The sequence below is a fragment of the Henckelia pumila genome, chromosome 1, assembly GCF_033568475.1.
Source record: "Henckelia pumila isolate YLH828 chromosome 1, ASM3356847v2, whole genome shotgun sequence".
Lineage (NCBI taxonomy): Eukaryota > Viridiplantae > Streptophyta > Magnoliopsida > Lamiales > Gesneriaceae > Henckelia > Henckelia pumila.
The window spans coordinates 55,059,421-55,131,509 of record NC_133120.1 but is presented as its reverse complement, the minus strand read 5'-3'; the positions used below and the strand labels follow the sequence as shown (position 1 = coordinate 55,131,509).

The 72,089-nt window shown below is 36.8% G+C and overlaps 1 protein-coding gene across 1 annotated transcript; it reads left to right on the top strand.

Moving 5' to 3' along the window:
- The first annotated feature begins 22,482 nt into the window (after positions 1 to 22,482).
- LOC140875375 (large ribosomal subunit protein eL38z/eL38y) lies at positions 22,483 to 24,692 on the top strand. The gene is made up of 3 exons (XM_073279043.1): positions 22,483 to 22,581; positions 23,737 to 23,920; positions 24,520 to 24,692. Exons 1-3 carry the CDS (start codon positions 22,579 to 22,581, stop codon positions 24,540 to 24,542), a joined length of 210 nt encoding a protein of 69 aa, XP_073135144.1. The 5' UTR covers positions 22,483 to 22,578; the 3' UTR covers positions 24,543 to 24,692.
- The last annotated feature ends 47,397 nt before the right edge of the window (positions 24,693 to 72,089 follow it).

Here is a 72,089-nt window from a genome sequence, read left to right as displayed (position 1 = left end):
ATTTACAATAAATTTCGATGACAAATATGAGATACATTTTTAGGGGTGGGAACGGGCCATAAACCAGGCCCACTTTTATTACATATGACAATCATATTGGGCTATAAACCAAGCCCATTAATAAAATCCAACAACAATAAGACAAATGTAAATTATCTAACATACACCTAAAATATTGGTCATGACAATCGATCATCCTTTATCCAATAATTAATTCAATAATTAAATAATTTGATAAACATGCAAAGGCATCATAATTTAAAAGATAAAATCATATTTTATCTTATCCATCCATAAGATCATATCTTATCATCAATTGTACCAAAATAATTAATTTTATAAAATTTAATTTAACGGATGAAATTTATAAATTTTCCAAAAATTCAAATTTATCCAAAAATCAATTTTAAAATTTTTGGACTCGAACAATTCGATCCGATGCCTCGTGAACCAATCAAAAACAATTTTCGATCGGATCAAAAACTAGAATTTCAAAAAAATTAAAATTTTAATTAAAAATTAAAAATAATTTTTCCAGGCTGCCCGGGACAATCCTGGGCAGCCCGCGCCCCAAAAAGAGGCCCGGGCAGGGCAGCCCGTCGCTGCCCCTTGGGCAGCGATCCAATTGCCCATTAAAATTCAATTTTAAAATTTTCGTTTTGTTTCAAAAAACCGAGGCTTAAAAATTTTGTACAATCGATTAATTTAATCGTTTGATCTGAGCAACCTGGCTCTGATACCACTGTTGGAAAACGGTGTTCAGATCAATTAAGAATTGATACCCGGTGCAGCGGAAGTTTAAAAATTTTATTTTTATTATATGGAACGATTCCATATATGGGTATCGAAACTTTTACGATTAAATTTGTTCAAGTAAAAATAAAATCACAATTAAATTTTTACCTCGTCAAGCAAAGGCTTGATTGTGGACTCCAACAGAATTTAATCTGCTCTTCTTGTAAATCCCGGGAACCGATGACAGTCACGATCTAACTCCGGAATTAGGTCCACGAATGAAAAACAGAAACCCTCTGATTGACTGCACTAGAAATCAATCAGAAGTTTTACGAAGAGAATAAACAAATATGATCTGTTAATTCAAATTGTAATTTTTCACAAAAATCACAAGTCGAATTTTCTCCAAAAGGGACAGAGGAATTTTCGAAAATCCTCTTGAAAATTATATGTAGTGTTCAAAATTTCTAGACTGGATTCTCTTGAGAATTTCGAACACTGCATCCTATTTATAGATAATTTCTAGACTAGATTAAGTTATAATTGTATTAGGACTCTAACTCCTTAGGGGCCACAATCCATAACTTAGTCCAACAAGCCAAGCCCGTTGTTCTAGAAATTAATATAAAATTCATCGTGACTCCGATTGATAAACTGATTTTACCAATGTGCACAGAAACCATTTCTGCATCTTTTAGAGTCAAGATAATTTTTCTGAATCCGAATTCAGTGATTTCCAAAAATGCCCATCTCTATGTCATTTTAGGAAATTTCACTCCCTTTTAGTTAAGAAGTCCAACTTCTCTTTCATTAAATTTAACTCTTTAAATTGAACTATCTCAACGGGGTTTAGTAATCCATTACTTGTGTGACCTTCAATGGTTCAGAGATACAGCTAGCCGTGGGCTCACAACTCCTTGTGACTCGGAACAACAATTTCCGACTTGCCCAACGAATCATGGTAAGAGCGTCTAGCAACATCGCCCCATGATTTCCTAGGTATCACTGATAGTGCCTGCAAGAACCAGTAGATTTTGGTTAGCATACAGTACAGTCCTTTCATCCAAATATCCCGATCGAATCAACAACCATTGGTACATCGAGAGTTGTTCGAGATTCGATAACTATGCAATGCATCTTGAAGATCAAATAGTGACATCGCATGTGCTACTAGGAAACCAAGTAACCTAAATCACATCGAGTACTCAGGCCAGAGATTTGTCACACTAATATCTCCTCAGATCGCATAGGATATCCACACCCGCAAGTATGTGGTGAATCCTTGACAACAAAGCATCGACTCCTATATGTGTCGTAACTGTACCCAATCCCGACACCTGATGACCCCAATAGAGTCGGTAAACGAGTCAAAGTACATTACTAGCATATAGAGTCTCAATGATGTTTCAAGTAGTAAGGACTAATGGTGTACAACCAAAACCGCGGACTTTATCCACTCGATAAGTGATAACCACTTGGAAAGTCCGAATAGGGTAGTTCGATCATTCATCATATGAATATCCATTTGCATGCTTTGAACATCTCTATGTTCCATACCAATGAAACGTGGTACTCTGCATTGTAAATGCTAGTCTCAATCTCGAGCGATCCTTATCCTTATTTGCGGACGACTCAATTGACTAGGAACTGTTTAGAATATACAGTGACTATAAGATGTGTTTCATGATAGCCATCCCCATGTGCTACCACATCTTACATACACTATAGTATATTCAAGGTCTTTATCAAAATAACAATAGTATATCATAATATAACATTATGAAGAAAGATAAAGTCAATACCATTATAAAAGTGTAAATTATATTAAACAAAAGATTGTTTTACATAGAGTCATAAAAGCCCTTAGCCACAAGTTGGCTAACCGGGCACCCACTCTTTCAAGATATTCTGAAATACTTGCGAAGAACTAAGGATTTGTTCATAGTATACGGGGGTGGAGAATTAAAATGGGAAGACTATTCCAACTCTAGCTTCCAATCGGATGTGGATGATTCGAAATCAACCTTTGGATTTATATACATGCTAAATGGTGGCGCTGTCTCTTGGAAGAGTTCCGAGAAAGACACCGTGGAGGATTCCACTACTGAGGCAGAATATATAGCAACATCGGATGCAGGTAAGGAGGCCGTTTGGATGAGGAATTTCATCCAATAGTTGGGTGTTATTCCTTGTACTGTTGATCCAGTCCCGGTATAATGCGACAACACTGCTGCCGTTGCGCAAGCAAAGGAACCCAGATCTCATCACAAATCCAAACATATAATGAGGAAGTTCAACATCATACGAGAGATTTTGGGAAGATGAGACATCATTGTTGAGAGGGTAGCCTCTGCAGATAACGTTGTTGATCCGCTTACTAAGCCCCTACCAAGACCATTTTTCGAAAAGCATCGCAAAACAATGGGTTTAAAACTAATGATTAGTTGGCATTAGGGCAAAGTTGGAGATTGTTATAGTAGGTGCCCATAAGGCCAACTGTTGGCAGGATATTATTGAATCTATGTATAAAAAATCTTTATTTAATACAATTTATCTTCTGTATATGGCAATCTTTATCTCTATACCCATGCAAGCTGCATTGATAAAGACCTTGAATATACTATAGTGCATGAAAGATGAGACATCATTGGATGATAGTCATGAAACACATATTTATTCAACTGTATATTATAAACATACTTCATAGTCGATTAATCCGCCCAAAATAAGGATAAGGGTCTCTTGAGATTGAGACTATCATCTGTGATGTGGAGTACCATGTTTCATTGGTAATGGACATAGGATGTCCCAAGCATACAGATGGTGACACATAGGATGTGTTTATTGAACTAACCTCGTAGGACTTTCCAAGTGGTTATGATTTTTCGAGTGGATGAAGTCGATTATGGTTGCACACCATTAGTTCTTATGACCCAGGACAACACTAGGGTCTATGTACTAATACTGCACTTTGATCAGTTTACTGGCTCCAGGAGAGCACCACAGTGGCATGGTTGGGTGTAGCTATGACATGCATGGGAGTCAGTGGTTGTAGTTGGAGATTCACCGCACATTTATGGAATGTGGATATCCTATATGATATGAGGAAATGATAGTGCATTCAGTCTCTGGCCAGAGCATGATATATGTTTTAGGGAAATGATTTCTCTAATTGCATATACGATATCACTATGCATTATCCAAGAAGATATAATATAGTTATCGAATCAAAGGCAATTCTCGATATACCAATGGTTGCTGATTTGATCAGGATATATGAGATGAAGGGGTTGTACTGTACGTTAACCATAATCTACTGGTTCTTGCATGCACTATCAGTGATACCTAGGGAATCATTGTAGTGACCCTTACCTGGATCACCTACTAAACAGAACTTAGGCATGCAATTAACTTAATTAAACGGATATCAGAATTCAACTGCGGAAACCATAAACATTATACAATTCCAAGGCAAGGAATCTGTAAATACTCAAATAATAATACAACCCAATCGAACAGTTATATCAATCCAATAACAACAGAAATAAAACCTAGGCGAAGCTCCAGCTGACCAACCACTGCCTAGCCCCTCTTGGATCCACCCGCCTCATCCAGTCGCAAACCTGCCCCATGGAATAGGGTGTCCAGAAATACAGAGTACGAGACGTGAGCATAAAATGCTCAGTACGAGAGTATGAGTATACATGCATGCAAAGTGAACTCCCTATAGACTCGAGGTCAAGGATCAGATAACAAAGACAAACCGGGCCCTGGTATGTAGCACGCTGTGCCGTCGCTTCAGGAGGTGGCTCCCATACCATAATACCAGTGGATATGCCGGACCCAAATCGATGGAAGTCCAACCACTAACAGGATAGGAAAAAACCCTACTAACAGACATCTCGAAGGAGATAGCTCAGTATGCAAATGAATGCAGCATAAATCAATTACATATAAACCATGCAGTCACATAATACATGCATACTCAGTCAGGATATCTCGAACAGTACTTCCGTACCTCAAATCAGTGCAAGCTCTACCAACTCTAGGTCCACGCCTATAGTCTGCTCTACACTTCCAAATGATACTACTATCATTATAATTCTCTAAAAGCCTTAACTAAGCTATTGCATACTCCTAAATATTTATAGGAAGCAAAAGCTATACCTTCGTCCGTCGTTAGCCCTTTGCTGTCGATTGCCTCAAAACTAGGCCAAAGCTCCGCTACAACGCCTGGATCGCTATGCCACTTCCGAATTCCCCACGGGACGCCTAGAATTCCCTAGATCTGAGTTAGAAGGCTAAGGAATCGAGAGAGAAGAGAGGAATTGGTGCACTTCAAAATGAGCTCGGCACCACCTATTTATAGACGGAGTTCGGATCGTCCGAACCCAACTTCGGGCCGTCCGAACACGTTCGAAGCCTCCGAACTCAGCTTCGGGTCGTCCGAAGTCACATCATGGACGTCAGCAATGACGAAATAGTTCGGGCCGTCCGAACCCAAGTTCGGATCCCCCGAACCAGTTCGGAGCCCACTAACCCTGTTCGGGCCCTCCGAACCATCCAAACCCTCGGAGCCTTCCGGACCATTTCCGGGCATTCTAAATCCATTTCCGGACTCCGTTAACCCATCGGAAATCATCTTAATCAAGTTTATTTGAATGAAAGATCATGTCATAGGCAATAAGCATGTACAGAAAATGAGGCTCTAGTTGCACCAGATAATGAGATTGCAGGTAAGTGAGTTAATTCTAGTTAACCGCTTATATATTGATTGCATAGCATACATTTATAGATCAGTGATTTGTTATGCTACAATTCGTATCTGATGAGCCTTTATTTATCTTTGCTGAGATTTTGTCTTTGCGTAGATGGAACACATTTGCACGATTAGTCATAGAAAATGAAATACAAAATTGAGAAAATAAGATTGAATGTGCTGATATCAGGCGTGAAGTATTAAGCTAGCATACATTATAGATATTAATGCAATAACTGAGTACCGGTTAACATCTGATTGAATCCATGCACTGATTAAGCAATAGTTAAGATGTGAGTTTCAGAAATTATATTTTTGTTATTCGGTACTGGGTATACAAAGAGGAAAACATCGGAAGAATTTTAGTCGATGTACTGAATTAGTATAGAACTAACCTAGAATTGACAGATATGTCAGTGGTTAGAATATACAAAAATATTCAGAAGACATATTCCGAATTTTCTACGAAATGAAAGGAGTTCTATAGAAAGTGATGTCTAGTATGAAAGTCTGATGACAACTCGTATAAAAGAGCATTACTTGAACTGAAGAACTCCAGAAACAGCTAGAAAAGTGAGTAGAAAAGAGTTATTTAGTACCGAAATGATAATTAATTCTATGACAATAAGTTAAGTCGAAAAGATTATATTCGACTATTATCAGCTGAGAATTAATAAATGAACTCATGTCAATGGAGAATAAAAAAAATCAGTTACAATTGAGCTTTCTCTTCAATTTTGCTGAAGCAATTACATCATAGAAATCATGATTTTTGAATTTCTTGATATCGATTCTGAGGTTGTGTTATTTGATCTCGAGCGATTTTTATTGACTCTTATTCTTTTGCTAGAGTCGCTTTGCTTAACTCGTTGTCATTCAGAATATTTGATTTTTTCTGACATTTCCTTGAGCGAGGTTCTTTGATTGAAATTTGAGAATTATTGATTATTTGATGTATCTATTCAGTGTATCTTGAAGTATTTGGCTCGTAATTGATAGAAACTCAGATTCTAAGTATCCACAATATTTATGGGTTGATTGCATAATTTGCTAGTACTTGGGAAATAGAAAGAAGAAAAGTAGATGAATGCTTGATCGAGTGATTACAGATCTGTAAGTTTTATACGTGAGTTGCTAGACAGATACTCATACAATCAGAATTGTTGCAATCCAAGCTAATATTGATTGGTTTGGAAAGATAAAAACAACATGGATATGAGATCAAGCAATGAAAATTAGATGGTGAATGCTAGATTAAGATATGAGATAAGACAGAAGATCAGAACAGATAATCTTTTGCGGTGAATAATCGTTTGATTATGCCAGATATTCTAGATATGGAATATCAGATTCTGAAAGAGACATATGACAACAGATTGAATATCCATTCAGTTGTCTACATCTGTATGACTTACATGTAGTCATTACTTGGAAATTAGTATTGGTGAAAGAAATTAAAACAGATACGACAGAATTGACATTATCAATACTAAAATTCCAATAAACGAAGCAGAAAAGAAGAACCCAAGTGGTGTCTGTAACAGGTTAGTTACATAAGAGCTGAAAGAAGATCAACTTTGCAAAAGATTTTAGTTCGAATCTACTCAAATCGTCATGATTTTGCGATTTAGATTGTAGTAGATTTCGACAGATTCACGAATATGTTGTATTACACATGATACAAACATACAGAGATACTTGTTAAAAAGTTAGCAAGAAGATCAGATTACAGGAATTATTAAAATCTATTGTCAAGATAGAGACTTTAGATTTTTTTTCTAGATTGTGGCACTGATTATCAGATGTTCTGAGTGTTTGGTTATATGGGATTTCATTCTACCATCCTCCGATTAGTGGAATATTAGATGTGATTATCCAGATTTCCGAGGATATGCTCAGAACTATAGTACTAGATTCGGTACTAGTTGATTGATTATGTGCCATTTGATTACCATAATTCCTATGATAGCTATCTGATAGATATAGAGGCGGTCTTTTGCATTTAGATGATAAGAAAAACAGAATTGTCTTTATATTGAAATGATATGTCAGAAGTATCAGCTATCAGACCAGATATGAGTCTAGAAAATATAGAGGATTTGAAGATTGATTTGAACAGAATAAGAACAGAGCAGCATAGACAGAGTTAGCAAATGAGTAATAGATATAGATTTTGAAGCCTGAACAGAATAATCAGCAAATAAGTTCTTTCCCAAGCATCATTAGGTTTAGAAAGAGATTTCAGAAGCTATGAGTATTTGATCTAGCTTATTGATTAATAATCAATCTCGAATTGTCAAACAGATGACTTGTTATCCATATGCATTGGCTGAAGAATATCAGCTAGAATATGTATGTGCATTCAAGTCAGATAACTGATACAGAGTTAGATCACGAGAAAGAGCAACTAAGATCTAAGTTGACTCAGTAATTATATGTTCAAGAGAATATATATGATTGCAGAAGCGATCAGAAAGAAGAGTAAGATACTATAGAAGAGAAAATATCATAATAGATATCTAAAGCTCAGAGAATTGAAGTAATTATTACTTTAGTCATCTATATAGCTTACGAGAATCAGCAGTAAGATCGAATGCGATTTCGAGGACGAAATCATTCCTTAGAGGGGAGGAATTGTAAGGCCCGAAAATATTAAGTTCTTAATGACGAGATTTAAGAGTTAAATTCCGAATAAGAGTGATAAGATGAATTTAAGAATTTATGAAAATTAGAGATTTCAATTTCGGGTCAAAAATATTTAATTTGAAGATTTTTCGGATTTTAAGATTTTAATATCCGGAATTTTTAAATTAAAAGATTAAAAATATTTGAATTGATATTTATGGAATTGAAGATGTAAATTCCAAGATTATAAATATCAAGGATTTAATTTGATGATGAAATCCGAGCAAGGGCCAATTTGCAAATAGTGAGAAATTCAAGGACTAAAATGAGATAAGGTCCGAAATGATTTAATTTTAATCCAAGAATATTTAATTTGAGAATATTTAGAATTTAGAATTAAATTCTATTATTCTTAAATTATTTAGGATTGAAATTGAATTAAATCGCTTGTCCGGGGACTGACTTGCAAGTCTGCCAAAGTTCAGGGACTAAAATACAAATAAGTCTATATATATCTACTTTTACACGTGGGAATCAGATTATTTCAGCCAAAATTCAGAAAGTGGCCGAGAGAAATGAGAAAAAGGGTTCCAAAGCCATTTTCGATTCTTTCAACCCCGATAAAAATCGATCCACTCGGTAGAATTTTCGATTGAGCATATATTTGCAATCACAGCTCCGAGTGCTATGTTTTGACGTAAGTTTTAAGAAGTTCTACCATGTTTGAATTTTATGATGTTGTTAGAATTAAGATTTGATTGTATAAACATGTTCTAGCATATACGACGATAGCATATCTAAGACAGATCGGGAAAAGATCGTCGTTTGAACATGTTTCCGATTTTTGAAAGATTTTTCAGAAATATGATTTTTAGGGGCTAATGTTCACGTTTTATGCTGCTGGAATTGGTGATGATATTTGATTGATATGATTGTATTATTGATGTTAATGCCTTTGGGATTTTCGAATTCGAACCGTTACGCCATCGATTTTAATTTTGACCGAACAATCAAGTCTTATAGTTATTTCAGAATTTATGAGATTGTAGTGATATTGGGAGCTGATATTGAATTGAAAATCAATGCATTTCAGATTTGAATGCAAAAGATCGAATTCGAATCGACGAACACGAGAAGTTAGCCTTTGAACCAAGAAAGACTGAAGAAGGTGTGAAGCTAGTTTGCCTTGAATGATTGTAATGATTTGAGCAGATTTTGATAGAAGTTCTTTGATGTTATTTGTCCAGAATTGGAGCTTCTCAGATTCAGAAGGAAAGGTATGAATAGACATTAATAATATGGGCAGAATAACTCGAGATTGTTTCTGATTATCGAGTTGCCTAAAATCACATACATGCATGTTTAATATATATATTATTGTTTACGTTTGCATAAATGAGATAGATTATTCAAGATAGATATCTTCTTGAATTCCCAGAATATTTATGTAAATGTTTACTTGTCTTCTTTGATTTATATTATGTTCTGTATTGAACATGTTTTACGTATTCTATGTGATGCTTACAGATATGTCGGTATCCTTGAGTGATTATATGATCATATGATTATATGATTGATGTGTTCAAGATGTTGTTTTAGCTTATGTATGATTTGATGCATCCAAATTATGTTGCATTCATCTTGAACTCCAGCCTGAAAAGCACAGAGGGTTGAAAGGCCTAGAGTGCAGATGACGTTTGGAAAACCGTAGTTGAGTGGCATGGAATGTAGATTTACTTCCAGAGTCAGATGACTCATGGCACGGAATATAGATTTATTTCCAGATCTAGATGACTCACTATAATTGCACCAAAGTCAGGGGAATTGAGATATTTAACACCACCTCGAGTGGGAGAGTCGGTGGTTGGTTAAAGATTTTATTTCCCCGGGATCCCAGAGCTACGATTTATTGATATCAGATTTGATATCCTATTCCTTGACACATGCATTGCATTTATGCATTAACCTAGAGATTTCTGTGGTTTAGAATATACGGTTATAAATGCTAGCATGTTATTTTATGACATTCAAGATTTGAATGAGTTTATATGCTTAAATGATGTATATGCATGTCATTCATACAGAGATTTATTCTCACCGGAGTTATGCGGCTGTTGATTTGTTTGCATGTGTGCATTGCATCAGGTTGGGGCATAAGCAAGTCAGAATTGGCTTGGATAGCACGAGATTGAAAGATTAGAAGTAGAGACTCGGGTTTTTAAGCAGATGGCATGTATTTTATGATTTGGTAATCATGTTAGAACAACAAGAATTTTAGTATATGTTGTTGTTGAGTATTGATTCATGTATTACAGATATGTAGATTGATGTTTAAATGTATGTCAAGTATGTAGAATCATGTTGGAAAGCTTATATGATAGATTATATCATTTTTCAGACTTGATAGCTTAAGAAGATTGATTTTTATGCGCAGGGCACGGACCCCGTGCATGCCATGTGCCTAGGTCCGGATGGACTCTGTCCCAAATATGTTTTGAGAAAAGGAGGCACGGACCCCGTGCAAGCCTCCGTGTAAGGGTAGGTGTGTCCTCTGTTCCGCAACTCCTTTTGATTTCAATTGCAAAGGCACGGACCCTTGTCCAAAAGCTGCACGGACCCCGTGCAATGGTCCGTGCAAGGGTCCGGATCAAGGTCCGTGTGTGAGCAGAATTTTTTTTTAAAAAAAAAAATCATTCTTTGATTTTATTCGTTCAAGTGTGATTCCTTTATGATTAAATGTTAATTTGCCCCTTAAGATGAGATTAGCACCCGAGGTCCCCACATGACATGACTTACGAGGGATTAGTGAGTCTATGTCACCAGGCAGAGTACAACATCCGTCATAACAAATCTTTCTTCTCGTCTAGACCCGCGATTTCCTTGGGTCCCCGTGCTCAGTCTTTCAAAAATTCTGGTTCTAATTCTTCTTCCTCAGGATCCGGGGAAGTGATGCACTTTGGAAAGAAGAATCAGGGACCTTTCAGACATTGTGGTGGGAGTCATCCTACTAACAGGTGCTGGAAAGTTTCAGGGGCATGTTTTCGATGCGGTGAGATTGGTCACCTGAAGAAGGATTGTCCACAAGCCGGAGGAGCTGGTTCTAGTTCTGGTTCTCAGGCGTCAGTGTAGCAGAGACCACAGGGACAATCGACAGGAGGTTCTAATCTGAAACCTCGTACCTCCAGTCGGGTATTTTCCTTGAGGCATGATCAGGCAGTGGATGAGAATGAGAAGGTCATAGCGGGTATGTTTCTGCTATTTAATATGCCTGCTTTTGTACTCATTGACACTGGTGCATCTCATTCTTTCATTTCTGCATGTTTTGTTAAGAGACATAAGTTAACATACATATCTCTAGACATAGTGGTTGTTGTCTCTACCCCGACAGGATAGTCTGCGTCGGCTAAGAGTTTAGTGTTTGGTTGCCTTTTAGAGTTCGAAGGTAATGTTTTGATGGAGAATCTCATGATATTAACAATGGAAGATTTCGATTGCATTCTGGGAATTGATATGTTGACAACATACGGAGCTTCAGTGGATTGTTATCAGAGACTAGTGCGTTTTCATCCAGTGGGTGATGATAGTTGGTTCTTCTATGGTAAGGGAGCGCAACCTCAGATGCTTTTGGTATTTGATATGAGAGCTTGTCGAGCTTTGGAGTCTGGTGGGGAAGGCTACCTCATTTATGCAGTCAATACATCCGTTGGAAGTGTTGGTATAGAAGCTTTGCCAGTTGTGAAAGAATTCCCAGATGTGTTTCCAGATGAGATTCCAGGATTTCCTCTAGTGCATGAAGTTGAGTTTGGCATAGATTTGATGTCTGGGACTTCGCTTATTTTTCGAGCATTGTATCGTCTGGCTCCATCAGAGATGCGTGAGTTGAAGCAGCAGCTTCAGGATCTGTTGGACAAGGTTAACATTCGTCCTAGTGTTTCTCTTTGGGGAGCGCCTGTTCTATTCGTGAAAAAATAAGGATGAGTCTATGCGTCTGTGCATTGACTATCGCCAGTTGAACAAAGTAACAATCAAGGACAAGTATCATTTGCCTTGTATAGATGATTTATTTGATCAGTTGCAGGGTACTTCAGTTTACTCGAAGATTGATTTGAGATCTGGATATTATCATATGAGAGTCCGAGATCAAGATATAGCCAAGACATCATTTAGGACAAGGTATGAGCATTATGAGTTCCTAGTAATGTCATTTGGGTTGACTAATGCACCGGCTGTATTCATGGATCTTATGAATCGAGTATTTCAAGAATTTTTGTACAAGTTTGTCGTCGTGTTCATTGACGATATTTTTGTATATTCACGTTATGTGAATGAGCATGCTTATCATATGATGCTTGTGTTGCAGACTCTAAGGGATAGACAGTTAAACGCTAAGCTGAGTAAGTGTGAGTTTTGGCTGGATCGAGTGGTATTTTTTGGTCACATTATATCCAGGGATGGAGTTTCTGTAGATCCGAGCAAGGTTGAGGCTGTAATGAATTGGTCGCATCCAACGACGGTAGCTGATATCTGTAGTTTTCTGGGTCTAACAGGATATTATCGTCACTTTATCGCGAATGTCTCGCAGCTAGCTCGACCTTTGACACAACTTACTTGGAAGGGCATAAATTTTGAGTGGTCCTCAGAATGTGAAGAAAATTTATGTGAGCTTCGTAGACGGTTGATTTCTACGCCTGTGTTGGCTTTACCGTCTGGATCTGGAGGGTATGTGGTGTACACTGATGCTTATCTTTAGGGCCTAGGATGTGTCCTGACTCAGAATGGATATGTGATTACATACGCCTCTAGAAATTTGAAAGTACACGAGAAAAATTACCCAGTACATGATCTTGAGTTAGCAGCTATTGTATTTTCATTGAAGATCTGGCATCATTATCTATATGGCGAGAGATTTTAGATCTTCACAGATCACAAGAGTCTCAAATATTTGTTCACCCAGACGGAGTTGAACATGAGACAGAGACGCTGGATGGATTTGCTGAAAGATTATGACTGTGAAATTAAGTACCATCCAGTAGCTCCTAATCTCACTGCTGATGCCTTAAGTCGCAAGGTGCAAGTGTCAGCACGCCAGACTGGTTCTGTAACCAATATCATTGAAGATTGTTGTTCTTCAGGGTATACCTTCAAGCATAAGAAAGCTATGCATAGTATCCATATGTTTGCAATTTTATCTGAGCCAGCCTTGTATTCTCGGATTCGAGATGCTCAGATGTCTGACCCGAAGACCCAGCGTTTGGCTTGTTTAGCCAGAGATGATAGTACATCTGGATTCTATTATCAGGCAGATGGTTTCCTTTGTTTGTCTGGCCATATTGTTGTTTCGGAGGATGATATTTTGAGGGAGGAGATTCTATCTCAATCTCATTGTTCTAAGTTGAGTATTCATCCAGGAAGCAACAATATGTACAAGTATTTGCGTACTAGGTTCTGGTGGAAGGGAATGAAGAGAAGTGTGTATCAGTATGTTTCAAGATGTTTGGAGTGTCAGCAGGTCAAGGTAGATAACCGACGACCTGGAGGGTTGCTTAACAGTTTTCTTATTCCTGAGTGGAAATGGGAGTTGATCACGATGGACTTCGTGACCTATTTATAGGTTTCCTCGAGGAATTGTGATGCTATCTCGGTTGTGGTGGACCAAATCACCAAGTCAACACATTTCATTCCTTATAATCGGGATTTCAATTTTGACAGGATGACTAGTTTGTACATCCAGGAGATTGTTCGATTGCACGGAGTGCCTGTGAGCATTGTCAGTGATCGAGACCCCAGGTTTACTTCCAGATTCTGGGGGACTCTTCAGCAAGCTATGGGTAATACTCTCAGTTTGAGTACTGTATATCACCCGAAGACTGACGGATAGTCAGAGCGCACGATTCGTACTCTTGAGGATATGTTACGTGCATGTTCTTTGGATTTTGGTCCATCTTGGCAAGATCAGGTGCCATTGATTGAGTTTGCGTACAACAACAGTTATAATCGTATTATTGGAATGGCTCCGTTTGAGGCGTTGTACGGGAGACGATGTCGTACTCCACTATTCTGGGAAGAATTGGGGGAGCGACAAGTAAAAGGATCAGAGTTAGTCCAGCAGGCTGTTGATATTGTTGGACAGATCAAGAAGCGAATTAAAACTGCGCAGGATCGGCAGGCTAACTATGCGAATGTTAAGCATAGACCTTTACCGTTTGAGGTGGGCGAGAAGGTGTTCTTGATAGTTTTATCATTTCGCAGGATTCTGAGATTTGGACTCAAGGGTAAGCTATCTTCTAGGTTCATTGGTCCATTTGAGATTTTAGAAAGTATTGGAGATTTGGCTTACAGATTGGCGTTACCGCCGTATTTGTCAAGTATCCATGATGTATTCCATGTATCATTGTTACAACGGTTTGTGGCAGATGAGTCTCATATCTTACAGCCATCTGAAGTACAGTTCGATTCAGATTTGACGTATGTGGAGAGACCTTTGCGTATCATAGTTCATAAGGATAAGGCCTTACGTAACAAGATCATTTCTCTTGTTCTAGTTTAGTGGCAACGCCGAGGCACTGAAGAAGACACTTGGGAACTTGAGAGTCGTATGCATACAGACTATCCAGAATTGTTTTGATTTCTGTTGTATTTTGACAGTATCTTGTAAAATATTCAGTTTGAATAAAATATGTTTATTCATTATTGATTTCATTTAGTACTTAAGACTTATTCGAGGATGAAATATCTTAATTAGGGGGAGAATGTAGTAGCCCGGATCCATTTTACAAAATTAATTGAATAAAAATGATTAAGCAAGGATTAAAGGAATAATTTGGAACTAATTGGACAATTTTTGTAATTTTGGCCGAGGGCAGTTCGGATCATCCGAACTAGAGATCAGAGGGTCAAACCCTTCAAAGGCATGAATTAGAGGATCGAGGCTACGGACAGATCGGATCGTCCGAACCAGGATCAGAGCATCTGATCTCAGTTAGGCCATGAAAGTGTTGAGGTGTCAAGGTTGAACGGACACGCAGCAGTTCGGAAACTCTGAAGTAGGGATCGGAGCGTCCAAACTGTGCATGCAGTGACGTGTTGCGCATGCAAGGATCGGAGCGTCCGATCTCCGCCTATAAATTGGCCATATTAGATCTTCATTTTTCACACCATTTTCTCAGCTTCTCTCTCGGTATTTAGGCCTTCTAGGTGTTTTCTAGCTTTCCTAGGATTGGTCCGGGTGTTGGCAAGGTGCTCCGGGGTTGCGGTGGAGAGGTGCCCAAGTTTTGGGGCAGTCGTCATCAGCGGGCTGAAGACGGACGCAGGTATAGCTCTAGCTCCTTATAGTAAATAGGGAGTATGTTATAGCTTAGTTAAGGCTTTTAGAATAAGATTATAATGTATGAGTACTTTGCATTGTAGTACGGACTGTAGGATTGGACTTAGAGCTGGTCTAGCTTGCCTTAGTATATGAGGTACGAAAGTATTATTCGAGATATCCAGATTGAGTATGCATGTATTATGTGTTTGCATGTATTATGTGATTGCATGATTTATATGATACAACATGTCATGACTGTATGTTGCATACATGAGCATATCGATCTAATATCCTTGAGATATCTTGTAGTAGGGCGCTCACCCTACGAGTTTTGGATGGTTGGATACATAAGTCTTGTTATCAGGTCAACATTATGGTTGGACACTTGTACTAGTATCAGGTCACCATTATCCACTGGGTATAGGAGCCACCTCCTGAGTTGACGGCGCAGCGTGCTATATATCCTGGGCCCGGTCTATGAGCTTGTTTCTTTACCTGAGTGTCTTGGTACCCAGTTCATTTGCATACATGCACGTATAATACTGTAAACTCATACTCTCGTACTAATCGTTTTATGCTCACGTCCCATACTTTGTTTCTGGACACCCTATTCCATGGAGCAGGTTTGCGTTTGGATGAGGCGGGTGATTCCAGGAGGACTTAGGCTATGGAGGGCCAGCGGTTCTAAGTTTACTATTTTAATGTATTTGGGATAATACATTTGTTTTCGATATGGTTTTAAAATAATTATGTTATCTTGAGGATTTTATTTATGGTTTCCGCTGTTATTTCTGATTACTATTTTATTAAGTTAAATGCATGCTTAAAGCTTCTGATTAGTAGGTGATCAATGTGCGGGTCATTACACTCTTCAAAACTAATCATCTCATTCTCAATATCTCTTAAGCAGTATTCATATTCATTAATTTTCTTATTTTCATCTATCCTCAAGTTTTCAAACTTAGAGGTGAGTATCCTTCTTTTGGTTCTTTGCACGTTTTTGGATCTTTCACAATGCTTTTGAAGATTTTCTCAAGCCTGTATAGCACAAATACAATTATTAATTAATGCAAACATGTTAGAATCAACAGATGAAAATATAGCATTTAGAGCTTTGGCGTTAAGATTTGATGATTGTGTTTCATCTGTAGTCCGATCCATTCTGTTTCTGGTTTGAGAGCAAAATCCCCTTCTTCATCAGTTCTCCTAGGTGAACTCCGTCCCTTTAAAACACAATGTCACGCTTTTTCATCAATATATTTGATGAAAACTCGCATCTTTACCTTCCATATTGCATAGTTGGATCCATCCAAGATCGGTGGTCGATGTTCGGTTTTGGGATAAGGTATTTCTATGATAAATTCCTGTAAAAAATAAAACCAAACAAAATCGTCACTTAGTAACGTCAAGTGTTGGCTCTGATGCCACTTGAAAGGATTTGACGTCTCAACAGGAACTGATAACCATATATTTTTGAGTAAGTGTTGTCTCTAAGTATTGCCAACACTTCAAGATAATATGCGGCGGAATAAGTAAACTTAAATAGTGAATAACTCAAAGTTAATTATGCACAAGTAACCATTACTTGTGCGGTGCCTCAGGGCAAAAATAAACACTAGAAAAGTATTCAAGTTACAAAAATAATACTATGTACAAAAAACTACTTTTCTCAACAAGGTTTAGAAAATAAAGGACACTCTAAAAACAAATAAAAATCAAACAATAAAACAAATAGAGTGTTAATCCTGAGTGCCGAAATCTGGGAGACAAAAAAAATCTTCAACTAACTGGTAGCACTTAGTCGTATCACGCCCAAATTAACCCAACTCAGTTCAACTAAATAAACATGTAGTAGCAAAAGTAGGGATCATTCCCACGACGAAGGTGAAATTTATTGTGTTCTTAAAAATACTGAAAATAAATCTAAAAATTAAAACCAAATAAAATAAATTTTATCAACTAGCACGCAAGATTTAAAGTTATACGGAAACAATCAATTAAAAAAAGCCTTGGTATCGGTCGACTATGCCCTTGAAGGTATTCACTCGGTCATCGATTATCTAAAAATAATTAATCCCCATTGAATATTTATCATTGAAAATTAAATTTCTATCTCACTTTAATCTTAGTTAATTAGACACAAATGTTCTAAATTAACCCTTACCAATGAATTAACCAAAATACAAGCGATTAAGATTTAAATCCAAGGTAGCATTCAAACTATTGAAATTGATAAATCTAGACAACACAAACACAAGCGGTTGTATTTAATCTAGTCAAATCACAAACAATGATTAGGAACTATAAAATGAATTTAATCAATGCAAATTCTCCTAATCATACAAATTAACTAAAATAAATATCGGAAGATATCACCACATCACTAACACTTTCATAGTATTGTCTTCGGATGTCCTCAACACTTCACGGCAACACAAAAACTCAATGATCGGACGTAAAATTGCTTCAGAAAATCTTCGATTATCTTCAACCTTTGAGCTCTTGATTTTCCTTAGTAGACTCGGTATTTTTCCTTGGTGTTTTGTCAGTCGTTTCCCTCATATATATATAGTGTCTTGATGACCTAGGGAAACCTTCCTAGATTAGAATCCTACGATAGATGGAAACAAGAGTTTATTAGGAATCAAACATTATCAACAAGAAGATAATATATATCTACAATTTAAACAAGTCTCATAAAGGAAAAACACTTAATAAGAGTTTTAACGCAAATAGAAAAGAATTATTTTAAGGAACACATGTTCCTTTCAAAATGAGTTTGATACATTTCAAGTTTTCTTTAGTTAGCTGTTTAATAGTTTGGAACACACGATGTTTTTGGTTTGCAAGTTAGCACATATTTCTTTTACCAATTTATGAATAGTATTTTACGCAAAATTTTCTTTCCGCAAATTTTATTTTAGTTACGTAGGTGACATCGCGAGGGACGTCACAACTACATATCACTGCACTTTTGACACCTTATTGATCTAACTGGTCACACAACTTCGGAAGGTCCAATATGTGTTCGGTGGTTCCGATCTCCATTCTGAGTTCCAAACTACCTTTGGTGGTTCTAAAAAATTTGAGGGATCCAAACTTCATGTTTTTGGTTCAGAATTATTTAAACTTTTGTTTTTTTCTTAAATAGTGATCTCTTAATTTTTAAAATATTTTAATTGCATGAAATAAAACTCGAGGCATTATATTAACAAAATACCTCAAGTATTCGTATTCCTGGTCAATATTTGATACGATATGAATATGTTCAACTAAGGTTCAAGTTTTGTTGCCAAAATATTCCAATTTTTTCTTTCAGTTTGGACTTTATTTAAATAAATTTTTGCCCCACAAATTTTATTGCTTCAATTTTATTTTAATTGTTGAATAAATCTCTTGTAATTCGATCGATATATGCAGGGAGAAAGTAATATTTTAGATATAGAAATAATAATTTCCATAAGTAGAGTTGGTGAGAGATCCATTAGGCGATCTCATGCAATTTTCCATGTTAATTTCTTGGATGATGATGAGTAATTATACTATTATCAAGGGCGGCGCCAAAAATTTCAATTCGGATGGGGAATATCTATACTATTAATAATGCAAAAACCCCTACGACGTCACCAACTTACATACTCTTAAATAATAATTTTAAAAAAATACGTGGAAAATAAATTTTATAAATAAACTTAGAAGAAATCATGCAATAAAATTATGCGTTCAAACCATACACTTGCTAACTAAATTAAAACTTGTACTGTGTAATAACTTGTTTCAAAACCAAGTACTGAAAACACTACTCTTAAAACATAAAATCATAAGGACACGATTCTCCACGGTCTTTTCATGCGATCCTTCGCTTCCTCGGTCACTCCATGTCTTGTCCCACCTCAAACTCATTAGTTGCATTTTTCTCACCTGCGTCATCCAAGTATAGTGAGTCGAAAGACTCAATAAGTATGGATTGAAAATTAAAGTGTACAATATAAAATTCTTAAAAAATGCTTGGACAATCATGCATAAGAAACTAAATTCAACTGCTTCATTTTTGGGGTGATGTAAAATGTGTAAATGTGGCAACCATTAGAGCCTTAGGATCACGTGATCACGGTCGTTTTACAACAAGCATATAATGATACATCCCATACCAGCCTTGTGCCAATATGTGTATCGTATCAGTGCCGCTTAAACTATCATTCTTTTGGAAAGGCCCTCCCCGAAGCTCATCTTGGGGCACCAATCCCGTATTTTCCACCACAAGTATACACAAGACATCAAAATATTTGTATGCAAACATAACCTCTTTATTTATAAACAACATCATCATCATTCTTGAACTTTTTATTGCACTTCCATAAACATTTCATGTCTTAGAAGCTTTTCACGATAAACGTCATGCATGCTAAAACTGATATAAACTCAATGATGCATATAAGGCTGCGTTTGGTACCTAATATTAAGCAGGATAGTGGGTAAATTTCCGTTTTATCACTTGTTTGGTAGCTTTTTTATTAAACCAGCCTAATCTATCCTAAAAAGGACTAAGGTATATTAAAGTAGGTTAAATAAACCCTTTTCTCCCCTAGTATTACACATCCTTATTTTTATCCTGCATGTTAATTCCTAGAATACCCTTTCCCAAGCCCAAGCCCAAGCCCAAGCTAAAGCTTGGAATCATACCGCCAGATCTAGAAACGATGTTTCAAGTGTGTTAGACACACGAACAATCAATACAGTGCATCATGATTTTCACTAAATTTTCGCCTATAAATCCAACAGCAACACCAATATGTTGTTTACTGCATTTAGAACAAAAACAAAAACAAAAACAAAAAAACAAAAATTTGCAACCAGCAGGGAGTGTCTCTGATGAGGGCAGAGAGAGCGAGTGTCTAACCATGTTCGAATGAAGATGAACCCGCACAATCAAAATTTACTCATTTGGAGATAGGATTGACCCGTAATATTGAAGATTCGACCCAAAATTATAGATCGATGCAGAGTAATGTCGGCTAGGTTTTTCATCTTTGTGAGAGTATGCGGAGGAAGCGTGTTGGGAGAGGTGAAAAATTAGATATCGATTTAATAATTTAATTAATTATCAAAGGGTATTTTTGGTAAAATAATTTTAAACCATTACTTAATCTTATTTCTAAAAATCAAACTAAACACAATACTATTTTCAACACAAATTATCAATCCTTATTTATCTTTCATTTTATCAATCATCTATTAATCATTCAATAATCATATCAGTTGAACCAAACGCAGCCTAATACTTCATAATATTTTCATGACTTTCATGGTAAGATAGCTTTCATGAAGAAATATCACCTATAGATGCATTACATAACTTAACCGATCCACGTGAGTCGTTCCGTCCGTCCCGGATTCGAATTTGAAACTTCTTCAAATAGAATATCTTAAAAACATTTAAAATAGCTTAAAAGATCATAAACTTGAATTTTGGACTACAATTGCGAAAAAAATGGGCAGAAGTATTTGCGCGCGCCTTAGCGCGCACCCACGCTCGAGCTCCCAAAAGTGGCCGCTCGAGCGTGCGGCCCGCTACCTGGGAATCCAGGCAGTGATGTGCAGGCGCTCCTCGCGCCTTCCGCTGCCTTTTTTGGTCTTTTTCGACTCCCTTTCATACAAAAACATTTAACCATTGAAAATTAATAATCTTGGACATACAAAAACCTCAAAAATCGAAAAGGGTTTACCCAAAAACGACCAACATCAACCATTTGATTTAAAAATCCACATACATCACACTCACACCAAAAATTTTGATTTTTATACGTCTAAATCCATAAATCTCAATAAACTTTAACCAAATACACCAGGAACGCATCACGCTTCACGATTCTACATCATACTCATGAAAAATTCGTAAATCATGCATCAAACAACATATATGCATATAGGGTTCATATCAAAATACCTATATTTTTGAACGGTGGTTTCAAAACGTTAAAAAGTTGTCTTTGATTGCCGGTATGAGAAATCCTCAACCTTAAGTGCGATTTAACCCTACGAACGAGACTTTCTTGTTAGAGGTGTGTGCAGATTTTTGAATAGAGTAGGAGAGGGGTAGGTGGCATGAAGGGAAGGGGAAGTGGAGAAAAAGATTTTTGACGTAACGTTTTTGGGTGTGACTGATGGGCCGAAAGTTGGCCCGATAACTAAATAATATATTCTTTAAATGTTTCTTTACTCCAACTTTTGAAATAAGAGCTACATACAAATTTTGAATGAAAATTCTGCACAACTAGCACATTTAACTAAAATTTGCTTACTCTCTATTCGTGGGCTAATCTCGACTATGTGGTCTCCTGAATTAATCCATACCAAATAACATTCAATCTAACATGAAAAATATTAAAATATCATATTCTAGAAAATTAAACATATAATTTTTCTTGCTATATATAAATAAAAAATTCCGTAAGTTTTGTGAATTTTTGGACCTTACACAAAAAAATTCTACCAATAATCACAATCAATTTTAGTGTTTTGTAGTTTTAAAAAATTCAATTGAATTTATTTTTGTATTTTGTAGACACGCAATGTTTGTCTCATGATTACTAGCATTATTTATGTTAAAAGAGTACATTATAAACCAAAAAGATTCTACACATTTTACAATTTAGTGATCGATGTCATAATGTTAGTGATCAATGTCATAGGTCAATTTTTTATTTTTTTTCGAAGTACAAGGATAAAAATATGAAAACTAACTCAGATTGAAAGAAGATGGAAGAACCGAAAAATTAAAAGCTGTGTTGAATCGACACTCTTTAACATTCTGAGAAAGAAGAATGAAAATTTTGATTTAGGGATTCTTTTGATTTGTCATTTTTTGTGGCCGGCTGTCGTTATCTTTCACATTTTTTTAACTTTTTTTTTTATTTGCTACCCTTTTTTATAAAATATATTTAAAGAAAATAATATATTAATATTGGGTTACAACATCCGAATGGCTGGTATATATAATGGAAGCCCAATTTAGGATGGATTAATATTTGATAAGATACATATATATATACTTATAGATAAAGCCCAATGAGGGTCCAGTTCTTCTGGCTATAAATCTACTTGAAATTTAGGGTTTCTGTATCAGCATCTGCCTCTCCACACAGCCGCGAAAATGGTACTTTCTACTTCTCTCTGAATCCAGGATATACTTTGTTTGGTGTTTGCGTGATTTCTAGATTCCAATTTCTCATGTCTCCGGTGGTTTCGCATGTTTTCGAGCTTAGCTTTCGATTGTTGGCCTTCGCTTATGTTTCCTTGAAGAAAACGGACATGGAACTTTGATTTGTTGCTTTGATTATCTCTTTTAATCCGAGAAATGGTATTGTTTATGGGTTTTCTTACGGTGAAGCTTTTGGAATGTCTTTAGTGTAGCGATAATCCAGCGTCCCTCTTTCTGTATATGTCTGTTTTCTGTATTTGAAGCCTAATTGGCACAAGAATAGCTTGTCACATGTAAGGCCTTTTATTGGTGGGGCAATTTTTTTCTATGACTTGGATTCAATTGGCTTCTCGTTACTTGGTTTCTAGGTTCGAGTTATGGTATTTTGATAATGTAAGTATGATACAATGCATTTGATGGAATTTTAGGCTAATAGAAGAAGCATGTTTGTGTGTTTTGTTTCTTAATGTTCCCGAGGTTTCATTGAATTGATTTTTCAGGAGAAATATGAATTATGTATTAAATGCTATAACTTTATATTTGTCCCACCAAGATTGCATGGTTTGATGGAGATTTTCATGTTATGTGTTGAATTGTTTTAGTTTTTCTGTGTCTTCTGGAAGTTTTGTCGTTGGTTTATGGACAGTGGCCATTTGTTTGTACCCCATTTCGAAACTGATATTTACCATCCCATATATCTGATAATTAAATCATTATAGCGATGCCAGTGAAATTACTGGATCATTGTTGGAGCATTTATTTGTTTACCTTTCTTTGTTACTTAAATAGTATCTATAAACAATGCATATAGTTGCAAGAAAAAAATCCTTTAATATTTGTCAGGACTTGGACTTCATCCTATTCCTGAAGTAATAATAGCCAGAGTTATGTCAGCTTAATTGTGTCTGCCAAAGTTTTTTATTATCTGTTAGACAGTGAAATTGTGCCTATCTAATTTTTGTTCTGTTTTAAATGAGCGGGATGCTCATTCTTATTGATAATATCTTCCCTTTTTCTGAAACCTCTGCTGCAGTGCATGCTATCTATCTCACTTTGTATGACAGAATTTTGTTTAAACGCCTTGTTTTGGTTTTTTGATATCATCTACAGCCGAAGCAGATTCATGAGATCAAAGACTTCCTTCTGACAGCTAGAAGGAAAGATGCGCGATCGGTCAAAATTAAGAAGAGCAAAGATGTGGTGAAGTTCAAAGTTAGGTGCTCAAAGTACCTGTACACACTCTGTGTCTTTGATCTCGAGAAGGCGGACAAATTGAAGCAGTCTCTTCCACCAGGTTTGTTAATTTCATCACCCCTGTTTTACTTGGTTAGCATGTTTTCCGGATCATGTCTTGCTCCAAAATTAGTTTGGAATCATTGTATTATTTTTTATTCAAGGATCCTTTGGTCCGAGGAATGGATTGGAATTTATGTATTCAAAAATTTCAAAATTTAGAGTATTGGAGGACTTCAAATTGACTAATATTCTGACTTCTGAGAGTGTCTTGAAGTGTTAAAAAGGTTTGGAAACATTAAGAGTGTGTTTGGATAGAGAAGCCATCTTGTTGTAACTGTCTTTGCTTAAAGCACATTTCTAAAGAAATGTCAATCGGATGGAGGTGATGTCTTACAATTATGTTCGAAAAACCACTTGTTCCATGGGTTTCAGAGAAACCCCCTAAAAGACTTTGCTTAAAATCACTTCTTCCTCTTTCGTATCTGAACATTAAATTAATTAACTTGTTAAAAAGCACTTAAAAAAGGTTGGGATCAATAATGTTTTCTTTTAAACCTTGGTTTTTTGATCCAAGACTGCTCGAATTATATTTTCTTTCATTTTGCGTGGAATGTCGGAGAACTCTGGTAACTAATGCGTGTTTCATTTCTTTTTCAGGTTTGGCTGTGCAAGACCTGTGAGAGAGACTAGGAAGGATTTCCCAAAGCATGATGTAGCGTTTTCGACACATTTTTTTTGCTTGATTTTATGTTGACTACTTGGTTTAAAGACCATTTCCTAATGGAATTTAATCTGTACCGAAATCATTTTCAGGGCTTTGACGATTTATATGTTCGTGTCTTTTTTTTTTGGTTGCCTTATGATTGTTCTTTCCCTGAATCAATCCCATCTCCCAAAACCCAAATCATAAATAAATAGTCTTGCTAAAAAATCATAAATAAATAGTATTATTATTATTATTTTTTCTCTATATCTATACTACATTATTATTATTCGTTTATAAAGCATTGGTGTCTTAGATTAATCGTTTTTTTTTGTGTTATTGGTGTAACATTTTTAAATAACGAACTAATATTACAAAAATATTAAATTAGTATTATTTATTATTTAAATTAATATATCATAAAATCTATTCTATTATATTTGTAACTTATCGAAATTGAACATATGACTTATTAACATTCAAGAATCTTTTATATCTATAAAAATATTTATTATATTTATCTATCTACATTATTAAATTTTTAAACATCACTCTTAATTAAAAAATAAAATAAAATCATTAATTTAAAATAAAAAATTGTAAATACCGTAATTATTCCTACTAACAAAATGCAAGGAAACGATTGTCACAAAAAATTTTCTGCCCTAGCACGACTCATAAATAATCATTACTATTTCTTCCGGCTAATTGTATACACATCCCATGTGAAAAGTGTAAAAGACATAAAACCCCCTAAAAAATATTAATAGGCTAATGCATCCCTCAGTTTTTTAAAATGTAGCACATTTCACCCCTATGTTATACAAACTCAGGCACATTTATACCCTCTCATAGGAATTTTTATGCTAATTTTTTTAAAACATAGGGTCTAACATGCTATTAATTTTACACAGGGTGTTTTATGCTTTTTAGACTTTTCATAGGGGATGTGAATGCAATTAGCCCCTATTTCTTCAAAGGTAAATATCTGTTACTTTTGATTTTTTTTTTTTTAAATTCACACGAATTATTATAAAACGAGAAGATGATTCGCGTAATTTGGAAAAAACTCGATTCAGTCCCAAATATTTGAATATTTTCCTGTTCAGTCTCAAATGTTCTAACGTTCTCAATTTAATTCTAAATGTTTCAAGATATTGACCAATTCAAACTTTCAAGCCAATTTTTTTAAAAAAATTCTCTATATATTCTTGATATTTAAAATTGTGTAATGTTAGATGTACACCTTGGTTTACATATTTTTTTTATTAATTACAAAACTTTTATTGACCAACGAGATATTTATTTCTTTTCATAGGTAATTTTATATTTAATGAGGGGAATTATAAATTGGTGTAAGCCAAAGTGTACATTACAAGATGTACATCTAGCATTTTCTTTAAAATTTTACATATATTAAGAACACTTGCCTGAAAATGGTATCAAAAACTAGGTATTTTCTTTTAGACGTATAAAATTATTATTACTCTGTAACTTACTTAGCAGACGATGAGATTTCTTCTCAAATCATGGATCCGAATATATGTTCGAGATTTTTTATTTTTATTTTCAGGATTTATTCCAATATTTTTGGATATTTTAAACAAGGAAATTTAAGAATATTAAGGTAAATTATGATTCAGAGTCATAAATTCTTAGACATTGTTCTGGATTCATCTAAAATCTCAGGAGATATTAGAGAAATGCAAAGGACAATACAAAATTATGGCACCATCTATATTATGTACCTCAACAAATTGAAGATATCCTTGAAAACCAAGAAGAAATTCTAAAAACTTTACAGAATATTCAAACAAGGATCCAAAACCTAGAACAACCACCTAGTTCTAGTCAAAAGTCACGGGAAGAAGGTTACCACAATCATTTGGTACAGAACCTCTATTAAATTAGAGGAAAAAAGCCAATGTTGTACAGAAACCTCTAAGCGACGCAAAAAGAAAAAAAGATCAATCTTATCAAAACAGTCTCAGAAAAGAAAAACCAATGGCAACTATAAAAAAAATTGGTCTTGAGGATCTACATGACCTGATAGAATCATTTGCAAATATCAAGGTCGTCGATTTAAAAATGTGCACAACTAGAGGTGATCAATCCCTAGTAAGACAAATTGGACAAAGAGAAGAAAGTGTGGGATCCCATCACACAAATACAGGAGAATATCATACGGACTTCCGTACACGAGGAGAATTACACTTAGCACAAACAAAGTCAAGAAGAAACCAAATTCTCTTATGTGGAGAAAAATGCTAATGACAGAGTAAATCCCAGGCAATCCAGATAGTTTGGCTCGAAGAGCCTCTTTTATTTAAGGAAATTTAGCAGAATATTGCCATTTGGCATCCTTATAAAAGAACTACAAAAGGCTAAGGGGTATTAACAGACACATTATTTATGTTGTAGAGAAAATGATCTTTCAACAATTATTGGAAGTAACCCAGAGAGGCGGAAAAGGAAGAGCTATAGATCTCATCCATATGCCGGAAGAGGAAATGGTGGAAGTAGTTCTTGGAAGACAAAAATAATATGGTCTGGACAGAAAGTCAGATCTTAAAAATCTGGACAAATAAGTGGACCATCAAGAAGTAGGGTGTCGCTCCAAGCATCAAACTCATCTCAAAGTATGGGACGAACCCCAAAAATAAAAAATTTCAGAAGAACGTGCACACCAGAGCCAATTAAAGTGTAGTGATCCGTCCTGAAATCACTAATTAATAAAATCTTAAGCATGAAAAATAACTTAAACGCGATAATCAGATAAATCCAGCGAAAACTTAAATATTTCAAACTAGAACCTACCGGCAGAATACAACCGGTCCAAATCAAATACTAAAAATACCAATGGTATAACCCCTCGAAAAACATAATAAAATCCAACAACAAATAATACCTGATACAATACAATCCACCCCGCTGCTCAACGACCGCTACCACCTGGTCCATCCAACCTAAGTCCTGTCCCGTGAAATGGGATGTCCAGAACAAAAACCGAGGACGTGAGCTAACAACGCTCAGTACAATATATGAGTATACAAATTCTATGAATTCTAAATGCAAGTGAAGGGTACCGAAAACCTATCCATAAATAATACTGCTCAGTCAAAGGAGCCATGGTATGTAGTACGTCGGACCGTCGCATCAGGAGGCACTCCCATACTATAAACCGTGAAAATAACCGGATCCAAAACCATGACATCCGTCCATAAATATAATGGGGCTGAGCGACCCCTCTACAGGTTATAACAATGGTGAAAGGCTCAACATGATAATGCATGCAACATAATATACATGACATAATCAATGCACATATCAATAATGCCACATAAAACATGCATACATAGAATATGCATACTCAATTAGGGTATCTCGAATAGTACATCCGTACCTCAGAATAAATAACTTAGTGATATTGGCTCTCTAGTCCAAGCCTATAAACAGATAATCATCGTATCTTTGATCGTCTACAAAAACCCTAACTAGAATATTAACTAGTCACAGAAACTAATCAGAGTCTAGTGACATACCTGCGTCCGTAGTCAGACCTTTGATGACGATGACCCAAAACATAGGTACAACTCCGCTACGATCTTGATAGCGCCTCGCTATCGATTGGCCTCCGAAATAACTCTAAAAGCCTACTAAAAGCTAGCTAGAATTAAGAGGGGAAATCTGGAAATGAGCAAGGAAGAAATGACACTACCCGTCTATTTGGTAGGGATTCCGATATGTCTCCCGGTCGCACACTACCCATCTAATTCGACAAGTGAGCCGAGGCATCCCCCGACCGACATTGATCGTCTCGTCACAATCAACTCACTTCATTCAAAAGCTTTTACTTTCATTGAATTCAAACTTTTAACTTTACTCAAACTTCAACTTAAACTTTTAAATCCCTAATCACAATTTCAAGCAATAAAATATCGTAGAACCAATAAATAATTTATGTCGATTTCAACCATAAATTAAAGGCTTTCTCACAAGAGATGTGCTTAATATCTACTTACCGATTAAGCTTAACTCATATAATATAGGACTCGAGCTCCTAAGAAATTCCCAAAATACTTAACAACCAAACACTCACTTTCCTAAACACGATAGCTTCAATAAAAGGGGTTTCTCAAAAATTTTCATGAAGTGCAGTTCAAAAATTTTCTACATCATTAGTCATAGTCAAATCTTCGCCAAGAATCATTGAAAGATATGCTTAAAAGTTTTAAATAAATACTGTATGCACAAAAGCTATAAAAATACAAGCTTTCGAAAATTTATATTTTCGTTGCTAAAACATTTTCTTAAAATTTTTCTCACAAGTCAGCGCATGCCTCAAAAATATTTTTGCATGCAAACCAATAATTTCAGATATCATTTTAGAAATGAAAATTTCAATGGAAGTTGTTGAAAGAGTGGGTGCCCGGTGAGCCAACTTGTGGCTAAGGGCTTTGATGACTCTTTGTATAAACATTCTTTTGTTTAATATAATTTACACTTTTATTAATGGCAATGACTTTATCTTTCTTCATATTGTTATATTGTGATATACTATTGTTGTTTTGATAAAGATCTTGAATATACTATAGTGTATGTAAGATGTGATAGAACATGGAGATGTCTATCATGAAACACATCTTATAGTCACTGTGTATTCTAAACTGTTCCTAGTCGATTGAGCCGTCCGATAATAAGGATAAGGATCGCTCGAGTTTGAGACTAGCATTTGCGATGCAGAGTACCACGTTTCATTGGTAAGGAACATAGAGATGTTCGAAGCATGCAAATGGATATTCATACGATGAATGATCGAACTACCCTATCCGGAATTTCCAAGTGATTATCACTTATCGAGTGGATAAAGTCCGCGGTTTTGGTTGTACACCATTAGTCCTTACTACTTGAAATATCATTGAGACTCTATATGCTAGTACTGTGCTTTGACTCGTTTACCGACTCTATTGGGGTCATCAGGTATCGGGATTGGGTACAGTTACAACACATATAGGAGTCGATGCTTTGTTGTCAAGGATTCACCACATACTTGCGAGTGTGGATATCCTATGCGATCTGAGGAGATATTAGTGTGACGAATCTCTGGCCAGAGTACATGATGTGATTTAAGAAATGGTTTCTTAGTAGCACATGCGATGTCACTATTTGATCTTCAAGATGTATTGCATAGTTATCGAATCTCGAACGACTCTCGATATACCAATGGTTGTTGATTCGATCGGGATATATGGATGAAGGGACCGTACTGTACGCTAACCAAAATCTATTGGTTCTTGCAGGCACTATCAGTGATACCTAGGAAATCATGGGGCGATGTTGCTAGGCGCTCTTACCATGATTCGATGGGCAAGTCGGAAATTGTTTTTCCGAGTCACAAGGAGTTGTGAGCCCACGGCTAGCTGTATCCCTGAACCATTGAGGGTCACACAGAGTAATGGATTTTTAATCCCCGTTGAGATAGTTAAATTTAAAGAGTTAAATTTAATGAACAAAGAAGTTGGACTTCTTATTTAAGAGTAGAGGAGTAAGATTTCCTAAAATGACATAGGGATGGGAATTTTTGGAAATCACTGAATTCGGATTCAGAAAAATTTATCTTGACTTTAAAAGGTGCGGAAATGGTTTCTGTGCACATTGGTGAAATCGGTTTATCAATCGGAGTCACGATGAATTTTATATTAATTTCTGAACATGCGGGCTTTGCTTGTCGGGCTTAAACTTATGACTAATGGGCCCTAAGATGTTAGCGGCCTACATTATAAATAAGTTATTGCAGTACAAAAATTACGAATAACAGGTCACAAAATAATTTTCGAAAAACCCTAATTTTATTAAGTGTGGCCGCCGCCCCCCTCCCCTCTGCTCGGGAAGATCCAGCCTGTGAATTTTGAATTACAGTATGGTTTAACGGATCAAATTCGTTAATTATCTTCGTAGAAACTTCTGATAGATTTTCTAGTGCAATCTATCAGAGGGATTAATTATCCGTTCGTGGACCTGATTGAAGAACAGTTCGTCCATCAGTTCCAGGGATATACAACAAGAGCAGAGCAATCTGTTGGTGTCCATAATCTCGATTCGAGATTTGAGGTAAAAATTTATAATTGTTATTTAATTTTTACACACACAATTTAATCGTTAAGTTTTGATACCCATTATGGAATCGTTCCATATAAAAATTTTAAACTTCCGCTGCACCGGGTATCAATTCTGATTGATCTGATCGCCGCGTTCTCCAACAGTGGTATCAGAGCCAGGTTGCTCAGATCAAGCGATTAAATTAATCGATTGTACAAAAATTTTTAAGCCTCGGTTTTTGAAACAAAATAAATATTTTAAAAATAAAATTTTTTTTTCCGGGCAAAACCCGGGCAGAGATTGGATCGCTGCCCAGGGGGGCAGCGATGTGATCGCTGCCCTAGGGGCAGCCGGGCTGCCCGGCCCGAGCCCTTTGGGGCGTGGGCAGCCCGGGAGTGTCCCGGGCGGCCCGCGGAAAAAATTAATTTTTTAATTTTAAAATTAAATTTTAATATGTTAAAATTCTATTTTTGGTCCGATCAAAAATTGTTTTTGATTAGTTCACGAGGCGTCGGATCGAATTGTTCGAGTCCGAAAATTTTAAAATTGATTTTTGGATAAATTTGAATTTTTTGAAAATTTAAATATTTTATCCGTTAAATTGAATTTTGAAATTAATTATTTTTGGTACAATTGATGATAAGATATGATCTTATGGATATATTGAGCAAAATATGATTTTATGTATAAAATTGGATTTTATAGATAAAATATGATTTTATTTGATAAAAAGATAAAATATGATTTTGTATGTAAAATAAGATTTTATATATGGAATATGATTTTATCCTTTTAAATTTAAATTGCCATTGCATGTTATCCAATAAATTAATTTTGAATTAAATATTATTGGATAAGGATGATCGATTGCCATGACCAATTTTGTAGGTGTATGTTAGGAATTTACATTTGTTTTTATTGTTGTTGGATTTATTAATGGGCCTGGTTTATGGCCCAATATAAATTGTCATATGTAATAAAAGTGGGCCTGGTTTATGGCCCATTCCCACCCCTTAAAAATGTATCCCCTACTTGTCATTGTTATTTATTGTAAATACATTAGATTTAGTGGGAGATGAAGATTTGAAGATGGAGGTGGGCCCAGCAGACAATAAAGACAGAAGAAATGTAAATTGGAAGCTCAATGTAATAGGATTGCATTGCATACTGCATATTACCTAGGATTGGACTAAGACTCGTGATTGGCAACAACGGGTCGATTAGAAATGGAATCGATCATCCTATATAATATATGATATTATTGTTGTATGCATGTTTTAGACAAAATTGTGTGAATCCGACAAGCATACAAAATTTTAAAAATGATGAGACAAATTTTCAAAAATAAAATCCCTCATTTTAAATATGATTTAAAATTGATATCAAGATAAATAAAGGAAATTTAAAATTGTTTAAATGTTCCTACCTTCCATCAACGATCAATGTATGAGATGCTACCCGCGGATACGGTCCGGCTCATATTATTGGGGGGGCCCGTTCGTCGGAAAGCTGTACATTGGATCGACACATGTTGTAAGTTGGGTGGAACTCCCATGGGATCGGCTCATATTATTGGGGGATCCACATGGCGACCGTCCATCACAACTTAATATTGATGGGTCATCTTGACATGTCACAATAAACGGCGTCATATTATTGGGCCCTTATTGGACATGAGGTAAAAACGTGGAGGTTGCTTTGGAAGCAATTTGGCTCTACCTTTTGAAAATTATGGTTGGCTGATATTATTCGGGACCATAGTTTGTCAATTGGACTCCATGTTCTCACTAAGGAAAACAGTTTCCCGTTTTCACTAGAGGGTAGTGAAATCGTTAAAATAGTGGGAGTGAGATTCATAAAATAAATTTCGCCTATTTTATGTCTTAGTAAATTACTTAAACAATCACTTATATTTGTCTGTTTCTTTTCAGTATTTCATAAAGATGAATTCGCGTAATCCACTTTTCTCGATCCTCGAACAAAATAAATTGACTGGCGCAAACTATACGGAATGGTTCCGTAAGTTGAAGATTGTCTTGACTTCGGAGAAGATGCTCTACGTGTTAGAAAAATCTCCTCCGAAGGAAGCACCAGCTGACATAAGTCCGAAAGAGTTAGCCAAACTTGATACATGGTGGGACCATGATATCAAGGCCAAATGCTATATGCAAGCCTCGATGTCTGATGAACTCCAGAGGCGATTTGAGGACACCGTGAATGCTGCTGACATTCACGTACAACTCAAGGAACTTTTTGGGGCTCAATTGAGGGCTGAAAGGTTCGCTACTGTAAAGGAGCTAATGACGTGTCGCATGCGTGAAGGGACTTCGGTCCGTGATCATGGGGTACGAGTGATTTGGCTCATACAAAAATTGGTAACCCTTGATTTGGTGTTGGAGCATGAACTCAACGTGGACTTACTAATTCTATCTCTTCCTTCTTCGTTTGACGGATTTGTGGTGAATTTCAATATGAACAAGATAGAGGCCTCCCTTGAAGAGATGGTCAATATGCTTGTGACATATGAATCCACTTTAAAGAAGGATAAACCGGCTTTCTTGGTGGGCTCCTCTTCTTCTACTAAGAAGGGGCCTAGTACAAAGGGTAAGAAACGTTCTGCCCCACCCAAGAAAATCGAACCCGAGAAGAAGTACAAGACAAAGGCTTCAAACATGGAAAAGTCCAAGGATGTTTGCCATTACTGCAAGAAGCCCGGTCATTGGAAGCGTAACTGCAAGGAATATCTAGAGCAGTTGCAAACTGCGAAGGGTATGTTCTATATTGAAATAAATGTTTCACTTAATACTACTTCTTGGGTATTGGATACCGGATGTGGATCTCACATTTGCAATGATTTGCAGGTGATGACAAGAAGTCGCAGGCTTAGAATGGGTGAGACCCAGCTGAGGCTCGAAAATGGTTCCAGAGTTGAAGCTAAAGCTGTGGGAGATATTTATTTAATTTTGCAGAACAGTTTTAAGTTACTTTTGAGAGATGTTTTATTTGTTCCAGATTTGATTAAAAACATTATTTCTGTTTCTATGCTTGATAGAGATGATTATTCTTGCAATTTTGTGAATGGGATTTGCAATATTTACAAGAATGAATGTTTGATTGGAAATGGACAACTTGAAAATGATATATATAACTTAAAACTAAAAGACGTTCCAATAAATTATGTTGATAAACCGGCAACAACAAACAAAAGAAAAATCGATCGTCAAAACCCGGCAAACCTTTGGCATGCTAGGCTAGGTCATATTTCCTCAAGGAGGATGAACAAGCTAGTGGGAGAGGGCATGTTTGATATGTCTGATATTAACTCTCTACCTACTTGTGAATCCTGCCTGAAAGGAAAAATGACTAAATCTCCTTTTAAGGGGAAACCTGAGCGTAGTCAAAATCTGTTGGATTTGATCCATACAGATGTTTGTGGTCCATTTAGAGTTGGTACTCAATATGGCCACACCTACTTCATTACCTTTACTGATGATTATTCTAGGTATGGGTATTTATATTTAATGAAATATAAGTCTGAAGCGTTTGAAAAGTTCAAAGAATTCAAGGCTGAAGTAGAAAACAAGCTAGGTAAAAGTATTAAAGCACTTCGATCGGATCGAGGTGGAGAATACTTAAGTACCGAGTTTTTGGACTATCTGAAAGAGAATGGGATTCTCTCTCAGTGGACTCCTCCTATGACACCACAGCTGAATGGTGTATCGGAGCGTCGTAATCGAACTTTGTTGGACATGGTTCGATCCATGATGAGCTTCACTGAGCTTCCACCTTCGTTTTGGGGCTATGCGTTTGAAACGGCGGTATTGTTGTTGAACAACGTCCATACTAAAGCAGTGGACAAAACACCATACGAGTTATGGAATGGCAAAGCTCCTAAGTATTCGTACTTGAGGATTTGGGGATGTCCTGCTTACGTAAAGCAGACAGTGGGAGATAAGTTGGATAGTCGATCCACCTTATGTTATTTTGTAGGGTATCCGAAGAATTCAATCGGATATTATTTCTATTATCCTGCTGAAACAAAGGTGTTTGTTTCAAGGAATGCCACCTTCTTGGAGAAGGAGTTCTTATTGGATAAGAAAGGCGAGATGATGGAACTCGAAGAAATTCGAGAAGAACCCGAAATACAAAATAACGATCCTACACCTCAGGAACCATTGATAGACACGCCTATACCTAGAAGATCCGAGAGGACTTCTAGACCTCCTATTCGATATGGTCTTCTTCTTGAAGGGGATCAAGATGAACCCGATGTTGGATGTGATCCAAGAAACTTCAAGGAAGCAATTTCTGATGCGGATTCAAATATATGGCTTGAAGCTATGCAGTCGGAAATAGATTCGATGCATACAAACCAAGTTTGGTCTTTAGTAGATCCTCCCGATGGAATTGTTCCAATAGGGTGTAAATGGATCTACAAGAGAAAGCTTGGGCCTGATGGTAAGGTATTGACCTACAAGGCGCGATTGGTGGCGAAAGGTTATACTCAAAGACAAGGAGTTGACTATGATGAAACCTTTTCACCAGTTGCAATGTTCAAGTCCATAAGAATCCTTATTGCCATAGCTGCTTGGTATGACTATGAGATATGGCAAATGGATGTGAAGAGTGCTTTTCTTAATGGAGACATTAAGGAAGAAATCTATATGACGCAGCCTGAGGGATACACATCCATGGGAAGCGAACATAAGGTATGCAAGCTTCAGAGATCAATCTATGGTCTAAAACAAGCATCAAGAAGTTGGAACCAGAAATTTGATGAAACAATAAAGGATTTTGGTTTCATCAAGAACCCGGAGGAACCATGCGTGTACAAGAAAGTAGTTAAGGATGCTGTGACATTCTTAGTACTTTATGTTGATGACATCCTACTCATTGGGAATGACGTAGGGATGTTGCAGTCAACAAAGATATGGTTATCAGGTAGATTCTCGATGAATGATTTGGGTAAGACATCCTATATTCTAGGGATACAGATCTATAGAGATAGATCTAAGAGAATGATAGGACTCACTCAATCAACCTACATCGACACCATATTGAAACGGTTTTCAATGGATGGGTCCAAGAGAGGACATCTACCCATGTGTCATGGAGTTTCTCTATCCAAGTCTATGTGTCCCAAGACTGATGAAGAGATAGAGAAAATGACACATGTACCATATGCGTCAGCCATAGGTAGTATCATGTATGGGATGATATCTACCAGACCGGATGTAGCATTTGCTCTGAGAGTCACGAGCAAATATCAAGCTAATCCCGGTCAAATGCATTGGAAAGCCGTGAAGGACATTCTTAAGTACTTACGAAGGACTAAGAATATGTTCATGGTATATGGAGGAAGAGAACTAAAATTGGAAGGCTATACCGACTCTAGATTCCAAAGTGACGTGGATGACTCGAAGTCAACATCTGGATTTGTGTTCATGCTCAATGACGGTGCTGTCTCTTGGAAGAGTTCCAAGCAGGACACCACAGCGGATTCCACCACTGAGGCAGAATACATTGCAGCATCAGCTGCTGCTAAAGAGGCCGTTTGGATGAGGAATTTCGTCCAAGAGTTGGGCGTTATTCCTGAAGTTGTTGGTCCAGTCCCGGTGTACTGTGACAACACGGGTGCCGTTGCTCAGGCAAAGGAACCAAGGTCTCATCAAAGATCCAAACACGTACTGAGGAAATACCACATCATCCGGGAGATTGTGGAAAGAGGAGACATCACTGTCGAAAGAGTGGCCTCTGCAGACAATATCGCTGATCCACTTACTAAGCCCTTGCCAGGACCATTATTTGACAAACATCGCGAAGCAATGGGTCTACGTAGTATGACTAGTTGGCTTTAGGGCAAGTGGGAGATTGAAAGAGTGGGTACCCGGTGAGCCAACTTGTGGCTAAGGGCTTTGATGACTCTTTGTATAAACATTCTTTTGTTTAATATAATTTACACTTTTATTAATGGCAATGACTTTATCTTTCTTCATATTGTTATATTGTGATATACTATTGTTGTTTTGATAAAGACCTTGAATATACTATAGTGTATGTAAGATATGGTAGAACATGGAGATGTCTATCATGAAACACATCTTATAGTCACTGTGTATTCTAAACTGTTCCTAGTCGATTGAGCCATCCGATAATAAGGATAAGGATCGCTCGAGTTTGAGACTAGCATTTGCGATGCAGAGTACCACGTTTCATTGGTAAGGAACATAGAGATGTTCGAAGCATGCAAATGGATATTCATACGATGAATGATCGAACTACCCTATCCGGACTTTCCAAGTGGTTATCACTTATCGAGTGGATAAAGTCCGCGGTTTTGGTTGTACACCATTAGTCCTTACTACTTGAAACATCATTGAGACTCTATATGCTAGTACTGTGCTTTGACTCATTTATCGACTCTATTGGGGTCATCAGGTGTCGGGATTGGGTACAGTTACAACACATATAGGAGTCGATGCTTTGTTGTCAAGGATTCACCACATACTTGCGAGTGTGGATATCCTATGCGATCTGAGGAGATATTAGTGTGACGAATCTCTGGCCAGAGTACATGATGTGATTTAAGAAATGGTTTCTTAGTAGCACATGCGATGTCACTATTTGGTCTTCAAGATGTATTGCATAGTTATCGAATCTCGAACGACTCTCGATATACCAATGGTTGTTGATTCGATCGGGATATATGGATGAAGGGACCGTACTGTACGCTAACCAAAATCTATTGGTTCTTGCAGGCACTATCAGTGATACCTAGGAAATCATGGGGCGATGTTGCTAGGCGCTCTTACCATGATTCGATGGGCAAGTCGGAAATTGTTTTTCCGAGTCACAAGGAGTTGTGAGCCCACGGCTAGCTGTATCCCTGAACCATTGAGGGTCACACAGAGTAATGGATTTTTAATCCCCGTTGAGATAGTTAAATTTAAAGAGTTAAATTTAATGAACAAAGAAGTTGGACTTCTTATTTAAGAGTAGAGGAGTAAGATTTCCTAAAATGACATAGGGATGGGCATTTTTGGAAATCACTGAATTCGGATTCAGAAAAATTTATCTTGACTTTAAAAGGTGCGGAAATGGTTTCTGTGCACATTGGTGAAATCGGTTTATCAATCGGAGTCACGATGAATTTTATATTAATTTCTGAACATGCGGGCTTTGCTTGTCGGGCTTAAACTTATGACTAATGGGCCCTAAGCTGTTAGCGGCCTACATTATAAATAAGTTATTGCAGTACAGAAATTACGAATAACAGGTCACAAAATAATTTTCGAAAAACCCTAATTTATTAAGTATGGCCGCCGCCCCCCTCCCCTCTGCTCGGGAAAATCCAGCCTGTGAATTTTGAATTACAGTCTGGTTTAACGGATCAAATTCGTTAATTCTCTTCGTAGAAACTTCTGATAGATTTTCTAGTGCAATCTATTAGAGGGATTAATTATCCGTTCGTGGACCTGATTGAAGAACAGTTCATCCATCAGTTCCAGGGATATACAACAAGAGCAGAGCAATCTGTTGGTGTCCATAATCTCGATTCGAGATTGGAGGTAAAAATTTATAATTGTTATTTAATTTTTACACACACAATTTAATCGTTAAGTTTTGATACCCATTATGGAATCGTTCCATATAAAAATTTTAAACTTCCGCTGCACCGGGTATCAATTCTGATTGATCTGATCGCCGCGTTCTCCAACAGTTGCTGCCCTCTAAAGTTCTAAAAATCTTGAATCGACTCACTAGACTTGTTCAAGCTTCTAAAATTATTTAAAACATCTTCCAAAATTTCTTATGGCTGATCCTCTTATCAAAACTCCTCTACGCGTCCTAAACTCTGACTCCTACCCAAGAATCAAATTTCAGACCTTAAACTCAAAAAAAATAGTAACTTAAATAGCCGAGACCTTAACTTACAACAACTTATTGCAACTAGGCTAACCGCATCCATCAACCGTGTAGTAGCAACTTAAAGACACAAAAACTTAAATGTTTGACAGCCACTAGAAAAAAACACGACAACCCAAGGATTGGAAACAATAATTTCTTAGTCTCAGCAACCTAGAAGAACAATTTAATAATTTTTTCTACTGTCCAAAGCAAAAATCCCACTTCTCAAGTCATACCTATCACACTAGCATGCATCTTAAACACTAAAGTCAAGTCCTGGCTACACTGTGGGCTCAAAACAGAACCCAATCCAAAAGCAACATAAAAACAAGTGAAAGATTCCAAAAATGTTACTACAACTTGCTTAATCTAGCCATTTGTTGAACTCAGCCTCTAACATGTTATTTACTCAGCTCATTTCTTCTCTAACATTCTAGCTTATATCTTAATTCACCGCACTTAATTCTTTTCTTCTCATACTATACAAACAATCCTAACAACGCCAGAACACAGTCACCAGATATAACCAACGACTCGAATCCTCCGTCGACTCAACTTCTTGACAAAAGAAGTCACTACTAACAACCCATAACATAACTTGTAATATTCTCAATACAGCAGCAACAACCATCAAAACAAGTTCAAGAAAAATAAACAATTCCCATCTACGTCAAACAATGCAAAAATGGGAATAAAAAAAAATATCAAGGAAATGTTTAAATATCATTTAAAACTTGATCTTTTCATACACGCAAATCATCAATACCAAAGCTACGACCTCCTGATGTAGTACAGAAATATATAAACATGCATTTTTAAATAAGTTTGAAGCTATCAATTAAGATTCTAACTAAATTTTAAACCTTTCACTTTAATTCTAGCGTGCAACATTCCTAATTCGATGGTCACTCAAAAATGAAATGATACCTTAAATTTAGTCTAGGTCCTCGTAAAGTTCGGACTCACTAATTAAATTGTTAAACTTATATATATCTATCTTTAATCAAAACTAGCCACTTACTAAAGTTCAACTAAAATTCATCCATAAGAAAATGATTTTTCTTTAGTAACACCACAATTAATAACTCATAATGTGAGGCCTCGGGTTACTAATCTCGTTCTTAGGGCAATAATAATTAAACATCATTAATTAAACAAGTAAGGAAGAAGATCAAACAATTATTATTTTTTAAATAGGGGTGCGCTCGGGCGGTCAAAAACCGCCGCCCGAGCGCCCCTCCTTACCCAACTCTCGGGTTGGGAAAAATGGGGCTGCGCCCGGCAGCCAAAAAGTGCAGCTCTGGCTCAACTCTAGGCAGAAAAATCCCCTGTTTTTCCAGCTCATTCTTGGCCCTTCCCATCTCTTTCAAGTCTTGCTCTTTTGGTTCAAAAACATGCCAACACAAATCTAAACATGCAATAACATACAACACAATTCTCCAAGCATCTTTACAAGCTTTAGCTACATCAAACTAGTAGCTAGAATTCAACAAAATCAACTATACATAAGTTAAACATGTGTTCTTCAAACCAAAACAAGTAACATGGCTTCTTAACATACTTAATAAAGTCTATGTTACAACACTTCTTCTACAACCCGAGTCTCTACATGCTAAGTCTTTCACTCGAGCTACCCTCGTTGTCCCTGGCTAGCTCCTGCCCCATCTGTTGTCATGCACACATACAAAATAAGACAACAGCCGAAACCTCCGGTGGGAATACAATTCTCAGTATAAGCAACAAATACATGCGTTAAATAACTTCATATCGACTCTAAACATTTCGACTCAATAATAGAGTAAACTCATATATAAAGAATGGATTCCTATCACACTCTTTGCCATCAAGATTCGTATACGATCTTGACATGAATATCCATCTATCGTCGTCTCACCAGACTCAAAAATAAGGTCCATCTGACCTTGGCATAAGAATCAATTCATATTTCATATCATAACATATCAAATAAAGATCCACTACCTGAAATGGATCGACAACATCAATAATATAAACACAAACGATAAATAAGTATGTGATTTTTGCGGAATAACTCAAGAAGCATCATTCGTGAGTATTGAATTCCTGACTCTCGATGTTGTCGTATACCTTCTCGTTTCGTCTCGGTTCTTGAAACTTCAACTCTGAAAGATAACAACAAGAACACATATATCAACTATATTCAAACATCATCATTCAGTCTTCAAAGAACACTTCAAACCTAGCTCAACTTCTTCGTCGGTTTGAAATCAAACTTCTCGAGTTCATCAATCTCTTAGCAAGCTGAAACAAGGTGATCATAAGCTCAATATATCACAAAGAACTCATATCATATTCAGTTCAAACAACAAGACATCAAAATGACTTAAAATCATCAACCGACGGCGTAGCGACTGAAAATCGATAACCGAAACGATATCGAACTCGTTATCTCATTCATACAACTTAATATACATGCAATACCAGCAATACATCACCATAAATCAGCATACCAGCAGCTATAAAAATCGAACCACCATTTGGAAATCATAATAAACTCCTACCACGCTCGTTCTTCGATTCAATTTCGATACGATACATATATTCTCAAAAACATGCATACATAAACGAATTCTGATCTCTAGCATATCTCAATCTTCAAAACATTCTGTAACACAAATATACTTACATCAAGTCGAATATCTTGTCACAAGGATTCCGGAACTATGCTCGGAATTAAATTTGAACAATCGGATCAAAAGATACGAAGGTTCGAAGATCAAATCCAAAGAAGAAAAAGGAGGGTCTCGGTTTCTGCTCTGGAAATTTTGAAGAAATATGCAAAGTACACGTACAAAGGCTGACTCATCCATGTAAGAATTGGATATCTTCAATATAAATTGCAATTTAACCCCTAAGACTTCAAAAATTGCAAAACAGTCCTCGACCCTCTTTTTAATTCAATTTCAATCCTAAATAATTTAAAAATATTATAATTTAAATCTAAACTCTAAAAATTCTCAAATTAAATAATCCCGGATTAAAATTAAATAATCTCGGATGAAATCAAATAATCCCGGGCCTTACACATAAGGTACAGTTAATATCCCCCGGTAGACTCCTACCTTCCATCAAATCGCAAAAATCACTAAATCTCTAAATCAACATGCTTTTAAAACAATTGAATATACCCCAAAAAATACTTAAAAAATATTAAACATACATCATACACTAAACTTCATGCATAAAATAAATTAGATAGATAACTCTTTAAAAATATTTTTAAATTGATGACATTAAAACATTAATGCATTCATTCAATTACGTCTATCAATCTCTAAACAAGCTAGTCACTTAGTTGAATTCGACTAACATCCATGATAGGAAATATATAAATAACAACAATGACACCACAACTAATATCTCATAATGCCCAAGTTAATATTCTTCGACAAACTCCTACTTCCTCATCAAGATCGATAACACCACTAAGAAACTCAAATAATTTCTGCGCCTTGTCTAAGACTGGAAGGAATGTTGATGCACCAATTCTACTCCACTTGAAGTCAACATGATTTTTAAAGGCATTTAAATGGTACACTTTAAACCACTAAAAGAATTTTTTTTTAAACAAAAAACAAACACTGAACTACACATTTAAATAATTTAAACATCTAAATTTGAAAATATTTTTAATTAGGTGACATCAAAACATTTAAAGTCATAATTCAAATACATTTAACATTTAAAATTCATTAAAAATTACAGATTTTGAGGCAAGACTTATTGAGCTTCTTGAAACTGGCAGTAGGCTTAAGGTTTGAATCCAACAAAAGCATGAAATTATACAATATGTTCATCAATTTCTCCAAACACATCATCTAGAGTGTTTTCTAACAAGCTTTGTAGACTTAATATACATCATTTCACCTACAACAACCCGAGTCCCCATCTCTAGACTATCTCATGAGCTACCCTCGTTGACTTTGGTCAGCTCCTGCCCCATCTGTTTCCATGCACACATACAAAATAAAGCAACAACCGGATAAAATCCGGTGAGAAATTATTCCCAGTATAATCGACATATAAAGCGTTAAATAAATCATATCAAATCTAATCATAATTGACTCAACAGTAGAGTAAATAACCCATATATCGATTAAGAATTGATTCATAAAACGTCGTTGCCATTAAGATTCGTAAACGATCTTGACATGGATATCCATCTATCGTAGTCATTCTGGACTAGAAAATAAGATCGCCCCAGATCTTGGCATAGAATCAATTCAATATACTATCATATCGTAATCATATCGACTCAAACTCAAAGATCCACTACCTGAGATGGATCGACAACATCATACAAAATCAAAACGATAAACAAGTATGTGGTTTAGGCGGGACAACTCAAGAAACTTCATTCTCGAGTTACAAATCCCTGACTTGCGATGTCTTCTTATACCTTCTCGTTTAGTCTTGGTTCTTGACGCTTCAAATCTGAAACATAATACAAGAACACATATATCAACTCTAAGCAATTTCATAAACCAATCTGCTCAATTTCCATCCTCAAAGAACAACTTCAAACCTCAACAACTCTTCTTCGGTTCGACAGCTGCAATCTCGAGCTCATCAATCTTAGCAAGCTGAAATAAGGTGATCATAAGCTCAAAATATCACCAAGAACTCATATCATATTCAGTTCAAACATCACGATATCAAAACGACTTAAAATCATAAACCGACGGCGTAGCGATTGAAAATTGATAACCGAAACGATACCAACTTCGAGCCAACAATCAAATACCACATATACCAGCAAAACATCATCATAATATTCATACCAGCAGCTATATACATCGAATACAAGCTGAAAATCATGATTAAGTATAAATAATATAAACTCTTTGATCCAGTTTCGATATCGGTATGTACAAACGTTCAAGAACATGCACAAGGTATAAAAATATTATCTCTGCAATATTTCAATCTTCAAAACATGCCGAAATAAAAAAAACTTACACCAAATCAAAGTCCTCGTCGTCAGGATTCCAGAACTATTTTCGGAATCGAAATCGGACGATCGGATCAAAAGTTACGGGGTTTTGAAAATCAAAAATCAAAAGAAAGTGAAGGTCTCGGCTTCTGCTCTCAAAATTCTGAAGGAAATATGGAGTATACACGTGAACATGCTGAGTAATCTTTTAATAATTCTGATAACTTCAATCAATATTGCAATTTAACCCCCAAAACTTCAAAAATTGCAATTCAGTCCTCGACCCTCTTTTTAATTCAATTTCAATCCTAAATAATTTAAGAATATTAGAATTTAAATCAAAACTCTAAATATTCCCAAAATAAATATACTCGGATTAAAATTAAATAAACTCGGATTAAATTAAATAATCCTGGGCCTTACATTTCTCCCCCACTAAGACATGAGTTCGTCCTCGAATTCATAAGCAGTCAAGATATGCAGTCTGTATAAACATAAGAATCAGATTAACAGAAAACTGAATAAGAACTCAAATTAGTGGAATAGGTAGGGAAATCTCTGCCTTATGTCTTCTTCAACTTCCCACGTCGCCCCTTCAACTCCGTGCCGACTCCGTTGAATCTTCACTAATGGAATGGTCTTCGTTCGGAGTTGCTTTTCCTTCCGATCAAGTATCTGAATCAGCTGTTCAAAATAACTAAGAGTCTCATCCAACTCAACTTCATCAGGTTGTAAGATATGCAATTCATCAGGTTGATACTTCCGAAGCATCGAGACATGAAATACATCGTGTATACCAGATAAAAATGTAGGAAGAGCGAGTCGATAAGAAATATTGCCTATCTTCTCGAGTATCTCATACGGCCCAATAAATCGTGGAGATAACTTTCCTCTCTTTCCAAATCTGGCTGTGCCCCTGAACGGTGAAATCTTCAAGAACACTCTATCTCCCTGTTCAAAAGATAATGACCGACGTCGAACATTCGCATATCTGGCTTGTCTATGTTGCGCTGTTCTCATTCTCTGCTGTATCAACTTTACCTTCTTAGTCATCTGTCTGATCATATTTGGTCCCAATTCAGGCACCTCTGACACATCATCCCAATACAATGGCGATTGATAGTCATGTTTGTGTTGCTTATTTTAATATCGTTTTGTTGTTGTTTTGCATGCATTTACATGTTGTAATTTAGAATTTTGTTCTTATTTTATTTATCATGTATGAATAACATACTCCCGGATTTATTGTGTAGTACATCGCATTTTACTAGAAAAAAGAGAAATTAAAGAACAAAATAAGAAGATGCACAACAAGAGAGGAAAAGATGGAAAAGCTATTGCGCAAGAGAAGAATTACGGAGCAGCAATGATCCAAAAATCATTTTTAATTATAGAAAGCTTCAAATCCGATCTCCATCATTCAGAATAAAATTCAAGATGTTTTGAAGCTGCTGTCCAAATTTCAGCTCAATGCGACGGCTAGATCTCCGTATATGAATTTTTCAAAATCGCTGCTCGCTAGGAGAAAACTTGCTCGCTCGATCTGCAACATCTTGCCGATCGAGAGGCCGCTGTATTTGCAAAACAGTAGGTTCGGAAATTTTTTCTCGCTCGATCTGTAACATCTTGCCGATCGAGCGAGAGGTGCTGTTTGGAAAAAAATCTGTAATTTAGGAATTTTTATTTTTAAGGACTCTTGCCTTACTTAAAAGATATATCTCGAATTTTAGAGTTTGGGGGCATCATTATGAATCATCTTTGGACGGCTAGAAGCTTGAAGAAACATCTTGGCGGCTAGGTTTTTCTTCTTTTTCTTAGATTTAAATTTCTTTCATGAATTTTGCTAGAAAATTCATGAATCGTTGTGGCTAAGTTTTAGTACTTGGTTGAGGAAGACGAACCCTTGAGTTATTTTATTTGTGAGATTCAAGTTTCAATTGTTTAATTCCAAATTGCGTATCAAGAGTTGTTTTGAATTGATTGCCATGCTTGTATGTGAGATTATAGGCCTCTGATTTCATTATACAACTTATAGCTAAATTAGAATTTAAATCCGTAATTGTTTGAATAATCTAATTTGTGAAGCAACTATGATTAATATTTTCTGCTTTTGAAATTTAGTAGGAACAACAATTGACTAGATTAAATAAAACCGTTGGTGTTTGTGTTGTCTAGCTTCATTAGTTTTATTCATTCGAATGCTACCGTGGATTTAAATATATATTGCTGTTATCGGGTTAATTTATGGGGTAAGGGTTAATTTAGAATGCTATTTTCTAATTAACTAAAATTAAGATGAAACGGGAATTAAATTTCCAATGATGAATATTCAATGTGAATTAATTATTTTTTTGGGGAATCGATGATCGAATGAATAATTTCAAGGGTGTAGTCGACCGATACCAAGTCTCGTTAGTTTATTGAACTTTCTTATTTTAATTCTTGCATAGTAGTTAGTAAAATTCAAAAAATCCCCTTTTATTATTTAAGTATTTTAAGAACACTATATAAATTTCACTTTCCTCGTGGGAACGATCCCTACTCTCACTGCTACATAATTTGTTTATCTGATTGGAGTCGGGTAATTTGGGCGCGACACGACTAAGCGCTACCAAATGTTGGCGCCGTTGCCGGGGAACGGTGTTTAATTTATTTGTGTTCTTGTTTTTACTTTTATTTTTTTATTCTTTCAGTGCTTCTCGGGTTTGTTCATGCTTTCAGGTGACTCTTCAAAAGAAGAATTTCCATACGACCGGAGATAGAAAGAACTTTGCATAGACAAAGGACAGAAGCTCATAAGAGACTACAAGAGGACGAGCGCGTGGTTGAAGATCTGACAATAGCAATGACTGACAACGCCAATCTGAGATTGAGTCAACTGGGCACTCTTGATTTGAACCAGCAGCCCTTATGCATTACTTTTCCTACTTTAGAAGCTAATGCTACTTTTGAATTAAAATCTGGGCTAATAAATTTGTTACCTTCATTCCATGGTCTTGCAGGTGAGGATCGTCATAAGAATTTGATGGAATTCCATGTGGTTTGCACGAGTATGAAACCCCATGGAGTCACATAGGAGCAGATCTAATTGAGAGCCTTTCCTTTCTCTTTGAAGAGTGCTGCTAAGGATTGGCTGTAATATTTACCCTCTGGATCCATCATCACCTGGACAAAGATGAAGAGGATCTTCTTAGAGAAATATTTCCCAGCTTCTAGAGCCGCGAACATCTTGAAGGAAATCTATGGAATCAAGCAATACTCCGGAGAATCACTGCATGAATACTGGGAGCGGTTCAAAAAGCTTGTTGCTAGCTGTCCGCAACATCAGATAATTGAAAACCTGTTAATTCAATATTGCTATGAAGGTTTGTTGCCTCATGACAGGAGTATGCTAGATGCGGCCAGTGGAGGAGTTTTTGTGGACAAAACTCCAGTACAAGCAAGGAATTTGATCGAGAACATGACTGCTAATTCTCAGCAATTTGGCGCAAACAAAAGTGATTCTGCACCCAGACAAGTCAATGAGGTAAATGTTTCTTCCCTTGAACAACGAATGATTGATCTAACGTCTCTTGTGCGTCAAATGGCTGTAGAGAATGGACAAAATATGAAGGTTTGTGGAATTTGCACTGCAAAGGGACATGCAACTGACATGTGTCTCACGCTTCAAGAAGGATCTAGTGAGCAAGTTAATGCAGCAGGAGGATTTCCAGGGCCACCACAGAGAAGTTATGATTCTTACTCGAACACGTACAATCCGGGTTGGAAGGATCATCCAAACCTCAGATACGGAAATCCTGCAATGAATCAGCCTGCACCTTCAGTGAATCAACCAAATAATCAAGCATTCAGGCCACAGTATCCTCCACAACCACAGCGTCCTCAAATTCCAACGCAAGGTGAGTTTTTAGAAAATATAGTTAAGGATCTTGCTACTAATACTGTCACTTTTCAACAGGAAACGAGAGCAAGTATCCAACACTTGAACACTCAGATGGGGCAGTTGGCTACCGCAATCAACAGGTTGGAGGCACTGAATTCTAACAGTCTGCCATCGCAGACAGTGGTGAATCCAAAGGAGAATGTGAGTGCAATCACATTGAGGAGTGGAAAAGAGTTAAAAGTTAGTCCAGAAGTAGTGCAAGAACCAATTCAGAACAAAGATGTGGAGCAATTCAGACTGGAAGAGAATGAAATAATTCCAAAGGATGCGCCAAGAGGTAAGTTTCCTCCTTTTTCTGAGTATAAACCTATAGCCCCTTTTTCCTTAGCATTGAAAGAGTCTAGGAAAGATGATGGAATTAAGGGGTTGTATGAAGTGTTTCGTAGATGTGAGGTAAATATTCCTTTGTTAGATGCTATCAAACAAGTACCTCGCTATGCTAAATTTTTAAAAGAGTTGTGCACTGTGAAGAGAAAACAAAAACTAAAGGGATGTCAGAAAGTTGAACTAGGAGAACAGGTTTCTGCCGTAATTCAAAGAAAGGTACCCACAAAAAGCAAGGACCCAGGTATGTTCTCGATTTCTTGTAAAATAGAAGATGTTCAGCTTGACACAGCCATGCTAGATTTAGGAGCATCGATTAATGTTATGACATACTCTGTTTATGCTTCCTTAAATCTTGGGCCTTTGATTGAAACTGCAATCGTTATTCAAATGGCTGATAGATCTACTATTTTCCCTAGAGGAGTGATAGAGGATGTTCTTGTGCAAGTTGGTAATTTGATTTTTCATGCTGATTTCTAGGTGCTTGATATGAAAAATAATGATTTGAATAGCTCAACTTTGCTCAGGAGACCATTTTTAAAAACTTCAAAGTCTATCATAGATGTTGATAATGGTACTCTCACTATGGAATTTGATGGGGAAATTGTTAAGTTTAATATTTTTGATACCCTGAAAATTCCTAGTTGTGACAGTGTTGTTAATAATATTGATGTCAATGATCACTTGTCACACGAACATGAGAAAGATGTGAATGAGGGTAAGTTGAAAGAAGTTATTGCAGAACCTGCTAACAATTCTATTGTTGAAATTTTTATCTCTGATTTGCAGGCATCTAAAACTAAGCCGAAACTTCATCCGGATCGATTAAAAGGAATCCCCAAGAAATCAAAGCAGAGGAAGCATGGGACGAAATTAATTGAACAATTTCTCAAGTGGGTGAAGGTGGTTAGAAAAACTAGATATGAACCACCATGAGCAAAAGAAACATGCAGTCGGGCCGACGACTGTAAAAAGAGGCGCTGACTGGGAGGCAACCCAGTGTTGTTTTCTTTTAATTAGTTTTTATTGTTCATTCTGTTTTTGGCATTTTATTTTTGTTGTTTTTAGTTTCCCGAATGCCGCCACCTCCGCAGACAAAGTTTCAATATGATTCTTCCGTGATGCTGTCAGACGTTGAAGAGGACAGTGCCAACACTTAAACCAGGGGAGTTTCATTTTACATTTTTTGCATTGCATTGTGTTGAGTTGTTTGTTTGTGTTTTGTGTTTTGACGCATTGAGGGCAATGCTTCATTTAAGTGTGGGGGGATGTATTCATATTGTTGCATTTGTTTTGTTTTGTTATTGCATTGAGTTTGTGATTTGTTGTGTCGTTTTTCGTTTGTGTCGTATGCATAAGTAGGATGATGATTTTTAGCCTATGATGATGGAAGTGAAAAAAAATATGAAATTTTTGAAAATTTTTAACTCTTGATTGGACATGAGAAACCGTAGGTTGTTTGTTGAATATTCCAAGCACGCATGTTGAACCAGTAAAGTGTAGCGATATATTAGATATTGTGGAGGTCTGTTGGACCATTGCACGACAATAGGTGTTTGTGGAACATGATAGTTCTTGAATTTTGATGATTTCTTTGATGTGGCATATACTTTCTTGGGCGCACCTAAAATTTTTGGTTTTTAAGAAGAAAATTAATTTTTGGAAACCAATCAACTTCATCCGGGTTGCAAGCGAGATGTATGAAATTCTATTCATCTTGTTTGTGGCTAAGTATGCGGATTACATGGGGTTAATGTTGGAACACGGTCGTTCTCCAGATCGAAAAATAAAGTGATACCCGTTGCAGCGGAAGTTTTAAAATTTTATATGGAACGATTCCATATGGGTATCAAATTCCTACGATTAAAATTGATAACATAAAATTTAAACAATGTAAATTTTACCTTAAAATCTCGAAGCGAGATTATGGACACCAACAGATTAATCTGCTCTTGTTGTATATCCCAGGAACTGATGAACGAACAATTCTTCAATCAGGTCCACGAACAGAAATTTAATCCCTCTGATAGATTGCACTAGAAAGTCTATCAGAAGTTTCTACGAAGAGATAGAACAGATATGATCTGTTAAATCAGTCTGCAAATTCAAAAATTCACAGACTAAATTTTCGAACACAGTAGGGGAGGGGGGCGGCCGAATTCTCTAGAGAGAGAGCTCTAGGGTTTTCGAAAATTATGACCTATGTTCCGTAATTTCTGCACTGCAATAACTTATTTATAATGTGGGCTACTAACAGCTTAGGGCCCATTAGTCATAAGTTCAAGCCTGACAAGCAAAGCCCGCATGTTCAGAAATTAATATAAAATTCATCGTGACTCAGATTGATAAACCAATTTCACCAATGTGCACAGAAACCATTTCTGCATCTTTTAAAGTCAAGATAAATTTTCTGAATCCAAATTCAGTGGTTTCCAAAAATGTCCATCACTATGTCATTTTAGGAAATCTTACTCCCTCTACTCTTAAATAAGAAGTCCCACTTCTTTATTCACTAAATTTAACTATTTAAATTTAATTATCTCAACGGGGATTAAAAATCCATTACTTGTGTGACCCTCAATGGTTCAGGGATACAGCTAGCCGTGGGCTCACAACTCCTTGTGACTCGGAACAACAATTTCCGACTTGCCCATCGAATCATGGTAAGAGCGCCTAGCAACATCGCCCCATGATTCCCTAGGTATCACTGATAGTGCCTGCAAGAACCAATAGATTTTGGTTAGCGTATAGTACGGTCCCTTCATCCATACCATTGGTAAATCGAGAGTCGTTCGAGATTCGATAACTATGCAATGCATCTTGAAGATAAAATAGTGACATCGCATGTGCTACTAGGAAACCAAGTAACCTAAAACACATCATGTACTCTGGCCAGAGATTCGTCACACTAATATCTCCTCAGATTGCATAGGATATCCACACTCGCAAGTATGTGGTGAATCCTTGACAACAAAGCATCGACTCCTATATGTGTCGTAACTGTACCCAATCCCGACACCTGATGACCCCAATAGAGTTGGTAAACGAGTCAAAGTACAGTACTAACATATAAAGTCTCAATGATGTTTCAAGTAGTAAGGACTAATGGTGTACAACCAAAACCGCGGACTTTATCCACTCGATAAGTGATAACCACTTGGAAAGTCCGGATAGGGTAGTTCGATCATTCATCATATGAATATCCATTTGCATGCTTTGAACATCTCTATGTTCCATACCAATGAAACGTGGTACTCGGCATCGCAAATGCTAGTCTCAGTCTCGAGCGATCCTTATCCTTATTAACGGACGGCTCAATCGACTAGGAACTATTTAGAATATACAGTGACTTTAAGATGTGTTTCATGATAGCCATCCCCATGTGCTACCACATCTTACATACACTATAGTATATTCAAGGTCTTCATCTAAACATCTTATAGTATGTCACAACATAATAATATGATAAAAGATAAAGTAAATGCCATTATAAAAGTGTAATTTATATTAACCAAAAGATTGTTTATACATAGAGTCATAAAAGCCCTTAGCCACAAGTTGGCTCACCGGGCACCCACTCTTTCAATTTCCCACTTGCCCTAAAGCCAACTAGTCATACTACGTAGTCCCATTGCTTCGCGATGTTTGTCAAATAATGGTCCTGGCAAGGGCTTAGTAAGTGGATCAGCGATATTGTCTGCAGAGGCCACTCTCTCGACAGTGATGTCTCCTCTTTCCACGATCTCCCGGATGATGTGGTATTTCCTCAGTACGTGTTTGGATCTTTGATGAGACCTTGGTTCCTTTGCCTGAGCAACGACACCCATGTTGTCACAGTACACCGGGACTGGACCAACAGCTTCAGGAATAACGCCCAACTCTTGGACGAAATTCCTCATCCAAACCGCCTCTTTAGCAGCAGCTGATGCCGCAATGTATTCTGCCTCAGTGGTGTAATCCGCTGTGGTGTCCTGCTTGGAACTCTTCCAAGAGACAGCACCGCTATTGAGCATGAACACAAATCCAGAGGTTGAATTCGAGTCATCCACGTCACTTTGGAAGCTAGAGTCGGTATAGCCTTCCAATTTCAGTTCTATTCCTCCATAAACCATGAATACATTCTTAGTTCTTCTCAAGTACATAAGAATATCCTTCATGGCTTTCCAATGCATTTGACCGGGATTGGCTTGATATCTGCTCGTGACACTCAGAGCAAATGCCACATCCGGTCTGGTAGATATCATCCCATACATGATACTCCCTATGGCTGACGCATATGGTATGTGTGTCATTTTCTCTATCTCTTCGTCAATCTTGGGAAACATAGACTTGGATAGAGAGACTCCATGACACATAGGTAGATGTCCTCTCTTGGACTCATCCATTGAAAACCTTTTTAATATAGTGTCGATGTAGGTAGCTTGAGTAAGTCCTATCATTCTCTTAGATCTATCTCTATAGATCTGTATCCCTAGAATATAGGACGCTTCACCCAAATCCTTCATCGAGAATCTACCTGATAACCATATCTTTGTTGACTGCAACATCCCTACATCATTCCCAATGAGTAAGATGTCATCAACATAAAGTACTAAGAATGTCACAGCATCCTTAACTACTTTCTTGTACACGCACGGTTCCTCCGGGTTCTTGATGAAACCAAAATCCTTTATTGTTTCATCAAATTTCTGGTTCCAACTTCTTGATGCTTGTTTGAGACCATAGATCGATCTCTGAAGCTTGCATACCTTATGCTCGCTTCCCATGGATGTTAATCCCTCGGGCTGCATCATATAGATTTCTTCCTTAATGTTTCCATTAAGAAATGCAGTCTTCACAACCATTTGCCATATCTCATAGTCATACCATGCTGCTATGGCAATAAGGATTCTTATGGACTTGAACATTGCGACTGGTGAAAAAGTTTCATCATAGTCAACTCCTTGTCTTTGAGTATAACCTTTTGCCACCAATCGTGCCTTGTAGGTCAGTACATTTCCATCAGGCCCAAGTTTTCTCTTATAGATCCATTTACACCCTATTGGAACAATTCCATCGGGAGGATCTACTAAAGACCAAACTTGGTTTGTATGCATCGAATCTATTTTCGACTGCATAGCTTCAAGCCATAAATTCGAATCTGCATCAGAAATTGCTTCCTTGAAGTTTCTTGGATCACATCCAATGTCGGGTTCACTTTGATCCCCTTCAAGAAGAAGACCATATCTAATAGGAGGCCTAGAAGTCCTCTCGGATCTTCTAGTAATAGGCGTGTCAATCAATGGTTCCTGAGGTGTTGGATCATTATTTTGTATCTCGGGTTCTTCTCGAATTTCTTCGAGTTCCATCATCTTGCCTTTCTTATCCGATAAGAACTCCTTCTCCAAGAAGGTGGCATTCCTTGAAACAAACACTTTTGTTTCAGTAGGATGATAGAAATAATATTCGATTGAATTCTTCGGATACCCTACAAAATAACATAAGGTGGATCGACTATCCAACTTATCTCCCACTGTCTGCTTAACGTAAGCAGGACATCCCCAAATCCTCAAGTACGAATACTTAGGAGCTTTTCCATTCCATAACTCGTATGGTGTTTTGTCCACTGCTTTAGTGTGGACGTTGTTCAACAACAATACCGTCGTTTCAAGAGCATAGCCCCAAAACGAAGGTGGGAGCTTAGTGAAGCTCATCATAGATCGAACCATGTCCAACAAGGTTCGATTGCGATGCTCTGAAACACCATTCAGCTGAGGTTTCATAGGAGGAGTCCACTGAGAGAGAATCCCATTCTCTTTTAGATAATCCAAGAACTCGGTACTTAAGTATTCTCCACCTCGATCTGATCGAAGTGCTTTAATACTCTTACCTAGTTTGTTTTCTACTTCAGCCTTGAATTCTTTGAACATTTCAAATGATTCAGACTTATATTTCATCAAATATAAGTACCCATACCTAGAATAATCATCAATAAAGGTAATGAAGTAGGTGTGACCAAATTTTGTACCAATACTAAATGGTCCGCAAACATCTGTATGGATCAAATCCAATAGATTTTGACTACGCTCTCGCTTCCCTTTGAAAGGAGATTTAGTCATTTTTCCTTTGAGACAGGACTCACAAGTAGGTAGAGAGTTAATATCAGACATATCAAACATGCCCTCTCCCACTAGTTTGTTCATCCTCCTTGAGGAAATATGACCTAGCCTAGCATACCAAAGGTTTGCCGAGTTTTGACTACCGATTTTCCTTTTATTTGTTGTTACCGGCTTATCAACATAATTAAATGGAACGTCTTTTAATTTTAAGTTATATAGATCGTTTTCAAGTTGTCCATTTCCAATCAAACATTCATTCTTGTAAATATTGCAAATCCCATTCACAAAATTACAAGAAAACCATTTCTATCAAGCATAGAAATAGAAATAATTTTTTTAATCGAATCTGGCACAAATAAAACGTCTCTCAAAAATAACTTAAAATCGTTCTGCAAAACTAAATAAATGTCTCCTATAGCTTGGGCTTCAACTCTAGAACCATTTCCGAGTCTTAGCTGGGTCTCACCCTTCCTAAGCTTATTACTTCTTGTCATCATTTGCAACTCATTGAAAATGTGAGATCTACATCTGGTATCCAATACCCAAGAAGTAGTATTAAGTAAAACATTTATTTCAATGTAAAACATACCCTTTGCAGTTACGTTTCCAATGACCGGGTTTCTTGCAGTGATGGCAAACTTGTTTAGACTTGTCCAATTTTACATGTAACATTTTTTTTCCTTGAGATCATGGTCCAACCATTTCTCTAGTTCGGCCAACCTTTCGGCAGTTACATCAGCTGGGGCTGTTTTTCAGAGAAGCCTTTTCTAACACTTAGAAAATCTTTTCCGAACTCTGGACAATCTTAACTTATTGAACCATTCCGTATAGTTGCGCTAGAAAGTTTGTTTTGTTCGAGAATTGAAACATGTGGATTACAAAGATTCATCATAATGATATACTGAGATGAAACAGACAATAATCGATGATTGTTTAATTAATTTACTAAGACATAAAATAAGGCGAAATTTATTTTATGAATCTCACTCCCACTATTTTAACGATTTCACTACCCTCTAGTGAAAAACGAGAAACATTTTCTTTAGTGGGAACATGGAGTCCAATTGACAAACTATAGTCCCGAATAATATCAGCCAACCATAATTTTCAAATGGTAGAGCCCAATTGCTTCCAAAACAACCTCCATGTTTTTACCTCATGTCCAATAAGGGCCCAATAATATGACGCCGTTTATTGTGACACGTCAAGATGACCCATCAATATTAAGTTGTGATGGACGTTCGCCATGTGGATCCCCAATAATATGAGCCAATCCCATGGGAGTTCCATCCAACTTACAACATGTGTCGATCCAATGTACAGCTTTCCGACGAACGGCCCCCCCCAATAATATGAGCCGGACCGTATCCGCGGGTAGCATCTCATACATTGATCGTTGATGGAAGGTAGGAACATTTAAACAATATTTAAATTTCCTTTATTTATCTTGATATCAATTTTAAATCATATTTAAAATGAGGGATTTTTAATTTTGAAAATTTGTCTCATCATTTAAAATTTGTATGCTTGCGGGATTCATACAATTTAGTCTAAACATGCATACAACGATAATATCATATATTATATTTTAGGAAGATCGATTCCATTACTAATCGACCCGTGGTTGCCAATCACGAGTCTAAGTCCAATCCTAGGTGATATGCAAGTATGCAATGCAATCCTATTACATTGTGCTTTCAATTTACATTTCTTCAGTCTTTATCATTGCTTGCTGGTCCCACCTCCATCTTCAAAATCTCCCACTATTTCTAGTGAATTTACAATAAATTACTATGACAAATAAGGGATACATTATAGGGCTGGGAACGGGCCATAAACCAGGCCCACTTTTATTACAAATGATAAAATCAAATTTGGGCCATAAACCAGGCCCATTAATAAAACCCAACAATCAATAATAAAGCCAAATGTAAACAACCTAACATACACCTATAATATTGGTAATGACAATCGATCATTCTTATCCAATAATATTTAATTCAAAAATTAATTTATTGGATATCATGCAATGGCAATAAATATAAATAGATAAAATCATATTTCATACATAAAATCTTATTTTATATATAAAATCATATTTTATCTAGTTTATCCATAAAATCATATTTTACATATAAAATCCAATTTTATACATAAAATCATATTTTATTATCAATTGTACCAAAATTAATAATTAAAGATTTAATTTATTGGATTAAATTTATAAATTTCCAAAATTCAAAATTTATCCAAAAATTAATTTTCTTAAAAAATTTTGGGCTCAAACAATTTTGACCCATTGCCTCGTGGACCAACTGAAACAATTTTCAATCGGGCCAAAACTGGGCCCAAAACCATTTTGGGCTAGAATTCATAATTCATGAAAAATTTAATTTTTAATTAAAAAAATTTCTGGGCAGCCCGGGACAATCCCGAGCTGCCTGCCCGTCGCTGGGCTGGACTCGTCCAGCCCAGCCGCTGGGCCGCTCCATGCGGCCCGCGCAGGGCAACGCTTGCCCTAGCTCGCGCAGGGCTGCTGCGTGCAGCCCATCTGCACGCAGGGCTGCACGCGGCGCTGCTCGCTGCCTTCGGGCAGCGGGCAGCCCCGAAATTTTTTTTTTCTTTTCTGTTTTATTTTTCTGAAAAATCGAGGCTTTGTACAATCGATAAAATTTTAATCGTAAAATCCGAGAACAGCCTGGCTTTGATACCACTGTTGGAACACGATCGTTCTCCGGATCGAAAAAGAAAGTGATACCCGTTGCAGCGGAAGTTTTTAAATTTTATATGGAACGATTCCATATGGGTATCAAATTCCTACGATTAAAATTGATAACATAAAATTTAAACAATGTAAATTTTACCTTAAAATCTCGAAGCGAGATTATGGACACCAACAGATTAATTTGCTCTTGTTGTATATCCTAGGAACTAATGAACGAACAATTCTTCAATCAGGTCCACGAACAGAAATTTAATCCCTCTGATAGACTGCACTAGAAAGTCTATCAGAAGTTTCTACGAAGAGATAGAACAGATATGATCTGTTAAATCAGTCTGCAAATTCAAAAATTCACAGACTAAATTTTCGAACACAGTAGGGGAGGGGGGCGGCTGAATTCTCTAGAGAGAGAGCTCTAGGGTTTTCGAAAATTATGAACTATGTTCTGTAATTTCTGCACTGCAATAACTTATTTATAATGTGGGCTGCTAACAGCTTAGGGCCCATTAGTCATAAGTTCAAGCCTGACAAGCAAAGCCCGCATGTTCAGAAATTAATATAAAATTCATCGTGACTCAGATTGATAAACCAATTTTACCAATGTGCACAGAAACCATTTTTGCATCTTTTAAAGTCAAGAAAAATTTTCTGAATCCAAATTCAGTGGTTTCCAAAAATGTCCATCATTATGTCATTTTAGGAAATCTTACTCCCTCTACTCTTAAATAAGAAGTCCCACTTCTTTATTCACTAAATTTAACTCTTTAAATTTAATTATCTCAACGGGGATTAAAAATCCATTACTTGTGTGACCCTCAATGGTTCAGGGATACAGCTAGCCGTGGGCTCACAACTCCTTGTGACTCGGAACAACAATTTCCGACTTGCCCATCGAATCATGGTAAGAGCGCCTAGCAACATCGCCCCATGATTCCCTAGGTATCACTGATAGTTCCTGCAAGAACCAATAGATTTTGGTTAGCGTACAGTATGGTCCCTTCATCCATATATCCCGATCGAATCAACAACCATTGGTAAATCGAGAGTCGTTCGAGATTCGATAACTATGCAATGCATCTTGAAGATCAAATAGTGACATCGCATGTGCTACTAGGAAACCAAGTAACCTAAAACACATCATGTACTCTGGCCAGAGATTCGTCACACTAATATCTCCTCAGATTGCATAGGATATCCACACTCGCAAGTATGTGGTGAATCCTTGACAACAAAGCATCGACTCCTATATGTGTCGTAACTGTACCCAATCCCGACACCTGATGACCCCAATAGAGTCGGTAAACGAGTCAAAGTACAGTACTAGCATATAGAGTCTCAATGATGTTTCAAGTAGTAAGAACTAATGGTGTACAACCAAAACCGCGGAATTATCCACTCGATAAGTGATAACCACTTGGAAAGTCCGGATAGGTTAGTTCGATCCTTCATCATATGAATATCCATTTGCATGCTTTGAACATCTCTATGTTCCATACCAATGAAACGTGGTACTCGGCATCGCAAATGCTAGTCTCAGTCTCGAGCGATCCTTATCCTTATTAACGGACGACTCAATCGACTAGGAACTGTTTAGAATATACAGTGACTTTAAGATGTGTTTCATGATAGCCATCCCCATGTGCTACCACATCTTACATACACTATAGTATATTCAAGGTCTTCATCTAAACATCTTATAGTATGTCACAACATAATAATATGATAAAAGATAAAGTAAATGCTATTATAAAAGTGTAATTTATATTAACCAAAAGATTGTTTATACACAGAGTCATAAAAGCCCTTAGCCACAAGTTGGCTCACCGGGCACCCACTCTTTCAGTTAATCTTTTGAAAAAAAAAATAATATTTTGATTCCATCCGGGCTTGAAATATGAATGAAATTCTATTCATTATTTCATAGCTAAGTTTGCGGACCTAATGGGATTGTAGTTCCATCCGGGCTATAGACGAGGGGATTAAAATTCGAATCCTATCTAGTTTTAGCTAAGTATGCGGGTAATTATTGGAACTTTTAAAATGTTGGGTGCAAAATCGAACGGTGCGTAATTATTCTTAAGGAAGTTGTGTTGTGTTGGAGGATTGTTGAGAGGAGAGTTCTGGATTGTGAGGCTTACACTGAATTGTTATAGGTCGGCGAACAGTTTTGAAGCTTTGTCTTTTGAAGTTGCATGTAACTGGGAAAACATGACACACACACACGTTCGCATTCGACTGAAGGTGTATCATTGATGATTGAGAGTAGCTATGAACTTGTTTTAGATGACAGTGTTTTTCTCTGAGGCTATGTTGTGTATGCTCATTGTTGCTTGTGTATTTGTTTTGTTTCATTTTGTTTTACATGACTTACTCGAGGGCGAGTAAGGATTAAGTGTGGGGGTATTTGATAGTCATGTTTGTGTTGCTTATTTTAATATCATTTTGTTGTTGTTTTGCATGCATTTACATGTTGTAATTTATAATTTTGTTATTATTTTATTTATCATGTATGCATAACATACTCCTGGATTTATTGTGTAGTACGTCGCATTTTACTGGAAAAAAGAGAAATTAAAGAACAAAAGAAGAAGATGCGCAACAAGAGAGGGAAAGATGGAAAAGCTATTGCGCAAGAGAAGAATTATGGAGCAGCAATGATCCAAAAATCATTTTTAATTATAAATAGCTTCAAATCTGATCTTTACCGTTCAGAATAAAATTCAAGATGTTTTGAAGCTGCTGTCCAAATTTTAGCTCAATCCGACGGCTAGATCTCTGGATATGAATTTTTCAAAATCGCTGCTTGCTTGGAGAAAAGTTGCTCGCTCGATCTGCAACATCTTGCCGATCGAGCGGCCGCTGTATTTGCAAAATAGTAGGTTCGGAAATTTTTGCTCGCTCGATCTGCAACATCTTGCCGATCGAGCGAGAGGTGCTGTTCGGAAAAAAATCTGCAATTTAGGAATTTTTATTTTTAAGGACTCTTGCCTTAATTAAAAGATATATCTCGAATTTTTGAGTTTGGGGGCATCATTCTGAATCATATTTGGACGGCTAGAAGCTTGAAGAAACATCTTGGCGGCTAGGTTTTTCTTCTTTTTCTTAGATTTAAATTTCTTTCATGAATTTTGCTAGAAAATTCATGAATTGTTGTGGCTAAGTTTTAGTAATTGGTTAAGGAAGACGAACCCTTGAGTTATTTTATTTGTGAGATTCAAGTTTCAATTGTTTAATTCCAAATTGCGTATCAAGAGTTGTTTTGAATTGATTGCCATGCTTGTATGTGAGATTATAGGCCTGTGATTTCATTATACAACTTATAGCTAAATTAGAATTCAAATCCGTAATTGTTTGAATCATCTAATTTGTGAAGCAACTATGATTAATATTTTCTGCTGTTGAATTTTTTAAATCGTAGGAACAACAATTGACTAGATTAAATACAACCGCTGGTGTTTGTGTTGTCTAGCTTCATTAGTTTTACTCATTCGAATGCTACCGTGGATTTAAATCTAGATTGCTGTTATCGGGTTAATTTATGGGGTAAGGGTTAATTTAGAATGCGGTTTTCTAATTAACTAAAATTAAGGTGAAACGGGAATTAAATTTCCAATGATGAATATTCAATGTGAATTAATTATTTTTTTAGGGAATCGATGATCGAATGAATAATTTCAAGGGTGTAGTCGACCGATACCAAGTCTCGTTAGTTTATTGATCTTTCTTATTTTAATTCTTGCATAGTAGTTAGTAAAATTCAAAAAATACCCTTTTATTATTTAAGTATTTTAAGAACACTATATAAATTTCACTTTCCTCGTGGGAACGATCCCTACTCTCACTTCTACATAATTTGTTTATCTGATTGGAGTCGGATAATTTGGGCGCGACACGACTAAGCGCTACCAGCGATCGACACTTCTCCCCATACAATGCTTCAAATGGAGCCATCTTTATACTTGTCTGATAGCTGTCGATCCCAGCAAGATTGAAGCGGTTATGAATTGGCCTATATAATCAGTGCCTAAGATCCGAAGCTTTATGGGTTTAGCTGGTTATTATCGCCGATTCATCGAGGGATTCTCATCAATTTCCAAGCCAATTCCCAGCTGACTCAGAAGAATGCGCCTTTTATCTGGACTGCAGATTGCGAGGCTAGCTTTGTTGATTTGAAGAGGAGACTGACCAGTGCTCCGATTCTTTCTATTCCAAAAGGTACTAGAGGTTTTACCGTGTATTGCGATGCTTCTAACCGAGGCTTGGGATGTGTTCTTATGCAGCATAAGCATGTGATAGCGTATGAATCGAGGCAGCTGAAGCCGCACGAGACTCGTTATCCGGTTCATGACCTTGAACTCGCTGCGATTGTATTTGCTCTGAAGATCTAGCGTCACTATCTGTATGGTGAGTCTTTTGAGATCTTTTCTGATCATAAGAGCCTTAATACTTGTTTTCGCAGGCAGAGATGAATATGAGACAGAGAAGATGATTAGATCTGTTGAAGGATTTTGACTGTGAAATCAAGTATTATCCGGGAAAGTCGAATGCAGTTGCAGATGCTTTGAGCCGAAATCTTTGTTCTTTATCTCTTTCTACTATCGGTGTTTCTCAGTTGATCAGTGATTGTTGCACTTCTGGTTTGGAGTTTGAAACAAATAGGAAGACTATCAGAGTTGTTGCTATTCAAGCCGAGCCAGAGTTATTTATTTCGATTAGAGAAGCACAGAAGTCTGATCCGAGCATTCAGATTTGAGTAGAGAAAGCCAGATCTGGGCGTCATTCTGAATTCCAGGTTAGAAATGACATTCTATTTGTGAATAACCCTATTGTTGTGCCTAATATTTTGGAATTGAGGCAGCGTATTCTCCAAGAGGCTCATTGCAGTCGGTTCAGTGTTCATACTGGAGGCCGTAAGATGTATAACGATCTGAAGAACCAGTTTTGGTGGAAGAGAGTGAAGAGCGATGTTGCGAGATTTGTATCTCGATGTTTGAACTGTCAGCAAGTGAAAGCAGAGAGGAAGTGACCGGATGGTCTGTTGCACAGTCTATCTGTTCCTGAATGGAAATGGGATCACATTTCTATGGATTTCGTCACAAAGCTACCGTGATCTGTTCGAGGATGCGATGCTATTTGGGTAGTGATCGACCTATTGACGAATTTTGCTTGTTTTATTCCGTACAGGATGACGTATCGTCACGATCAGATGGCTGGGTTATATGTTGGCAATGTTGTGAGAGTACATGGTGTGACGAAGCCTATCGTTTCAGACCGAAACCCTAGATTCACTTCTCACTTTTGGCAAAGTCTTCAGGAGGCACTTGGTACTTGATTGCATCTGAGTACAGCTTATCATCCTCAGACCGATGGACAATCAGAGCGGACTATCCAGACGTTAGAGGATATGCTTCGAGCAGTAGTGCTAGACTTTGGCACTAGTTGGCAAGATTCTTTGCCTCTTGTCGAGTTCTCTTACAACAACAGTGTTGTGAATTTTCCTCGCAAGTGTACGAGTGTCAAGTTTTAATATAGTGAATAATTCAGATATCGATCCCACAGGGAGTAAAATGAAAATAATCAGTACTTGTAATTAAAATAGTCTAAACTTTATCTAGAAAATCAATAATCAAGAATTTTGCAATAAAAATAAATAATCAGAATGTTTTTAGATAGCACGCACACAACTATCAGATTAAACTCAATCAGAAAAAATGGTCTAGAGGTATAGATTTCACCTGGTTTCAACAACAATCAATCCTAATTAATTAATCTTCATGAATTTCAAAGAATTAATAACCAAGAACACTTACGTTTATTATTTCCCTCTCCCGAGCAACAAATAATGTTTATCAACTACAATTCAATTCCAATATCCCTATTAAGAATTTATCGCAGTGATCTATCACAAAACAATGTTCTTTTTTTAAAAGCTCTGTTAAAATCATACACTCTCCCGAGCTATATAAATAATTAACAGTGTAGTTTCTAATATCCTATTCAAAATCCTCTCTCCCGAGCAATGATTTCAAATAAATATTACAAACCAATTATTGATCAGATAATTGAAAAGACAATCAATTCTAGAAAAAACAATTAATCTAGAAGAAATTCAATTCAATAAAATCAAAAATTCATGAAAGCGTCTACACCAGGTTCCATCCGACCTCTAGACTATAAAAATTAGTTCATAATAAAATTCTGAAAACAATAAATAATAAATCCAAACATGTTCAGAATTAAATAAAAGTTAAGAAACAAATCCGTCATCGACACCGTGTCCGGTCTATCGAACTCCGTCTTCGTTCTTCAAGTTAAGCTTCCAGAAATCCTTCAAGAAAAATCTCTCGATCAAACCCTCTGATCTCTGTGTAAGTGTGGCGGCCTCTCCCCCAATAATCAGATGAAAGATTCCCTTTTATAGTGTCTCACAAAGCCCACTCAAAAGCCCAAGAAATTATAAAAATTTCCTTCCGATTAAAATTTCCAAACTCAGACTTCGCGACAAGCGCCCGCTCCACAATCCATGCGCCCGCGTATAGCCTTCTGATCTCTGTTTTCTCACGCCAAAACAATTCTTGCGCATTAGCTCTTCACTTAGCGCTAAAGACAAGCGCTGACTTTAGGCCCAACAAGAAAGCCCATACTATTCCTTTTCTTTCTCTGTACGGTTCTTTTCATTTCTTTTCTTCCTTTCCTTCCTTTCTTTTATTCTTTTCTTTTTTCTCTTTTAATTCTTCTTCCACTCCTCTCCAAATAATTCAATAATTATTCTTTTCTCCACAAAATTCCATAATTCCCTGTAAACACAAAAACACTAAAATACCCACATAAATCTGCTCGGAACAAATAATTAATAATTAAAATCATATATAAATTAAGTGTATAAAATACACTTATCAAATACTCCCAAACTTAGACTTTTGCTAGTCCCGAGCAAAACTATTAAATTCCAAAAACTCATTCTATCAAAAAAAACAACAAGAATAGTCAAGAAATATTATGGAACAATGGCCTCAGTAATGATTTCAAAAAAATATCAAATTCAATCATATCCAACCTACTAACACTTGAAAGTTTTAGCCAATCACAAAATAATAACCGCATAAACTCACAATCTCCGCAACTCAAGTTCAAAACACCATTCTCCAAATTCAATTCAAACATTCATAGATCATGAGGTCTTTTCAAGGTAACAATAGGATCAAAAATAAGATATTAATCAAAAACACTCACAATTAGGTAAATGCAACGAATGATAGTGTGTAAGTGTTTAGATCAAAATTCATAATCATTAAATGCATCAATCAACAGTCCATAGGCTAAATTACTCGCAACTCTTCTCCACTAGTATATTGGGCAACTGAGATTCGGTCAATAGGACTTATTCAGCTTATAATGTAAGGCCTGACTCATGGCTACAAATGAAGGATAAGAATTCAAAATAAGGAGTAATTCATATTTTTATGCTCATTCTAACTTCAACTCCTTTTTCATTCATAATTTCACATTCTTTCTTCCTTCATTTCATTTCTCAACTTTTTCACAACTCTCTCACAAATTTTTTCTTTCTTTCACAACTTTTTCAACCACATTTTTCAACTCTTTTTTCTACTACCTTTTTTTTCATCTTTTCAATTCATCCACCACACCAATCCTTTTTCTCACAAATAAAACTAGGAGCATAAAACATTTTAGCATTCAAATTACTCCCTTAAAGGTAGAAAATAGTGTATAGGCTATTCAGGTAGTCAATGTAGGACCTTGAAATAATGACGAATGGGGGTTTAATCACACGTTTACACGCATGCCATTCGATTTTCAAATAAAGCTCAAACAAGGTACTAGGGATAAAATTCATTACAAGGTAGCTTGAAAGGCTCAAACGAATTCAGAAAAATCTCCTAAGTCATTCCTAATCTCAGTTTTGCCCGTATTTCGCCTCGAAGAGTGTTCGAACTAGTTATAGACAAGTCTCAATCCACAATTAAATCATACAAATCTCAATCAGTGCAGAAAAAATAATCATCAGCAGTTAACGATGATTTTCACAAAAAATTCAGATTTTCTCGTACCTCAATGTACTAATATACAAGTGTAGCTCAAATGGGCAACTAAGGATAAATTCAATGAAAAGTAGGCCCAAAAATTTCAAACAATGCCTCAATCATATCTATGTCTATATGTCTCAAAATTCAGATTCAAGTATTAATCACAGAGTATATAGGAAATTGTTCATCTAATTGGTTCCATATTTTCAAAAATATTTTTCACATAGGTAGACAATCATGGATTTCAGTTATAGCACAAAAATATTTTTCATTGGCCATGCATCCATTTCTTTCTTAACTTCTTTTAAATTCAACTCGACTCAACCAAAAACAACTAAACTCAACAAAAATTTTTAAATTCAACTCGACTCAACCAAAAACAACTAAACTCAACAAAAATTTTATCTATGAAATTCAAAACTCAACTTTCAACCAAACAACTAAACAACTAAATCAAACATTGATTCACCCCCCCAAACTTAATGTAATCATTGTTCCTAATGATTAAAAACAATAAAAAGAACAAGGGACTCATACCTTTGACACCGAGCATCAGTACTCGGCGTTATCAAAATCATCTCCATATCACATGAACATCCAAATGATCTTGCAAAAATTTGACATTGCATGATATAGAGCAGCTAACGAGCATGATGTTGGGTGGTTAAGTAACTTGCACGCTCTGAGATCTTGCTCGCATGGATGGTGAAGATGCTTAGTGCATGGAACCTGCGCTATTGATATGCTTGCTTGCTCTTGGAGGAGATCAGGAGGCTGCACTTTTTCGCATGGTTTGCTGCACAGATGGAAGCTGTGCATGGCGATGTAGCAGCTAGTGAAGCGCATGAGGGAGCAGATATGAAAATGGTTTGCATAAGACGTGCAGCAGCTGGTAGGAGCTTATGGCATAATGAATCGCAGATGATGTAGCAGCTGATAACATGCCTGAAAGAGGGAAAAGATGCGCGATTGCGCTTAGTCTCGCGCAGAAGAGGATGTCTTGCGCGTTAGCTCTTTGGGCAGCGCTGTTGGTGGGTTGAGGGGCGCAAGGTGAAGGGCTGATGGATAGGGCGTTAGCGCAAGGTGATGCGCTGATGGAGTTGATTGTTGGCGCTTGAAAGTGATGCGCGATAGCGCATGTGTCTGCGCCAATGGTGAGCGCGATAGCGCATATGTTGCGCACTTAAGTATGTGTAGAGGTGAGGCGGCCGCGGCGGAGTCAAAGCGAGCGCGCACAACGTTCTGATTTCAACTCCCAATATTGAGCGGGCGCTTAAAAGCTTGCGCGAGCCCGCATGAAACTCTGACAAGAGTTCTCAATTCCTTAAAAAAATTGAAAATTTAAAAAATCAAGCCTCCAAAATTATTAATAAAAAAAAAAAAAAAAATTTAACGAAAAGACAAAAATAAAATTGAAGGAGAAAATAAATAAAATAAAATAAAAAACTAAAACAAAAATTTTGGGTTGCCTCCCAAAAAGCGCTTGGTTTAGAGTCGTCAGCCCGACTTTCACCGGTGTTAATTTTTTCCTTTCTCTTTAACGCGCCAAATAAGTTCCACGAACCGCCTTTTAAATTTCTTTCTCTTCTTCGTGGCCTTCTTCGTTAAATTTGGCGCTCGCTCCTTCGATAAATCAACCGCTAAATCGGCTCTTTGAAAACACTCCAACTTCATAACCGGTTCAATTGAGCACAAATCTTCGATGGGTGAATTAGGTGATTTCGTAAATAAGTTGAAGATTACCCGTTCACACTCCACACCCATTGAAAACTCCCCTTTCATCACTTCAATTTTTGCATCTGCCGTGGCCAAGAATGGTCTCCCAAAAATGAGCGGAGCACCATGATCTGCTTCTATATCCAATACCACAAAATCCGCTGGGAAGATGAATTTATCCACCTTGACTAGAACATCTTCAACAATTCCTAGTGGATATTTAATGCTCCGATCCGCCAATTGCAATGAAATCTTAGTTTATTTCATGTCTCCCAACGCCAAGGCCCTGTAAATAGATAATGACATTAAATTAATACTGGCCCCTAAATCACAAAGTGCATTATTAAAATAAAAAGAGCCAATAGAACAAGGAATAGTAAAACTCCCTGGATCCTCAAGCTTTTGTGGCATCTTCTTTTGCAGCACCGCACTGCACTCTTCAGTCAAATTGACCACCTCGTTCTCTAGCAGTCTCCTTTTCTTGGACATCATCTCCTTGATGAATTTTGCGTAGTTCGGCATTTGCTCCAAAGCATCAGCAAAGGGGATGTTGATGTGAATTTTCTTGAAAATCTCCAAGAATTTGGAGAGCTGCTCGTCCAATGCTTTCTTCTTGAACCTCTGCGGGTAGGGAAGTGGAGGTTTGTACATCGGTTTCGAATCCAGTTCAGGCTCCTTCTCTTTTTTCTCGACTTTCTGCTCTTTCATAGCAGGTTCTTGGACTCCAATTTATTTTCTACTCCTCAACTCTATGGCATTGCACTGCTCCTTGGGATTTACCTCAGTATTGCTAGGGAACTGGCCGCGGTTGTTGTCCTTCAGTGCGTTCGCCAACTGCCCTATGCTGGTTTCCATGGATTGCAACATAGCACCTATGTTGGCCATGTGCGTCTCCAAGCTGTCAAGGCGAGACTCAGTTCTTGACATCCTCTTACCTGATTCCTGCACAAAGGTACTAACCACATCCTCCAAAGACAACTTACCATCACCCTTATTAGTATTGTTAGCATAAGAAAAATCTTCACGATTTCGAAAGCTAGGATGGTAAGTATTAGGGACAGGATTACCTCTGAAAGCTCCATAACCTCTTTGATTGATGTACTGGGCTTGTTCATGATAGTGAGATTCATCCATAGCACTCCGCACACCTGCTGGTTCTGCAACACTCACTTTATTCAATGCAGCTACCTGTGTAGTCAGTGCCGATAATTGAGCAGTGATGGACGTGAGAGGATCCACTGCATACACTCCAGCTGGCTTTTTGACTCCCATACGCTCAGATGACCATTGAAAGCTATTGACCGTCATCTGCTCTAACATATCATAAGCCTGAACATGATCCTTCGCAAATATAGTACCTCCAGCAGCAGAATCGACATTCATCCTTGTAGGCGCATTCAGTCCGTTGTAAAACCACTCGATCTGTTCCCAATCTGCAAAATTATGGTTAGGACAACGTCTTAATAATTCTTTATACCTTTCCCACGCCTCGTATAACTGTTCAGTGTCCATCTGCCGGAAGGTGCTGATCTCGATCTTCAGTTGGGTGGTTTTGGCAGGTGGAAAATATTTTGCAAGAAATTTTTCTGCCATCCCCTCCCAAGTAGTGATGCTTCCAAGCGGCAGTGATTGCAACCAACTTCTGGCTTGATCCCTGAGAGAAAACGGAAACAAGCGTAAGCGAATAATATCTTCAGGAACCCCGTTAAATTTTATCCTATCAGTAATTTCTAAGAAGGTCCTGAGATGCAGATGAGGATCAGCTGTGGCACTCCCATTAAATTGGTTCGATTGAACCATGTTGATCAATGCAGGCTTCAGCTCAAAATTGTTTGCATTGATAGTTCCTCGAGCGATTCCAGAATAGTGAGCCTGGATCGTCGGTCTGAAGTGATCTCTAATTGGTACTAGGGGAGCTTGATTTGCTTCTTGTTCAGCCATTCTTTCAATTTATTCTCTTCTAGCTCGTCTTAAAGCACGTGCAGTGCGCTCGATCTCCGGATCAAACAGTAGAGAATTAGCACTTTGAGATCGTCGCATAAACTGCAATTAAAAGATAAGAAGAAATTAATTAGTAACTTAAAAAATAAAATAAAAAAAAACTCTAAATTAAAATCTAGACTAATTGGTAACAAGACTAAAAAATAATCAAAATTTACTCCCCGCCAACGGCGCCAAAAACTTGTTGTGAATTTTCCTCACAAGTGTACGAGTGTCAAGTTTTAATATAGTGAATAATTCAGATATCGATCCCACAGGGAGTAAAATGAAAATAATCAGTACTTGTAATTAAAATAGTCTAAACTTTATCTAGAAAATCAATAATCAAGAATTTTGCAATAAAAATAAATAATCAGAATGTTTTTAGATAGCACGCACACAACTATCAGATTAAACTCAATCAGAGAAAATGGTCTAGAGGTATAGATTTCACCTGGTTTCAACAACAATCAATCATAATTAATTAATCTTCATGAATTTTAAAGAATTAATAGCCAAGAACACTTACGTTTATTATTTCCCTCTCCCGAGCAACAAATAATGTTTATCAACTACAATTCAATTCCAATATCCCTATTAAGAATTTATCGCAGTGATCTATCACAAAACAATGTTCTTTTTTTAAAAGCTCTGTTAAAATCATACACTCTCCCGAGCTGTATAAATAATTAACAGTGTAGTTTCTAATGTCCTATTCAAAAAACTCTCTCCCGAGCAATGATTTCAAATAAATATTACAAACCAATTATTGATCAGATAATTGAAAAGACAATCAATTCTAGAAAAAAACAATTAATCTAGAAGAAATTCAATTCAATAAAATCAAAAATTCATGAAAGCGTCTACACCAGGTTCCATCCGACCTCTAGATTATAAAAATTAGTTCATAATAAAATTCTGAAAACAATAAATAATAAATCCAAACATGTTCAGAATTAAATAAAAGATAAGAAACAAATCCGTCGTCGACACCGTGTCCGGTCTATCGAACTCCGTCTTCGTTCTTCAAGTTAAGCTTCCAGAAATCCTTCAAGAAAAATCTCTCGATCAAACCCTCTGATCTCTGTGTAAGTGTGGCGGCCTCTCCCCCAATAATCAGATGAAAAATTTCCTTTTATAGTGTCTCACAAAGCCCACTCAAAAGCCCAAGAAATTATAAAAATTTCCTTCCGATTAAAATTTCCAAACTCAGACTTCGCGACAAGCGCCCGCTCCACAATCCATGCGCCCGCGTATAGCCTTCTGATCTCTGTTTTCTCATGCCAAAACAATTCTTGCGCATTAGCTCTTCACTTAGCGCTAAAGACAAGCGCTGACTTTAGGCCCAACAAGAAAGCCCATACTATTCCTTTTCTTTCTCTGTACGTTTCTTTTCTTTTTTTTCTTCCTTTCCTTCCTTTCTTTTATTCTTTTCTTTTTTCTCTTTTAATTCTTCTTCCACTCCTCTCCAAATAATTCAATAATTATTCTTTTCTCCACAAAATTCCATAATTCCCTGTAAACACAAAAACACTAAAATACCCACATAAATCTGCTCGGAACAAATAATTAATAATTAAAATCATATATAAATTAAGTGTATAAAATACACTTATCAAACAGCTTCCAAGCGAGTATCGGTATGGCACCTTTTGAGGCTTTGTATGGTAATAAGTGCCGATCTCCGTTGTTTTGGGAAGATTTGTCCGAGTCACCTGATTTGGAACCAGATATGCTTAGAGATATGGCAGAGCAAGTAAAGATCATTCAGTCAAGAATGAAGTCAGCTCAAGATAGACAGACGAAGTATGCGAATGCCAGACGTAGACCTTTGAGTTTCGATCAGGGAGACCGATTGTTCTTGAAGATTTCTCCTTTCAGAGGCACTGTCATATTTGGTAAGAGAGAGAAGTTATCTCCGAGATTCATCGGACCGTACGAGATTCTCGAGAAGTTAGACGATCTTACCTACAGACTTGCACTTCCTCCGTATTTATCTGGTATTCACGACGTTTTTCACGTCTTTATGTTGCAGAAGTATCATCCAGATTCTTCTCATATTCTTCAGCCTAACGAAGCCGAGCTTGACGAGACTTTAAGCTACTTTGAGCGACCGATTCAGATCCTTGATCGGAAGTAGAAGCAGCTCAGAACCAAGTTGATTCCGTTGGTGAAAGTGCAGTGGAGCCGTCACGGAGTCGAGGAAGCGACTTGGGAGACAGAATCTGACATGAGACAGCGATTTTCGGAGTTATTCGGATGACGTGAGCTCTTCTTACTGTCTTTTGTTCTTTATTCTATCTTATGAGTTGTGATTCTTATTGATTTCGAGGACGAAATCTCTTCTTAGAGAGGGAGAATTGTAACACCCCGAATCTATCTTAATTGAGTTTATTTGAGATAATCAGAGTTTCCAGAAGTCGAGAGCCGATTTGATTTTGATCAGGGTCTATTTTGCAAATTTTGGAAATTTCAGGGACTAAAATGCAAATAATGGATTTTATATATTATCTACTCTAGTTGACCTAGTACAACCACTCCATCTTCTTCCCCATCTCGATTCCCCTCCATTGAAACTCCTCCAACGTTTCTTCAAGCTTCCAGAATTTAGTCCGAGCTCGATCCGTCTGATGGAATTTATTTCTGAAGGCAGATTAGCGATCACTGTAGCCTGTTGTGGGGACCTCGGGTGCTAAACTAATTTTACAGGGCGATTAATAACTAGAAATATTCAATCTGACTACTGAATAATCAAATAAATAATACAGGACATTTGGCGACGCAAAACCTTATATTTGGCGGCGCAAAATCACGTCGCTAAAAGAATAAATTTTTTTTTTCCAGACCCCACACGGACCTTGGTCCGGACACTACACGGACCAAGGCACGGGGTCCGTGCCTCCTCTGGACCTGGGTCTGTGCTCAAGGCTGAATCTAAAATGAAGGAATTGCGAGACAGAGTCCACCGGACCCTTGCACGGACCTTGACACGGGGTCCGTGCCCTGTACTAAAAATTCAGAACTTAAGCTTTTCAAGTCTGAAAAAATGATATAATCTATCATATAAGATTTTCAACATGAATCTACAAAATTGACATGCATTTAAACATCAATCTACATATCTGTAATACATGAATTCTCAAGTATAAATCAATACTCGATAACAGCATATACAAAGGTGCTTGTTATTCTAACATGTTTACCACATTAAAGACTACATGTCATCTGCTTAAAAACCCGAGTCTCCACTTCTAATCTTTAAATCTCGTGCAATCCAAGCCATTTATGACTTGATCATACCCCAACCTGATGCAATACACACATACAAACAAAGCAACAACCGGATAACTCTGGTGAAAATATAATTCTCAGTATGAAAGACATGCATATACACTCTATAAGCATATTGAATCTATATGCTATAATAATTCTAAATTATCAAAAACATGTAACAACATGTAATCATAGAAATCTACTTTATTCTTAAATTCTTAACACATAGCTATTCATCTAAAGCAATAACTTATCAAGCATATCAATACATTCATATCTAGAATGACATATCAAAACATGCTAGTATTTATAACTACATATTCTAAACCATAGAAATCTCTAGGTTAATGCATAAATGCAATGCATGTGTCAAGGAATAGGCTATCAAATCTGATATCAATAAATCATAGTTCTGGGATCCCGGGGAAATAAAATCTTTAA

Bases quoted from the DNA above. Each gene is read 5' to 3' on its own strand.
- LOC140875375 (XM_073279043.1), top strand. The intron at 23,921-24,519 runs GTTTGTTAATTT...TTTCTTTTTCAG, and splicing joins GAAGCAGTCTCTTCCACCAG to GTTTGGCTGTGCAAGACCTG.